The sequence below is a fragment of the Coregonus clupeaformis genome, chromosome 12 (genome assembly GCF_020615455.1).
Source record: "Coregonus clupeaformis isolate EN_2021a chromosome 12, ASM2061545v1, whole genome shotgun sequence".
In the NCBI taxonomy this organism is placed as follows: domain Eukaryota; kingdom Metazoa; phylum Chordata; class Actinopteri; order Salmoniformes; family Salmonidae; genus Coregonus; species Coregonus clupeaformis.
The window spans coordinates 55,458,273-55,530,361 of record NC_059203.1 but is presented as its reverse complement, the minus strand read 5'-3'; the positions used below and the strand labels follow the sequence as shown (position 1 = coordinate 55,530,361).

Here is a 72,089-nt window from a genome sequence, read left to right as displayed (position 1 = left end):
TTGGCACATCTAGCCACTGGGATTCTTGCCCATTCTTCAAGGCAAAACTGCTCCAGCTCCTTCAAGTTGGATAAGTTCCGCTGGTGTACAGCAATCTTTAAGTCATACCACAGATTCTCAATTGGATTGAGGTCTGGGCTTTGACTAGGCCATTCCAAGACATTTAAATGTTTCCCCTTAAACCACTCGGGTGTTGCTTTAGCAGTATGCTTAGGGTCATTGTCCTGCTGGAAGGTGAACCTCCGTCCCAGTCTCAAATCTCTGGAAGACTGAAACAGGTTTCCCCTCAAGAATTTCCCTGTATTTAGCACCATCCATTATTTCTTCAATTCTGACCAGTTTCCCAGTCCCTGCCGATAAAAAACATCCCCACAGTGAAGCATGGTGGTGGCAGCATCATGCTGTGGGGATGGTGTTCTCTGGGTGATGAAAGGTGTTGGGTTTGCGCCAGACGTGGCGTTTTCCTTGATGGACAAAAAGCTCAATTTTAGTCTCATCTGACCAGAGTACCTTCATCCATATGTTTGGGGAGTCTCCCACATGCCTCTTGGCGAACACCAAACGTGTTAGCTTATTTTTTTCTTTAAGCAATGGCTTTTTCTGGCCACTCTTCCGTAAAGCCCAGCTCTGTGGATTGTACGGCTTAAAGTGCTCCTATGGACAGATACTCCAATCTCCGCTGTGGAGCTTTGCAGCTCCTTCAGGGTTATCTTTGTTCTCTTTGTTGCCTCTCTGATTAATGCCCTCCTTGCCTGGTCCGTGAGTTTTGGTAGGCGGCCCTCTCTTGGCAGGTTTGTTGTGGGGCCATATTCTTTAAAAAATGTAATAATGGATTTAATGGTGCTCCATGGGATGTTCAAAGTTTCAGATATTTTTTTATGACCCAACCCTGATCTGTACTTCTCCACAACTTTGTCCCTGACCTGTTTGGAGAGCTCCTTGGTCTTCATGGTGCCGCTTGCTTGGTGGTGCCCCTTGCTTAGTGTTGTTGCAGACTCTGGGGCCTTTCAGAACAGGTGTATATATACTGAGATCATGTGACACTTAGATTGCACACAGGTGGACTTTATTTAACTAATTATGTGACTTTTTAAGGTAATTGGTTGCACCAGATCTTATTTAGGGGCTTCATAGCAAAGGGGGTGAATAGATATGCACGCACCACTTTTCCGTTATTGATTTTGCATTATTTTTTTTAAACAAGTTATTTTTTTATTTCACTTCACCAATTTGGACTATGTTGTGTATGTCCATTACATGAAATCCAAATAAAAATCCATTTAAATTACAGGTTGTAATGCAACAATATAGGAAAAATGCCAAGGGGGATGAATACTTTTGCAAGGCACTGTAAATAAGAATTTGTTCTTATCTGACTTAAAAAGTGGTGATTAAAGAGCTCAGCCATGTGCTCCTTGTCAGTAACAACCACATCATCAACGTTAAGGGACATTTGCAGCTGTGAGGAGGAGGGCTTATTCTCCAGGTCTTTATCCATTTTCCAGAACTTCTTAAGGTTAGACCCACAGAGAGAAAACCGCTCCTTAAAGTAACTAACTTTGGCCTTCTGGATAGCCTGAGGGCACTTATTTCTAATTTGCCTGAACGAGAGTGTTATAATGATTTGTGAGACAAGATTCATTAATGTATGTTAAACTCATAAGATGTATGTGAGGGTGAGAGGACAAGGACACGCCATGTGTTATAGAGGTCACTGGTGAGGGACAGAAGGTATGCGTGCCAAGTGTCAATGCTGGCGTAGGGGTGGTGTGGAAATCAGATGCAGGATGCAGAAGTAGTCCAAAAAGCTTTAATAAAGTCCACAGACTTGAACGGCAAAACAGCGCCGCCGTCACAGAGAACAAAATAACGCACCAAGCGTAAATACTAAACACGCACAAACAGTGCGGAACTCACTAGACAAAATGAGTACTAACTTAGACATAGAAAACACCTGCTGACAACGAACAACTACACACAACCCCAAGACAGAAACAACGAGAACTTAAAGGCCACATAATCAAGACAAAATGAGAAACAGGTGTACAAAACAGACCAAACCAAAAGAACACAGAAACACCGAACGGTGGCAGCTAGTACTCCGGAGACGACGACCGCCGAAGCCTGCCCAAACAAGGAGAAGGAGCAGCCTCGGCAGAAACTGTGACAGTACCCCCCCCCTTGACGCGCGGCTCCAGCCGTGCGCCGACCCCGGCCTCGGGGACGACCAGGAGGACGCGGAGCAGGGCGCGTGGGATGACCCTGATGGAATTCAGTCAGAAGAGACGGGTCTAAGATATCTCTCCTCGGCACCCAGCACCGCTCCTCCGGACCGTACCCCTCCCACTCAACGAGATATTGGAGACCCCCCATCCGGCGTCTCGAATCCAGGATGGACCGGACAGTGTACGCCGGGACCCCCTCGATGTCCAGCGGGGGCGGAGGAGTCTCTGCTATCTCACAGTCCTGGAGTGGACCAGCTACCACCGGCCTGAGGAGAGACACATGGAACGAGGGGTTAATATTCTTGTAATCAATAGGAAGTTGTAATCTGTAACATACCTCGTTCAACCTCCTCAGGACTTTAAAAGGCCCCACAAACCGCCGACCCAGCATCCGGCAGGGCAGGCGGAGGGGTAGATTTCTGGTCGAGAGCCAGACTCGATCTCCCGGTGCGTACACCGGTCCCTCACTGCGGTGGAGATCGGCGCTCGCCTTGTGTCGACGGATGGCCCGCTGCAGATGTACATGAGCAGCGTTCCATGTCTCCTCCGAGCGCCGTATCCACTCATCCACCGCAGGAGCATCGATCTGGCTCTGATGCCAAGGTGCCAGAGCCGGCTGGTATCCTAGTACACATTGGAAAGGAGTGAGTCTGGTAGAGGAGTGGCGAAGGGAGTTTTGAGCCATCTCGGCCCAGGGAACATACCTCGCCCACTCCTCCGGCCGGCCCTGGCAATACGACCTCAGAAACCTACCCACATCCTGGTTTACCCGTTCTACCTGCCCATTGCTCTCCGGGTGGTACCCCGAGGTAAGGCTCACCGAGACCCCCAAACGCTCCATGAACGCTCTCCAGACACGAGAGGTAAACTGGGAGCCTCGATCAGACACTATATACTCGGGGACCCCGTAATGCCGGAAGACGTGAGTAAATAGTGCCTCAGCGGTCTGTAGGGCAGTGGGAAGACCCGGCATGGGAAGGAGACGACAGGCCTTCGAGAACCGATCCACAACGACCAGTATGGTGGTATTTCCCTGGGAGGGGGGAAGGTCAGTAACGAAATCCACCGATAGGTGAGACCAGGGTCGTTGTGGAACGGGCAGGGGTTGTAGCTTACCCCGGGGAAGGTGTCTGGGTGCCTTACACTGGGCACACACCGAGCAGGAGGAGACATAAACCCTCACATCCCTGGCTAACGTTGGCCACCAGTACTTTGCGCTAAGACAGTGCACCGTCCGGCCAATCCCTGGATGTCCAGAGGAGGGTGACGTGTGAGCCCAATATATCAGTCGATCCCGAACCTCGAGCGGAACGTACGTCCGACCTGCAGGACACTGTGGAGGGCTAGGATCGGTGCATAACGCCCGCTCGATCTCGGAATCGACCTCCCATACCACCGGTGCCACCAGGCACGACTGAGGGAGTATGGGAGTGGGCTCAACGGACCTCTCCTCCGTGTCATACCGCCGGGACAGAGCATCTGCCTTACCGTTCTGGGACCCAGGGATGTACGTGATCTTAAAAACGAACCGGGCCAGAAACATGTTCCACCTAGCCTGGCGAGGGTTCAGTCTCCTAGCTGCCCGGATGTACTCCAGGTTACGGTGGTCGGTCAAAATGAGGAAAGGGTGTTGAGCCCCCTCAAGCCAATGCCTCCACACCTTTAGAGCCTGGACCACGGCTAGCAACTCCCTGTCCCCCACGTCATAATTTCGCTCCCGCCGGACTGAGCTTTTAGAGTAAAAAGCACAGGGGCGTAGTTTCGTGGCGTGCCAGACCGTTGCGAGAGCACGGCCCCTATACCGGCTTCAGACGCGTCTACCTCGACCTGGAATGGTAGCGCGGGATCCGGATGCGCCAGCACCGGCGCCGAGGTAAACAGGTCCTTCAGTCTCCCAAAAGCCCTATCCGCCTCAGCAGACCACTGCAAGCGCACCGGACCTCCTTTAAGAAGAGACGTTATGGGAGCTGCCACCTGTCCAAAACCCCGGATAAACCTCCTGTAGTAATTCGCAAAGCCCAAGAACCGCTGCACCTCTTTAACAGTAGTTGGAGTTTGCCAATTACGCACGGCCGACACACGGTCAACCTCCATCTTAACCCCTGACGCAGACAACTGATAACCCAAAAAGGAGACAGACTCCTGGAAAAACAGACATTTCTCTGCCTTGACATATAGGTCATGCTCCACCAATCTCCTCAACACTCGGCGCACCAGGGCTACATGCTCGGCTCGAGTAGAAGAATACACCAGAATGTCGTCAATATACACAACCACTCCCTGCCCCTGCATATCCCGGAAGATCTCATCTACGAAGGATTGGAAGACTGAAGGAGCATTCATTAACCCATATGGCATGACGAGATACTCGTAATGACCCGAGGTGGTACTAAATGCTGTCTTCCATTCGTCTCCCTCCCTAATACGCACCAAGTTGTATGCGCTCCTGAGGTCTAGTTTTGTGAAGAACCGTGCCCCGTGTAAAGACTCCGTCATAGTCGCAATCAGAGGGAGTGGATAACTGTATTTTACAGTAATCTGATTGAGACTGCGGTAATCAATACACCGGCGCAAACCTCCATCCTTTTTCTTCACAAAAAAGAAACTCGAGGACGCAGGGGAAGTGGAGGACCGTATGTATCCTTGTCTCAGAGACTCGGCTATGTAAGTCTCCATAGCTCTCTTCTCCTCTTGAGACAAAGGATACACATGGCTCCGCGGAAGCGCAGCTCCTACCTGGAGGTCTATCGCACAATCCCCCTGTCTATGTGGTGGCAATTGCGTCGCCTTTGTCTTACTAAACACAAGTGCTAAATCCTCATACTCGGGGGGAATGTGCAATGCGGGCACTTGGTTTGGACTCTCCACCGAGGTCGCCCCTACGGAAACGCCCAGACATCGCCCAACGCACTGAGCAGACCACTCCTTAAGAGCCCTCTGTTGCCACGAAATAGAGGGATTATGGGTAATCAACCAGGGAAGCCCCAGCACCACCGGATACGCAGGAGAGTCTATAAGATATAGCTGTATAGTCTCCTCATGACCCTCCTGCGTCTCCATCCTAAGTGGAGCTGTGACCTCCCTAATCAACCCCGATCCCAACGGACGGCTATCTAGAGCATGTACAGGGAAAGGATTGTTGACAGGCAGGACGGGAATCCCTAACTCTGCACAAAATCTCCGATCTATGAAATTCCCAGCTGCGCCTGAATCTACTAGCGCCTTATGCTGGGAACGAGGTGCAACCTGTGGGAAGCAAACAGGTATGGTTAGGTGCACAACAGAGAGCTCTGGGTAAGTGGGGCGCCTACTCACCTGGAAGGACTCCCCAGTGCGTGACCTGCCGTCTCTTCCCCTAGGAGACCCCCCCCAGCACCTGGCCGCAGTGTGTCCTCCACGGCCACAGTTGGTACAGGGGTTGGTCCCCCTGGGGCTCCTTCTCCTCTCCTCTCTAGCGCCAGCACCCCCGAGCTCCATAGGACTAGGCTCGAAGGTGCTGGAGGGTGGAATGGACGGCCCCCACTCAGGACGTCCGCGGGTGGCCAGCAGGGTGTCCAGGCGAATGGCCATATCCACCAACTGGTCGAACGTGAGAGTGGTGTCCCTGCAGGCCAACTCACGACGGACGTCCTCCCGTAGGCTGCAGCGGAAGTGGTCTATGAGGGCTCGCTCATTCCACCCTGCGTCTGCCGCTAGAGTCCGGAACTCCAGTGCAAATTCCTGGGCGCTCCTCTTCCCCTGTCGGAGGTAGAATAGACGTTCTCCCGCCGCCTTCCCCTCAGGTGGATGATCGAATACCGCCCTGAAGCGACGGGAGAACTCCGCATAGGTGATCGTCGCGGGGTCTATTCTCCTCCATTCGGCGTTGGCCCACTCCAACGCCTTGCCGGTGAGACAGGAGATGAGGGCGGAAACGCTCTCGTGTCCTGAGGGCACCGGGTGTACGGTGGCGAGGTAGAGTTCAACTTGTAGGAGGAAACCTTGACACCCGGCAGCGGTACCATCATACGCCCTCGTGAGCGAGAGCCGAATCCCACTGGGTTCCGGAGCGTGGACTAATGGACTGACCGGTGCTGGTGGTAATGTGGGAGGAGGCGTAGGTGCCCAACTGGTCTCCAGGCGATGCAAGGTGTTTATGACTCCCTGAAGAGCGTCGGTGAGTTGGGCAATCCTGACATCCTGTCCGTGGACGCGCTCCTCCCATGACTCGGTCGCTGCTGCTGCTCCTGCTGATTCCATTAGTTGGTGTGTGTAGTTCTGTCAATGCTGGCGTAGGGGTGGTGTGGAAATCAGATGCAGGATGCAGAAGTAGTCCAAAAAGCTTTAATAAAGTCCACAGACTTGAACGGCAAAACAGCGCCGCCGTCACAGAGAACAAAATAACGTTCCAAGCGTAAATACTAAACACGCACAAACAGTGCGAAACTCACTAGACAAAATGAGTACTAACTTAGACATAGAAAACACCTGCTGACAACGAACAACTACACACAACCCCAAGACAGAAACAACGAGAACTTAAAGGCCACATAATCAAGACAAAATGAGAAACAGGTGTACAAAACAGACCAAACCAAAAGAACACAGAAACACCGAACGGTGGCAGCTAGTACTCCGGAGACGACGACCGCCGAAGCCTGCCCGAACAAGGAGAAGGAGCAGCCTCGGCAGAAACCGTGACACCAAGATAGATTGGGGGCCACTTGTGATAATCTTAGAAGGTGTACATGATGGAATGGCCTGTCTAGGGTGACACAATACAAAGTATGGGGATGCTATTGTGGTAGATGAGTGACACTCAATGATGGTTGGCAGATGTTGGACAGAAGTAGATCGGGAGACCATTATATAAACTGAGAGATTTTGTATGGAAGTCATTCAGATGGCAGGAGGCTACCTCCGTACTGCCTGTCATTGAATCCATTATTGTAACCATTATATAATGACTGAATCAACTCCCCATATGAGTGTCGACCACTCTCTTGCATCATGAACTTCTCGATACCAGAAACTCATCATAACAGAGAGCCAGTCAGCCTGAGTATGCGTGTGCCGAGCCTTTCGCCAAATGGAATTTTTGAGGTGGAGTAAGTCTGCCAGATCACGGTCGAACCAGGGGATGAACCTGTTTTTAATTCTACATTTCTTTATGGGGGCGTGTTTGTTAACAATACCACTGAAAATATTAAAAAAGAAGGTCCAAGCATCTTCGACAGAGAGGATCAAGCTGATTCTATACCAATTTACAGAGGCCAGGTCATGAAGGAAGGCTTGCTCATTAAAGTTTTTTAGCAAGCGTCTATAACAAATCAGGACAGGTCGTTTCACTGAGCAGCCATTACGAACACAGGCTGTAAAACAGTGATCACTAAGGTCATTACAGAAAACACCAGACTGATACCTATCAGGATTATTGGTGAGGATAACATCAAGGAGAGTAGCCTTTTCTGGGTGTTTGGAGTCATACCTTGTGGGATTAGTAATAATCTGAGAAAGATTTAGGGAGTCCCATTGCTTTAGGACTTGGTCAGGTGGTTTAAGCATGTCCCAGTTTAGGTCACCTAGCAGGACAAATTCAGACTTAGTGTAAGGGGCCAGGAGAGAGCTTAGGGCAGGTAGGGTACAGGCCTGTGCTGATTGTGGACGATAACAAAGAGATATTTGAAGGTTTAATGCTTAAAACCAGCAAATCAAATTGTTTGGGGACAGACTTGGTGGAGACAACTGAAGGTGTTCCTTGGTAAAGATTGCCACTCCACCACCTTTGGAAGATATGTCTTGCAGAGAAAGGTTATAACCAGAAAGGTTAACATCCGTGTTCAAAACACTCTTTCTTGACCACATCTCAGTAATGACCAACACATCTGGATTGGAGCTGTGAACCCACACTTTCAATTGATTCATTTTAGGTAATAAGCTTCTAGTGTTAATGTGCAGAAAACCCAGGCTTGTACTAGAGCATAAATCAGTGAAGCAGATATCAGAGCACAAGTCAGAATTGGGGCTAGCAACAGTAGATGGGCCAGGGTGTACATGCACATTTCCAGGTATCATCAGCAGTAATACAATCAGGGCATGGCAGAGGACAGGGAGAGCTCTGCAGTGTTGATGTTTTATGACATTTGAATGTGCATCAAATGGCAACAAGATCAAATTGTACAGCCATTTCATCAGGTAACATGAATACAAAGCCGGCGAGAGGTGGTTAGAATAGGATGGGAGGCCAAGAGTCTGTGTAACCAATAGAGAGTCAAGAGTCCCAAGTGTGGGAAAAAACAAAATGCTCTGTTATTAAAATAAATATTTGTTTTGCACAATGAAGTAATCCAACAACGTGTGCGCCGCCATCTTGTCTATTTCAAGTCTTCTCTCATTGATCGAGACAGGTGGGTGTCCACCCCAAAGTCCTGCATGTCATGATGACAGACACCTGTATTTTTACTTCTGATACTGATGCGCTGTCTGTTGCCGATCATTATTCTCCCATGTTGTCCTATGTGGCTGTCATGATCGTTGGAGGAAGTGGACCAATGCGCAGCGTGATGAGTGAACATACTTTTATTTTGATTCACCACACGAAACAAAACAACAAAACGATACGTGAAGTCCTTGGTAACAGACACAAACCATACACGGAACAAGATCCCACAAACCACTGTGGAAAACAGGCTGCCTAAGTATGGTTCCCAATCAGAGACAACAAGCAACAGCTGATACTCGTTGCCTCTGATTGAGAACCACCCCGGCCAACACAGAAACACAAGAGCTAGATGATAAACCTAGAACACAAAACACATAGAAACAACACACCCTGGCTCAACATAACAGAGTCCCAGAGCCAGGGCGTGACATTGGCCACATAGGCCTGTGCTCCCAGCAGGCCCAGTTATTCAGGAAAGCTTAACATTCGTTCCGCATCCTTTCCGATCTGAGCCGCTATTCCTTGACCTACAACCTAACATTTCAATATAGCCAAAATATTTGTCATTTAACTTTTTAAATGTATTAACTTTTATGTGTGGCATAAACACAACCAATCACAATGTTTTAATCTGATTAGGCTACTTCAAAAGTATCCTGTAGGATACCTGCGCATGTTCATGCACTCTAATATAATTCCAGCATCCAAACTGCGCACCAGCCATTCGATGAATGGAAAGAGACATCTGTTACAAAACACCAAAAAGTGTAATGACATTCGGAGATTGTCAAGCCTTCGAAACTGAGTAGGGAGGCATGTATTTTCTGTTTGTCGAGATTGACATACCCTATTTGATTGTGGCGTTGAAAACGCGAACCATGATGAAGCGCTCAAAGTCAGTTTGGTATCTCATTCTTTTATACGTTAGCAACGAAGTTAAGTAAGTTGGAAGCTTTTGTAGTAGGGCTTTGTAAACAAAAAGGGAGTAATGAATTGTTCTACAGGACTTTAATGAGGACCAGCCAACCTTTTTATACAGGATGCAGTGGTGAGTATATAAACTGTCGCCAGTGATAAAATGAATGGTGCTATGGTAGACGGCATCCAAAGATTTAAGAGTAGTGGCTGCTGCAATCTGGTAAATGGGGTCACCATAGTCAAGAACTGGCAGAAAAGTCAACTCTACAATCTGCTTCCTGCTATTTAGGGAGAGGCTAAATCTATTTTTACAAAAGAAGCCCACTTTAAATCTTAGCTTTTTAACTAGCTCATCCTTATGTTTTTTAAACATGAAGTCTTTGTCCAATCCAGATGCCCAGATATTTGAAGGCGGGAACCAAATCAATGACAGAACCATACAATGAATAAATATGTAGTCCATCTGAAACAGTCTTGCGAGAACTAGAAAACAACATGTATTTAGTCTTGCTCGCATTAAGAACAAGTTTTAAACCAACCAGGGCTTTCTGTAAGAAACAGATTGCAGCTCTAACATAACCTGTTCAACAGTTGGAGCAATGGCATACATAACAGTGTCATCTGCATACAGATGAATATTACAAGCTTTTACAGATAGACCAATATTATTTATATAAAAAGTAAAGAGAACCTGGAGCTAGCTCTGCAGATAGCACTAATGGGTGATTTGAAAAGTCATAGTCAATCGATCAATAATATAATAATACTTTTAGCAAAAAAATATTTTAATTTACAATCAGTAGAAACTATGAGATAGAAAGGTTCAGAACTTTTGTGAAACAGCACAGTTAAAAATATATGGCAAAATAGAAATCAAACTGGATGGTCTTCAGCGATAGATGTTGAAGCACCATTGGCAGCGATTACAGCCTTGAGTCTTAGGTATGACGCTACAAGATTGGCACACCTGTATTTGGGGACTTCCCCCATTTTTCTCTGCAGATCCTCTCAAGTTCTGTCAGGTTGGATGGGGAGCGTTGCTGCACAGCTATTTTCGGGTCTCTCCAGAGATGTTCGATTGGGTTCAGGTCTGAGCTCTGGCTGGGCCACTCAAGGACATTCAGAGACATGTCCAGAAGAAATGTTCACAACTGTGAAGAGTTTACACAAATATTAGCGTCTTAGCTCTTATTGCAGGACTTAAACTGTGGAATATCACCTCACTATTCAGCCTATTGTGTGTATTGAACATTCATATTGCAATGTACAGCCTTACCTATGGATCTTGGATCCATGAAATGGGGTATCAGCCTACAAAGTGACACCCAGAGAACACAACCGTGAAGAGTTGAGAAATATTAGTGTTATAGCTCATATTGCAGGACTTTGACTGTGGGAAATCACCTCACCAGTCAGTCTCTTGTGCATATTGGACATTCATATTGCAATATACAGCCTTACCTATGGATCTTGGGTCCATGAAATTAGGTATCAGCCTACCCACAGAACACTGTGAGGAGTTTACACAAATATTAAGGTGGTAACTCTTATTGCATTAAGTATTTAAAGGGCAGCGGTGCATTTTGAACCCACAACCCAACCCCTCCCCATTTTTCAACTAGTCGTTCAGTACAGCACTGTTTCCGTTCAATTGAACGTTCTATTACGTTTTTATGTACTGAACGCAGCCCTGACCAACTGAGCGAATTGATCAGTTCAGTGATTGCCTAAATTCAACACATCTGGTCTTCCAGGTCGGTTAAATTAACAACATGAAGTGCCTGTGGCACTCCAGGACCAGGGTTGCCTACCCCTGCCCTAGAGGTATTAGTCAATGCTTATGAACTGAATATTGTATGTGACTTTCCATATATCAATGACACTAACAAAAGGGTTGAATTGTTCAACAATATGTGCAGTAAATGCTAACATGGCTTTGGTGATAAAAGTTACAAAATGCATTTATTGTCATCTCACCATCATGCCACTGCATGGGCCCGGATGGTGATACATCTTCAAGCTGCCTGACTGAAGACTGTGGCCTTCAGTGGTACCGGAGCAAGGGCCTTACCTGGGAGTACAGCAACAGTCTCTCTCGCTCTGTCTCACATCCATTCTGTCAACATGTATTGTATGTAATTATTCAAATTCATACCAACAGCTACGGATGCAAGCACCGACTTGTCTGGGATATATATTTTAGTTGTGTGATGTCTGATATACATGAATAAAAATGTATTCACCCTGGACATAGAGCCTTGCATTTACTTTAGACCTTTTGAATCATAAGCTCCAAGTGTTGTCTTTGTTTAGGTTACCACAGAAGTTAGTAAAAGTTAGTGTGACAAATATGCTATGAAAAAGTTATTGTTTCGTATTCTAACAATACAATTAAAATTAGTTTATACAAAACTTTAATTGCATTTGCTCATCCCCAAAATGTGGCCTTTGAAAGCCTTGATAGTTGCATCCTTCCTCAGGGAACTGTCTGCATACTGTATAGCTGACAACAGAGTGGCAGAGTTCCATAGTCCAGCAGACTCACCTGGGGTTATCAAATAAAATAAAATTTGATTGATCACATACACATATTTAGCAGATGTTATTGCGGGTGTAGTGAAATGCTTGTGTTCCTAGCTCCAACAGTGCAGTAGTATCTAACAATTCACAACAATACACAAATATAAGAGTAAAATAATGGAATTAAGAAATGTATAAATATTAGGATGAGCAATGTCGGAGTGGCATTGACTAAAATACAGTAGAATAGAATACAGTATATACATATGAGATGAGTAAAGCAGTATGTAAACATTATTAAAGTGACTAGTGTTCCATTATTAAAGTGGCCAGTGATTCCATGTCTATGTATATAGGGCAGCAGGGATGGGGGGGATGGACACATGTTAGTTTTGATAAAAGTCTGGGAGACTTTTACAGGGAGGAGAGAGCATGAGTTTTGGCGTGAGTAAAGTCAATCCAATCCAACCAGTGGGTCTGGATAATATTCAATGTCATCACACAGGCAGACTGCCACAGTGAAGGAGGTTTACATAGTGCATCTGTGAGAGTGTAATTTGAAGGTGTCAGGCGCAGGAGGGTAAATCACCGAATACAGAGTTTATTCTGTAGTACACAGTTACGCTGGATAGCGTCAACAGCACAGGGCGTAATACAGGCGCACTGGAACACAATACAGGCACATGGGGAGAAATAACCCCGGCAATACAAAGTACGGGTAGCTCAACCGAGCTACACTCATCTTCACATAAAACAATCACCCACAAGGACAAGGGGGCAGAGGGAACACTTATACACAGACTAATGAAGGGAATATGAACCAGGTGTGTGTAATTGACAAGACAAGACAAATGGAATGATGATATATGGAGCGGCAGTGGCTAGAAGGCCGGTGACGACGAACGCCGAAACCTGCCCGAACAAGGAGGGGAGGCAACCTCGGCGGAAGTCGTGACAGCATCAAGTATACTATTATGAGTGAAGCTTACTTCTCTGTGCTCTGGAGAGATCGCAGGTAGTTGGTCAGAAGTCTCTGGAGGTCCTTGGACCATTCTGTCTCTGTAGCACCTGGAGAGAGATGGTTAGAGGTGGTGAGTGGAAAGAGAGAGAGCCCTGACCTCCCACTGGCCCAGGGCCACCTAGTATCATGCAATGTGTGAATTGATTGCCCCCCATTTATCCTCAGAGTTCGTACTGCTTGGTGACCTAAATTGGGATATGCTTAAAACACCGGCCATCCTACAATCCAAACTAGATGCCCTCAATCTCACGCAAATTATCAACGAACCTACCAGGTACAACCCTAAATCCGTAAACATGGGTACCCTCATAGATATCATCCTGACTAACATACCCTCTAAATACACCTCAGCTGTCTTCAACCAGGATCTCAGCGATCACTGCCTTATTGCCTGCGTCCGTAACGGGTCCGCGGTCAAACGACCACCCCTCATCACTGTCAAACGCTCCCTAAAACACTTTAGCGAGCAGGCCTTCCTAATTGACCTGGCCCAGGTATCCTGGATGGATATAGATCTCATTCCGTCAGTAGAGGATACCTGGTTGTTCCTTAAAAGTAATTTCCTCTCAATCTTAAATAAACATGCCCCATTCAAAAAATACAGAACTAAGAACCGATATAGCCCCTGGTTCTCCTCAGACTTGACTGCCCTTGACCAGCACAAAAACATCCTGTGGCGTACTGCATTAGCATCAAATAGCCCCGCGATATGCAACTTTTCAGGGAAGTTAGGAACCAATATACACAAGCAGTCAGGAAAGCAAAGGCTAACTTTTTCAAACAGAAATTTGCATCCTGTAGCACTAACTCCAAAAAGTTTTGGGACACTGTAAAGTCCATGGAGAATAAGAGCACTTCCTCCCAGTTGCCCACTGCACTGAGGCTAGGAAACACTATCACCACCGATAAATCTACAATAATCGAGAATTTCAACAAGCATTTTGCTACGGCTGGCCATGCTTTCCATCTGGCTACCACTACCCCGGCCACCAACTCTGCACCCTCCGCTGCAACTTGCCCATGCCCCCCCGCTTCTCCTTCACACAAATTCAGACAGCTGATGTTCTGAAAGAGATGCAAAATCTGGACCCCTACAAATCAGCTGGGCTAGACAATCTGGACCCCTTTCTTTCTAAAACTAGCCGCCGAAATTGTCGCAACCCCTATTACTAGTCTGTTCAACCTCTCTTTCATAACGTCTGAGATCCCCAGAGATTGGAAAGCTGCCGCGGTCATCCCCCTCTTCAAAGGGGGTGACACTCTAGATCCAAACTGCTACAGACCTTATATCCATCCTGCCCTGCCTTTGGAAAGTATTTGAAAGCCAAGTTAACAAACAGATCACCGACCATTTCGAATACCACCGTACCTTCTCCGCTATGCAATCCGGTTTCCGAGCTGGTCATGGGTGCACTTCAGCCACGCTCAAGGTCCTAAACGATATTATAACCGCGATTGATAATAGACAGTACTGTGCAGCTGTCTTCATCGACCTGGCCAAGGCTTTCGACTCTGTCAACCACCGCATTCTTATTGGCAGACTAAATAGCCTTGGTTTCTCAACTGACTGCCTCGCCTGGTTCACCAACTACTTCTCAGATAGAGTTCAGTGTGTCAAATCGGAGGGCTGTTGTCTGGACCTATGGCAGTCTCTATGGGGGTGCCACAGGGTTCAATTCTTGGGCCGACACTTTTCTCCGTGTATATCAATGATGTCGCTCTTGCTGCTGGTGACTCTCAGATCCACCTCTACGCAGACGACACCATTTTGTATACATCTGGCCCTTCATTGGACACTGTGTTAACAAACCTCCAAACGAGCTTCAATGCCATACAACACTCCTTCAGTAGCCTCCAACTGCTCTTAAACACTAGTAAAACTAAATGCATGCTCTTCAATCGAACGCTGCTGGCACCCGCCCACCCGACTAGAATCACCACTCTCGACGGGTCTGACCTAGAGTATGTGGACAACTACAAATACCTAGGTGTCTGGTTAGACTGTAAACTCTCCTTCCAGACTCACATAAAGAATCTCCAATCCAAAGTTAAATCTAGAATCGGCTTCCTATTTCGCAACAAAGCCTCCTTCACTCATGCTGCCAAACATGCCCTCGTAAAACTGACTATCCTACCGATCACAGTGCCATCCGTTTTGTCTCCAAAGCCCCATACACTACCCACCACTGTGACCTGTACGCTCTTGTTGGCTGGTCCTCACTACATGTTCGTCGTCAAACCCACTGGCTCCAGGCCATCTATAAATCACTGCTAGGCAAATCCCCGCCTTATCTTAGCTCATTGGTCACCATAGCAGCACCCACCCGTAGTCTGCGCTCCAGCAGGTATATCTCACTGGTCATTCCCAAAGCCAACACCTCCTTTGGCCACCATTCCTTCCAGTTCTCTGCTGCCAATGACTGGAACGAATTGCAAAAATCTCTGAAGCTGGAGACTCTTATCTCCCTCACTAACTTTAAGCATCAGTTGTCAGAGCACCTTACCGATCACTGCACCTGTACACAGCCCATCTGAAATTAGCCCACCCAACTACCTCATCCCTATATTGTTATTTATTTTGCTCTTTTGCACCCCAGTATCTCTATTTGCACATAATCTCTTGCACATCTAGCATTCCAGTGTTAATACTATTGTAATTATTTTGCACTATATCCTATTTATTGCCTTACCTCCATAACTTGCTACATTTGCACACACTGTATATATATTTTCTGTTGTATTTTTGACTTTATGTTTTTTTTACCCCATATGTAACTCTGTGTTGTTTTTATCGCACTGCTTTGCTTTATCTTGACCAGGTCGCAGTTGTAAATGAGAACTTGTTCTCAACTGGCTTACCTGGTTAAATAAAGGTGAAATAAAAAAATAAAAAATAAAAAAATGTAAAGGAAAACAATATCATGACTTACTGACTGGTAGCAAGCCTCAAGCTGGATGCAGAGAAATGTCCTGCCTTGTAGTATGGTTCCATCCATCTCCACCAGGCTCCAAGAAATCAGATGACAAACCTGCAGAGATTAACAACATAAAATGGTACCTGTATTTAGGATTCCTGTATCAGTTTGCCTATTTCACATTCATGTCTGTAAATGACAACAATAGATCTGATTAAAGTATGCACGCCAATTTGTGATAATGGCTATAACAAATTACATGGCATATATGTGAATGTAGTCCCCTGTAGCTCAGTTGGTAGAGCATGGCGCTTGCAACGCCAGGGTTGTGGGTTCGTTTCCCACGGGGGGCCAGTATGAAAATGTATGCACTCACTAACTGTAAGTCTGCTAAAATGACTAAAATGTATAGCTAGCTAAGATATTATTTATATTTTATGGCACCAGTGGTGTAATGTGCTTAAGTAAAAATACTTTAAAGTACTACTTGGGGGTATCTGTACTTTACTATTTATATTTTTGCCAACTTTTACTTTTACTTCACTACATTCATAAAGAAAATAATGTACTTTTTACTCCATACATTTTCCCTGACACCCAAAAATACTCGTTACATTTTGACACGAAAATGGTCCAATTCACACACTTATCAAGAGAACATCCCTGGTCATCCCTACTGCCTCTGATCTGGCGGACTCACTAAACACAAATGCTTTGTTTGTAAATTATGTCTGAGTGTTGGAGTGTGCCCTTGGCTATCCGCCAATAAATTAAAACAAGAAAATTGTGCTGTCTGGTTTGCATAATATAAGGAATTGTAAATGGTTTATACTTTTACTTTTATTTTTCATACTTAAGTATATTTTAGCAATTCCATTTACTTTTGATACTTAAGTATATTTAAAACCAAATACTTTTTGACTTTTACTCAAGTAGTATTTTACTAGGTGACTTTCACTTTTACTTGAGTCATTTTCTATTAAGGTATCTTTACTTTTACTCAAGTATGACAATTGAGTACTTTTTCCACCACTGTATGGCACCACGTCTCATCTCACTAAGAATTGCTAAGGCGAACAGCAAATTCCACTATTGTAGCTAATCCGTATTATGGCTAGCTTCACATACAGTGAGGGAAAAAAAGTATTTGATCCCCTGCTGATTTTGTACGTTTGCCCACTGACAAAGACATGATCAGTCTATAATTTTAATGGTATGTTTATTTGAATAGTGAGAGACAGAATAACAACAAAAAAATCCAGAAAAACGCATGTCAAAAATGTTATGAATTGATTTGCATTTTAATGAGGGAAATAAGTATTTGACCCCTCTGCAAAATATGACTTAGTACTTGGTGGCAAAACCCTTGTTGGCAATCACAGAGGTCAGACGTTTCTTGTAGTTGGCCACCAGGTTTGCACACATCTCAGGAGGGGTTTTGTTCCACTCCTCTTTGCAGATCTTTTCCAAGTCATTAAGGTTTCGAGGCTGACGTTTGGCAACTCGAACCTTCAGCTCCCTCCACAGATGTTCTATGGGATTAAGGTCTGGAGACTGGTTAGGCCACTCCAGGACCTTAATGTGCTTCTTCTTGAGCCACTCCTTTGTTGCCTTGGCCGTGTGTTTTGGGTCATTGTCATGCTGGAATACCCATCCACGACCCATTTTCAATGCCCTGGCTGAGGGAAGGAGGTTCTCACCCAAGATTTGACTGTACATGGCCCCGTCCATCGTCCCTTTGATGTGGTAAAGTTGTCCTGTCCCCTTAGCAGAAAAACACCCCCAAAGCATAATGTTTCCACCTCCATGTTTGACGGTGGGGATGGTGTTCTTGGGGTCATAGGCAGCATTCCTCCTCCTTCAAACACGGCGAGTTGAGTTAATGCCAAAGAGCTCGATTTTGGTCTCATCTTACCACAACACTTTCACCCAGTTCTCCTCTGAATCATTCAGATGTTCATTGGCAAACTTCAGACGGCCCTGTATATGTGCTTTCTTGAGCAGGGGGACCTTGCGGGCGCTGCAGGATTTCGGTCCTTCACGGCGTAGTGTGTTACCAATTGTTTTCTTGGTGACTATGGTCCCAGCTGCCTTGAGATCATTGACAAGATCCTCCCGTGTAGTTCTGGGCTGATTCCTCACCGTTCTCATGATCATTGCAACTCCACGAGGTGAGATCTTGCATGGAGCCCCAGGCCGAGGGAGATTGACAGTTATTTTGTGTTTCTTCCATTTGCGAATAATCACACCAACTGTTGTCACCTTCTCACCAAGCTGCTTGGCGATGGTCTTGTAGCCCATTCCAGCCTTGTGTAGGTCTACAATCTTGTCCCTGACATCCTTGGAGAGCTCTTTGGTCTTGGCCATGGTGGAGAGTTTGGAATCTGATTGATTGATTGCTTCTGTGGACAGGTGTCTTTTATACAGGTAACAAGCTGAGATTAGGAGCATTCCCTTTAAGAGTGTGCTCCTAATCTCAGCTCGTTACCTGTATAAAAGACACCTGGGAGCCAGAAATCTTTCTGATTGAGAGGGGGTCAAATACTTATTTCCCTCATTAAAATGCAAATCAATTTATAACATTTTTGACATGCGTTTTTCTGGAATTTTTTGTTGTTATTCTGTCTCTCACTGTTCAAATAAACCTACCATTAAAGTTAAAGACTGATCATTTCTTTGTCAGTGGGCAAACGTACAAAATCAGCAGGGGATCAAATACTTTTTTCCCTCACTTTAGGTGACTTATTCCATCATGACAACATGCTCCTCCGTATTTGACTGTAGTTAGCTAGCTGCTAGCTTCTTAATTAAGTATCCACTCTATTGCTTAATAAGTGATCTAGTTAACGTGAGCTAGCCAACATGCATTGCTTCTAACATGCCACGATCCTGCTTGCTTTACATCTGACAGATATTTAGCTACCGTAGCTAGCTAGATAATAATGGTAAATTATAATTGCAGTTTAGTTCATTATCTAGCTAGATAGCTAAGTGTAAAACTGAGAGTCTGGCTCTAAAACGCAGCTAGCTAGCCAACTCAACATTATAAGTTGTAGCCAAGCCAGCTAGCTTGATACTCAGTAACATTAGCTTACCATACTTTTCTGGACAACTGGACATTCCTCTCGCCCATCCCGGGTCGACTCCTTCTTGCCTACTCCCACCTCTTGGTCTTCTTCTAGGTTCAAAACTATATGGCTGTAATCCGGTGCCTTATTGTCAAAAGCAACCCATTCATAACACAAGTGACAACCCATCATTCAGGGTAGGTGGGGCAGATCCCCACCTGTTTTGAGCCCCACCTGTTTAGCTGTTTTTGTTGCCTGTTTTGCATGTTATTTTGGCATTAATACGTGTCACATATCAGTTTGCAAACTATGTCAAAATAAATACAAATATTGAGTTAATACAAACTTGAGTTAGGCAGCTCCAAAATGCAGGTGTTTCAGCCTAGCTCAGTGCTTTCTGTGGTGGTGGGGCAGCCAGCGGAATATACGGAGCGTAGGGATTGTTAGTGTTCTCTAGTTGCGCCATGATTGGCTCAATGTTCTGTCACCAATGGGGACACTATGTCACTGCAAAATCTACGGGGAGAGCTTGAAAATTCAAGCCCCTTGGGTGCTGCCATAGAGTTACATTAGAAGTGCCCATCCAAGAAGGCTCAAGGTCATTAGCCACAAGATAAAATGTCATCAAATCGCGTTATATCTACCGTAGCTTTGATTGGCTGATCATGTCAACATCATACTTTCAAAATCTTAGCTAGGAAGCTAGCAGACAACATCATGAATCAAGTCGACAATCTACTGGCAAATCCTTTTCAATCCTTGTCATATGAAGAGAAATTATGAAGAGAAATTATAGATACAACGTATCGGTGCTCATCGACAATTGGACATAAACATTACACAACACGTTGGAAATTGCAAATTCAACAATGAGTGTTTTGGAAGGAATCAGTGGCTAACTGCAAGCATTGCAAATCAATCACTAGCCTGCTATTCAGTGGAGTGGGTGTATGGTCCAAGTCTGGGTTTAAGGGTCTCTTTTCCAAGCTTAAAGGACAAACATTCAACATTGGTCATGCTGTCAATCCAGCATGACTTCTGCCACTTTCAAAAAAACTGGAAACTCGGAACTGGGAAATCTCAGACTTCAGTGAGTTCGAGACAACTGGGAACTCTGAAAAATATGAGCTCCGACTGGGAAAATAAGTTTTGAACGGTCATCCAACTCAGAATTCCAAGTCGGGAACTCTGGCCTCTTTCTAGAGCTCCGACCTGAAGATCACTAACGTCATGATTCAACCTTGTTTTTTTCAGAGTTCCCAGTTGTCTTGAAAGCACCATAAATCCAGAGAATTCCAGACTTTAATGACAAAGTTTGATGTCATAATTTGCCCACGAAGGACCGCTGTGCCACCTTCATGTTCAAGTGAGCACAGCACAACAAGGTGAGTCAAAAAATTTATTGTATGCTGCTGCATAAATGATGTAAAATGTCAGGGAGATATGAATACTGTAGCTATGAAAGTAATACTAAGTGTATGTTGTGTAGTAAGCTGTTAGTAGCCCATGTGCCTCACCCTAATAATTTGGTCCCTTTTCCCCTCATAACTTAGCCTACTGTTCTGACATGGTGGTGCACATGTAGCCTATAGCCTGTTTTAGAGAAATGTCATCATCGAATATTGTAAGAGCTTTCATTGTCTGCTTATATGCCCCCTTTACTTATCCTACGGTTTGACTTGGTGTACAAGTAGAATACTGTAAGAAAAGCCCATGTTCTGAATTCTGTCCCTGTATATTTCAAAAGTGCTGAACAAATAGTTATATTGACTATGTCCGTCCTAGCTCGCTCATTAATGTCTAAATCGAAATTACGGATTGCCTCTTATCCGCTCGTCGTCCTCTTATGCCATTGTTTGTACATCTCAATTGTCAGTAGAAACCACATTTGTTTAAGCAAGTCAGCCATATCAGCTATGTTTTTTTAAAAGGCAGTACATTTGTATTTGTATTTGGATCTCCATTAGCTGCTGCCCAGACAGCAGCTACTCTTCCTGCGGTCCGGCACAATTTTTAAAACATTACAATACATTCATAACAGATTTTACAACACACTAAGTGTGTGCCCTCAGGCCCCTACTCCACTACCACATATCTACAACACAAAATCCATATGTACTTGGGTGTATAGTGTGTATGTTATCATGTGTGTGTATGCATGTGTCTGTGCCTATGTTTGTGCTGCTTCACAGTCCCCGCTGTTCCTTAAGGTGTATTTTTATCTGTTTTTTAAATCTGATTCTACTGCTTGCATCAGTTACCTGATGTGGAATAGAGTTCCATGTAGTCATGGCTCTATGTAGTACTGTGCGCCTCCCATAGTCTGTTCTGGAGTTGGAGACTGTGAAGACTGTGGTGGCATGTCTTGTGGGGTATGCATGGGTGTCTGAGCTGTGCGCTAGTCATTTAAACAGACAGCTCTGTGCTTTCAACATGTCAATACCTCTCACAAATACAAGTAGTGATGAAGTCAATCTCTCCTCCACTTTGAGCCATGAGAGATTGACATGCATATTATTAATGTTTGCTCTCTGTGTATATCCAAGGGCCAGCCGTGGTGCCCTGTTCTGAGCCAATTGCTTTTTTCCTAATTCCCTCTTTGTGACACTTTCTTTTTTTCTTTTTTTTTCACCTTTATTTAACCAGGTAAGCCAGTTGAGAACAAGTTCTCATTTACAACTGCGACCTGGCCAAGATAAAGCAAAGCAGTGCGATAAAGCGATAAAAACAACACAGAGTTACATATGGAATAAACAAAAACGTACAGTCAATAACACAATAGAAAATAGAAAATCTATATACAGTGTGTGCAAATGTAGTAAGTTATGGAGGTAAGGCAAGAAATAGGCCATAGTGCAAAATAATTACAATTTAGTATTAACACTGGAGTGATAGATGTGCAGAAGATGATGTGCAAATAGAGATACTGGGGTGCAAATGAGCAAAATAAATAACAATGTAAATAACAATATGGGGATGAGGTAGTTGGGTGGGCTAATTACAGATGGGCTGTGTACAGGTACAGTGATCGGTAAGCTGCTCTGACAACTGATGCTTAAAGTAAATGAGGGAGATAAGTGTCGCCAGCTTCAGAGATTTTTATAGTTCGTTCCAGTCATTTGCAGCAGAGAACTGGAAGGAATGGTGGCCAAAGGAGGTGTTGGCTTTGGGGATGACCAGTGAGATTGTCAGTAATGCTGTAGGTGGGTGTAGTGGTGGAATCAAGCGCAGGACACCGAAGTATAGTCCAAAAGACTTTAGTGAAATTTCCAACAAGGAAAAATAGAACAAACTTGCCCGAAGACGAAACTACGCACGTAGGCGACAAAACAAAAGGCGCACTACACAGGTGCGTAAAACGCTCCAACACAGTGGAGTAAAGCTCAACCGAGCGAATAAGTAATTACTACAAGCAAACACACAACAGAAATAAATCAATCACACACAACACTAGACAAACACAACGAGAAACTTATAGGACACTAATTACACTAAACGATAACAGGTGTCACAACAAACAGACAAAAGCAAACGAACATAGAAACATACAACGGTGGCAGCTAGTATTCCGGAGACAACGAACGCCGAAGCCTGCCCGAGCAAGGAAGAGAGGCAGCCTCGGCCGAAACCGTGACAGTACCCCCCCCTTGACGCGCGGCTCCAGACGTGCGCCGACTCCGGCCTCGGGGACGACCAGGAGGACGCGGAGCAGGGTGCGTCGGGTGCCCACGATGGAATTCCGTCAGGAGAGACGGGTCCAAAATGTCTCTCCTCGGCACCCAGCACCGTTCCTCCGGACCGTACCCCTCCCACTCCACTAGATATTGGAGACCCCCCATCCGACGTCTCGAATCCAAGATGGACCTCACGGAGTACGCCGGTGCCCCTCGATGTCCAATGGGGCGGAGGAGTCTCCTGATCTCACTTTCTTGGAGTGGGCCAGCTACCACCGGCCTGAGAAGAGACACATGGAACGAGGGGTTAATACTTTTATATTCAACAGGTAGTTGTAATTTGTAACACACCTCGTTCAATCTTCTCAGGACTTTAAATGGCCCTACGAACCGCCGACCCAGTTTCCGACAGGGCAGGCGGAGGGGCAGGTTTCTGGTAGAGAGCCAGACTCGATCACCAGGTGCGTACACCGGTCCCTCACTGCGGTGGAGATCGGCGCTCGCCTTATGACGACGGAGGGCCCGCTGCAGGTGGACGTGTGCAGCGTTCCATGTCTCCTCCGAGCGCCGCGCCCACTCATCCACCGCAGGAGCCTCGATCTGGCTCTGCTGCCAAGGTGCCAGAACCGGCTGGTAACCCAACACACATTGAAAAGGGGTTAGGTTAGTGGAGGAATGGCGTAGGGAATTCTGGGCCATCTCGGCCCAGGGAACGTACCTTGCCCACTCCTCCGGCCGGTCCTGGCAGTATGTTCTAAGAAACCTACCCACATCCTGGTTCACGCGTTCCACCTGCCCATTACTCTCCGGGTGGTAACCCGAGGTGAGGCTCACCGAGACCCCCAACCGCTCCATAAAGGCTCTCCAGACCCTGGAGGTAAATTGGGGACCTCGATCAGACACAATATCCTCGGGTACCCCGTAGTGCCGGAACACATGGGTGAATAGTGCTTCGGCAGTTTGCAGGGCAGTAGGAAGGCATGGGGAGCAAACGACAGGCCTTAGAAAACCGGTCCACAACGACCAGTATAGTGGTATTCCCCTGTGAAGGAGGAAGGTCAGTAAGGAAATCCACCGAGAGGTGAGACCATGGTCGTTGTGGAACGGGCAGGGGTAGTAACTTACCCCTAGGCAGATGTCTAGGCGCCTTACACTGGGCGCACACCGAGCAGGAGGAAACATAAACCCTCACATCCCTCGCCAACGTGGGCCACCAGTACTTGGCACTAAGACAGTGCACTGTCCGGCCGATACCAGGGTGTCCAGAGGAGGGTGACGTCTGAGCCCAATAGATCAATCGATCCCGAACCTCGAGCAGAACGTACTTCCGACCCTCCGGGCATTGCGGTGGACTAGGGTCGGTGCGTAACGCCCGCTCGAGTTCAGCATCGACCTCCCACACTACCGGTGCCACCAGACACGACTCCGGCAGTATGGGAGTGGGCTCCACGGACCTCTCCTCCGTGTCATACCGCCGAGACAGTGCATCTGCCTTACCGTTCTGTGACCCAGGGATGTACGTGATCTTAAATGTAAACCGGGTCAAAAACATATTCCATCTTGCCTGGCGAGGTTCAGCCTCCTCGCTGCCCGGATGTACTCCAGGTTACGGTGGTCCGTCAAAATGAGGAAAGGGTGTTGAGCCCCCTCAAGCCAGTGCCTCCACACCTTTAGGGCCTGTACCACGGCTAACAGCTCCCTGTCCCCTACGTCATAGTTTCGCTCCGCCGGACTGAGCTTCTTGGAATAAAAAGCACAGGGGCGGAGTTTAGGTGGCGCGCCTGACCGTTGTGAAAGCACGGCTCCTATACCGGCCTCTGACGCGTCCACCTCTACCTGAAATGGCAAAGAGGGATCCGGATGCGCCAGCACCGGGGCCGAGGTAAATAGGTCCTTCAGCCTCCCAAACGCCCTGTCCGCCTCGGCAGACCACTGCAGACGCACCGGACCCCCCTTCCAAAAGAGACGTGATGGGAGCTGCCACCTGTCCAAAACCCCCGGATAAACCTCCGGTAGTAATTCGCAAACCCCAAAAACTGCTGCACCTCCTTCACAGTGGTTGGTGTTTGCCAATACGCACGGCTGACACCCGGTCTACCTCCATCTTCACCCCTGACGCAGACAACTGATACCCCAAAAAAGGAGACCGACTCCTGGAAAAACAGACACTTCTCTGCCTTAACATACAGGTCGTGCTCCACCAGCCTCCGCAACACTCTGCGCACCAGGGCCACATGCTCGACTCGGGTAGGCGAGTACACGAGAATGTCATCTATGTACACAACCACCCCCTGCCCCTGCATGTCCCTGAAGATCTCATCCACGAATGATTGGAAAACTGACGGAGCGTTCATCAAACCGTATGGCATGACAAGATACTCGTAATGGCCCGAGGTGGTACTAAAGGCTGTCTTCCATTCATCGCCCTCCCTGATGCGCACCAAGTTGTACGCGCTCCTGAGATCTAATTTAGTGAAGAAACGCGCCCCATGCAATGACTCAGTCATGGTCGCAATCAGCGGGAGTGGATAACTGTACTTCACCGTGATCTGATTGAGACCACGGTAATCGATGCACGGGCGTAACCCACCATCCTTTTTCTTCACAAAAAAGAAACTCGAGGACGCAGGGGAAGTGGAAGGCCGTATGTATCCTTGTCTCAGAGATTCATCTATGTAAGTCTCCATAGCTTTCTTCTCCTCCTGAGACAGAGGATACACATGGCTCCGTGGGAGCGCAGCTCCTGCCTGGAGGTCTATCGCACAATCTCCCTGCCTATGGGGCGGCAACCGCGTCGCCCTCGACTTACTAAACGCAATAGCCAAATCCCCATACTCAGGGGGAACGTGCAATGCGGGCACCTGGTTTGGACTCTCCACCGAAGTAGCCCCTACGGAAACGCCTAAACATCGACCCACACACTGGGCAGACCACTCCATCAGAGCCCTCTCCTGCCACGAAATAGATGGGTTATGGGTACTCAACCAGGGCATGCCCAGCACCACCGGATACGCAGGCGAGTCGATCAGAAATAGCTGAATCATCTCCTGATGACCCCCCTGCGCACACATCCTAAGTGGCGCAGTGACCTCCCTGATCAAGCCCGCACCCAACGGACGGCTATCTAGGGCATGAACGGGGAAAGGGACATCAACAGGGAGAAGGGGAATCCCTAAGGCTAAACAAAACTTCTTATCAACAAAATTCCCAGCCGCGCCTGAATCTACCAGCGCCTTATGCTGGGAATGAGGTGCTACCTGTGGAAAACGCACAGGTATACAGAAATGTGCCACAGAGAGCTCTGGGTGAGTGGGGCGCCTACTCACCTGGAAGGACTCCCCAGTGCGGGACCTGTCGTCCTCTCCCCTAGGAGGCCATCCCCAGCACCTAGCCGCGGTGTGTCCTCCCCGACCACAGTTGGTGCAGGAGATGGACCCCTCGTAAGCCGACCCCTCCTCTCTCTAGCGCCAGCGCCCCGAGCTCCATGGGGCACGGCTCGGAGGCGCTGGAGGGTGAAATGGACGGACCCCCTCGGAACGTCCGCGGGTAGCTAGCAGGTTATCCAGCCTGATGGACATGTCGACCAACTGGTCGAACGAGAGGCTGGTGTCCCTACAGGCCAGCTCCCTACGGACGTCCTCGCGTAGACTACATCTGTAGTGATCGGTGAGAGCCCGCTCATTCCACCCTGCATCCGCCGCTAGAGTACGGAATTCTAAGGCGAACTCCTGGGCACTCCTCTTCCCCTGCCGGAGGAAGACCAGACGCTCCCCGCCGCTTTCCCCTCCGGGGATGGTCAAACACCGCCCTGAAGCGGCGGGAGAACTCGTCGTAGGTGATGGTGTTCGCGTCGATCCTCCTCCACTCTGCGTTGGCCCATTCCAACGCCTTCCCGGAAAGGCAGGAGATCAGGGCGGACACGCTCTCATGTCCCGAGGGCGCCCGGGTGCACGGTGGCCAGGTAAAGCTCCACCTGGAGAAGGAATCCCTGACACCCGGCCGCGGTCCCATCGTAGGCCCTCGGGAGCGAGAGTCGAACTCCTCTGGGTTCCGGAGCGGGAATGGGCTGACTTGCCCGATGGTGCTGGCAGAGAGGATGGCGGTGGAGGAGTCCCCCAGCCTCGGATGGTGGTGATCACCTCCTGCAGTGCGGACCCCATCTGCAGGATCTGGTCACTCTGTTCACGGACCCTGTCCTCCAGTGTCGCCTGGGCTGCTGCGGCTCCTGCTGATTCCATTCTTGAAGGTGTGTGATTTTGTCAGTAATGCTGTAGGTGGGTGTAGTGGTGGAATCAAGCGCAGGACACCGAAGTATAATCTAAAAGACTTTAGTGAAATTTCCAACAAGGAAAAATTGAACAAACTTGCCCGAAGGCGAAACTACGCACGTAGGCGACAAAACAAAAGGCGCACTACACAGGTGCGTAAAACGCTCCAACACAGTGGAGTAAAGCTCAACCGAGCGAATAAGTAATTCCTACAAGCAAACACACGACAGAAATAAATCAATCACACACAACACTAGACAAACACAATGAGAAACTTATAGGACACTAATTACACTAAACGATAACAGGTGTCACAACAAACAGACAAAAGCAAACGAACATAGAAACATGCAACGGTGGCAGCTAGTATTCCGGAGACAACGAACGCCGAAGCCTGCCCGAGCAAGGAAGAGAGGCAGCCTCGGCCGAAACCGTGACAGAGATATACCTGCTGGAGCGCATACTAGGGGTGGGTGTAGCTATGGTGACCAATGAGCTAAGATAAGGCAGGGATTTGCCTAGAAGTGATTTATAGATGACCTGGAGCCAGTGGGTTTGGCGACGAATATGTAGTGAGGGCCAGCCAACGAGAGCATACAGGTCACAATGGTGGGTAGTATATGGGGCTTTGGTGACAAAATGGATGTCACTGTGATAGACTACATCCAATTTGCTGAGTTGAGTGTTGGAAGCTATTTTGTAAATGACATCGCCGAAGTCAAGGATCGGTAGGATAGTCAGTTTTACGAGGGCATGTTTAGCAGCATGAGTGAAGGAGGCTTTGTTGCAAAACATGAAGCCGATTCTAGATTTAACTTTGGATTGGAGATGCTAATGTGAGTCTGGAAGGAGAGTTTACAGTCTAACCAGACACCTAGGTATTTGTAGTTGTCCACATATTCTGAGTCAGACCCGCCGAGAGTAGTGATTCTAGTCGGGCGGGCGGGTGCAAGCAGCGTTCGATTGAAGAGCATGCATTTAGTTTTACGAGCGTTTAAGAGCAGTTGGAGGCCACAGAAGGAGTGTTGTATGGCATTGAAGCTCATTTGGAGGTTTGTTAACACAGTGTCCAATGAAGGGCCAGATGTATACAAAATGGTGTTGTCTGCGTAGAGGTGGATCTGAGAGTCACCAGCAGCAAGAGCGACATCATTGATATACACAGAGAATAGAGTCGGCCTGGGAATTGAACCCTGTGGCACCCCCAAAGAGACTGCCAGAGGTCCAGACAACAGGCCCTCCGATTTGACACATTGAACTCTATCTGAAAAGTAGTTGGTGAACCAGGCGAGGCAGTGAGTTGAGAAACCAAGGCTATTTAGTCTGCCAATAAGAATGTGGTGATTGACAGAGTCAAAAGCCTTGGCCAGGTCGATGAAGACGACTGCACAGTACTGTCTTTTATCAATCGCGGTTATAATATCGTTTAGGACCTTGAGCGTGGCTGAGGTGCACCCATGACCAGCTCGGAAACAAGATTGCATAGTGGAGAAGGTACGGTGGTATTCGAAATGGTCGGTGATCTGTTTGTTAACTTGGCCTTCAAATACTTTCGAAAGGCAGGGTAGGATGGATAAAGATCTGTAACAGTTTGGATCTAGAGTGTCACCCCCTTTGAAGAGGGGGATGACCGCGGAGCTTTCCAATCTCTGGGGATCTCAGACGATACGAAAGAGAGGTTGAACAGGCTAGTAATAGGGGTTGTGACAATTTCGGTGGCTAATTTTAGAAAGAAAGGGTCCAGATTGTCTAGCCCAGCTGATTTGTAGGGGTCCAGATTTTGCAGCTCTTTCAGGAAATCAGCTATCTGAATTGGGTGAAGGAGAAGCAGGGGGGGGTGGGCATGGGCAAGCGGAGGGTGCAGAGCTGGGGGCCGGGGTAGCCAGTGGAAAGCATGGCCAGCCGTAGCAAAATGCTTATTGAAATTCTCGATTATCGTAGATTTATTGGTGGTGACAGTGTTTCCTAGCCTCAGTGCAGTGGGTAGCTGGGAGGAGGTGCTTTTATTCTCCATGGACTTTACAGTGTCCCAAAACTTTTTGGAGTTAGTGCTACAGAATGCAAATTTCTGTTTGAAAAAGCTAGCCTTTGCTTTCCTAACTGATTGCGTATATTGGTTCCTGACTTCCCTGAAATGTTGCATATCGCGGGGGCAATTCGATGCTAATGCAGTATGCCACAGGATGTTTTAGTGCTGGTCAAGGGCAGTCAAGTCTGGGTTGAACCAGGGGCTATATCTGTTCTTAGTTCTGAATTTTTTGAATGGGGCATGCTTATTTAAGATGGAGAGGAAAGCACTTTTGAAGAACATCCAGGCATCCTCTACTGACGGAATGAGGTCAATATCTATCCAGGATACCCTGGCCAGGTCAAATAGCGACTGCTCGCTGAAGTGTTTTAGGGAGCGTTTGACAGTGATGATGGTCGTTTGACCGAGGACCCATTACGGACGCAGGCAATGAGGCAGTGATCACTGAGATCCTGGTTGAAGACAGCAGAGGTGTATTTAGAGGGTAAATTAGTCAGGATGATATCTATGAGGGTGCCCATGTTTATGGATTTAGGGTTGTACCTGGTAGGTTCCTTGATAATTTGTGTGAGATTGAGGGCATCTAGTTTAGATTGTAGGATGGCCGGGGTGTTAAGCATATCCCAGTTTAGGTCACCAAGCAGTATGAACTCTGAGGATAGATGGGGGGTAAGCAATTCACATGTGGTGTCCAGGGCACAACTGGGGGCTGAGGGGGGTCTGTAGCAAGCGGCAACAGTGAGAGACTTATTTCTGGAAAGGTGGATTTTTAGAAGTAGAAGCTCAAACTGTTTGGGCACAGACCTGGATAGTATGATAGAGCTACAGTAGATTGCTACTCCGCCCCCTTTGGCAGTTATATCTAGACTGAAAATGTTGTAGTTTGGGATAGAAATGTCTGAATTTTTGGTGGCCTTCCTAAGCCAGGATTCAGACACTGCTAGAACATCAGGGTTGGCAGAGTGTGCTAACACAGTGAATAACTGAAACCTGGGGAGGAGGCTTTTGATGTTAACATGCAAGAAACCAAGGCTTTTACGATTACAGAAGTCAACAAATGATAGCGCCTGGGGAGTAGGAGTGATACTGAGGGCTACAGGGCCTGGGTTAACCTCTACATCACCAGAGGAACAGAGGAGGAATAGAATAGCTGGATTATGGAATCAACTCTGTATACTGTGATTTACCCTCCTGCGGCGCCTGACTCCTTCAAATCACGCATTACAGAATCACCCACCCGAAATGGAGTCAGCAGGAGAGGAGCGCATGCCTGGAGTCATGGCACGGGTCCAGGAGCATTCAACAATGCTAGCCAGTTTGGGAGAAGCGTCGGGTTCTCCAGGTCGTCCAACGCCTGGAGAGGAGAGGACCCGATCTGTCGAGACCAGCTGGGCAACCGGATCCAGCCACACACACCCCAGCACCCAGAAGGATCCATATATCCCGACCACGGGAGTTTGACAGGACAGCTGCTCTCTGCCAGGGATTCCTCCTCCAACTGGAGCTCTACATCTCCAGCATCAGGCCGGCCCAATCGGAGCGGGAGAAGGTATCCGCCCTCGTCTTCTGCCTCTCGGGGAAAGCCCTGGAGTGGGCCAACGCGGTCTGGAACGAAGGAGGAGCCGCGTTGGACAACTACGGGGAGTTCGCTCGCCTCTTTCGGGCTGTCTTCGATCACCCACCCAAAGGTCGAGAGGCGGGCGAGCGGCTGGTCCACCTGAGGCAGGAGACGAGGACTGTGCAGGACTTCACCTTGGAGTTTTGGACTCTAGCAGCTGGGTCCTGGTGGAACGAGAGGGCCCTTATCGACCACTTCCGGTGCCATCTGCAGGAGGACGTCCGAAGGGAGCTAGCCTGCCGGGACACCATGTTGTCCTTCACCCAACTGGTGGACATGGCCATCCGTTTGGACAACTTGCTGGCGGCCAGAGGACGTCCTGGAGGGGGTCTGTCCGTTCCAACCCCGGCCGACTCGGATCATGAGCAGATGGAGCTGGGTGGAGCCGTGATCCGAGAGAGCGGAGGACGACAGCGCCAGTGTCACTCTGGTGGTACGAAGGGACATTACACCGCACGATGTCGTCAGCGTTCTTTTGGGTCTGGAGGCGGCAGGTAGGGCACTCTCGCATCACCCCAGGTATCGAACACTCACACTTGTTCAGAGCCCTCTGCTGTGCACTGTACCCTACCCATCCAATTTCCTGATCTCATTGTAGTTCCCCAGTGTCAGGCGCAGCTGGGAACTTTATGGACAGGGCATTCTCACACAGTCTAGGCATTTCATTGGTTCCCCTATCCATTCCACTCCCCATCAGAGCACTTGACAGTCAACCATTAGGGTCCGGGTTTGTTAGGGAAGTTACCGCACCAATCACCATGATTACCCACGAGACTCATTGCGAGCAAGTCACGCTTTTTATCATTGAGTCTCCTGCTTTCCCTGTGGTACTAGGTATCCCTTGGTTAGCACTCCACAACCCCACATTCTCATGGCCGCAGAGGGTTTTCACAGGGTGGTTGCGAGAGTGTCAGGGTAGGTGTCTCTGTGTTTCCGTTGGTGCAACCACGGTGGAAAGTTCAGACTGTACCTCCACCGTGCGCATTCCCCCCAAATACCTCGATTTGGCGCAGACGTTTTCCAAAACGCAGGCGACCAAGTTACCACCTCATTGGGCGGGGGATTGTGCGATAAACCTCTGGGTAGACGCTGTGCCTCCCAGGAGTCTTGTGTATCCCTTGTCACAGGCTGAAACGGACGCTATGGAAACATACGTCACCGAGTCCCTATGCCAGGGGTTTATACGTCCCTCCACCTCACCCGCCTCCTCAAGTTTCTTTTTTGTGAAGAAGAAAGACGTCGGTCTGCGCCCTTGCATTGATTATCGATCACTGAACAAGGACACAATTTAGTTATCCTCTTCCCCTCATTCCTTCAGTGATATGTTATCTAGTGGAAACCGAGGAGGAAGGCCAGTGAAAAGTTGTGTGTGTTAGTTGTGGGGGTGATCATGGGGCTGGAGATTGGAGGTTGCCAGGGTAAGAGCAGTACAGAAAGTGTCGTATGCCGAAGCAGTAAAGATAGTGGTAGAGGAAGATGGGTACAGGGTGAGGGATCCTGAGAGGATTCTTGTGAGTAGGCAGAGATCAAGAGAGAGTGATGGGAAGAATATGTGCTTCAGTAAGGTGGGCTTTTTAGCATTTATAGCCATGGTTGTTAATTGTACTGCAGAAATGAGTCAAAAGTCACAGAAAATAGAGGTTGTAGTGGCAGCAGCAGAGAAGTGCTTGGGATTGTCTCTGAAGCTGGAGACTCTTATCTCCCTCACTAACTTTAGGCGTCAGTTGTCAGAGTAGCTTACCGATCACTGCACCTGTACACAGCCCATCTGTAATTAGCCCATCCAACTACCTCATCCCCATATTGTTATTTATTTTGCTAATTTGCACCCCAGTACCAGTATCTCTATTTGCACATCATCTTCTGCACATCTATCACTCCAGTGTTAATATGAAATTGTAACTATTTTGCACTATGGCCTATTTATTGCCTTACCTCCATAATTTACTACATTTGCACACACTGTATATATATTTTCTGTTTTATTTTTGACTTTATGTTTTGTTTACCCCATATGTAACTCTGTGTTGTTGTTTTTATCGCACTGCTTTGCTTTATCTTGGCCAGGTCGTAGTTGTAAATGAGAACTTGTTCTCAACTGGCTTACCTGGTTAAATAAAGGTGAAATAAAAAAAGTTAAACAAAAAATTGTGAGGATTTACTGCAGAACAGCTGCAGGGGGTGTTGAGTGGTAGTGATATGTCCTCTCAGACCATTGGTCTGGAGTAGGACTAGGTAGGGTTAAATAGTGCAATGGGTGGTGTTTTTCTTAGAGAGGGCTAATAGGTGGTACGGTAATATTCATTTTCCCCAATTTTGTATTATTGTATCAAATAATATAATGTAGGTGGGTGATTCTGCAACTATGGGCACTTCTATGTCCTCTGGGTTAATTTGGGGGATTTTATTTTAATAAAATGTTTTTATTCTTTATATGTTAAGTTCAAACTGCAATCACCCCAGATTTTATAAATACCTCTCTATCAAGTATTTTAGCTACTTTCAGATGCATTTTATACCTCAATTTGACTGTTTTGCCCTTGTCCCTGACCAAGACTTTTGAGGTAAATGAGTATATCATGTATAATTTATATTGACTGATTTGTTTTAGATAAGGAAATCATAATCTCACAAAAAGGTTGGGTGGAAATATCTTATTTTCCATGATAAATACATGTTTTCAGCTGTCACAAAGGCAAGTTTATACTGTAGCGACCCGCACAGACAGCTGTGTGTTATGTGTTAGGCTAGTAGATGGTTGTGTTGTACCTACCAGTACCCAGTGTTCGCGGGGTCCGACATGTCAATCAACCTGCTATCTGCCAATCACGGGAATGCCTGGAATGTTCTGATGCCGGGCATCCTGGCGGTTGGCGGAGTGGCGTGGAGGGGGGTTGGGCAGGGGGATGGAGCATTGGAAGTTAAGACCAGGTTTAGCCTTTGTTCTCTCTCTTTTACGTCTGGGCTTCACAAGAGAAGGTCACGATTGGCTTGTGGGTTATCTTTCATTTATTTGGCATGGGCTACGGCCAAACAGTAGCCTGTGTAAAGTTGGTTTAATAAACCGTCCATTCGTAAACTCAATCCTCTGTCTGGACAGTTGTTCTTTTATGATCTAGTCAGGTCATTACATTGGTGTCAGAAGTAAAAACGTTGATAAAAGTTAGCCAGCTAGCTAGCTGACTTCTGTGGCTAGCTACCGTAGGTGAGAACGGGGGTTGAAGATGCTTCGAGGGAATCCGAAAGTGAAGGTGGAGGTAGGGGACGATTATGGCCAAGGAGGTGCGTGTGCATGGACGTCGGGGGTTCTGGCTGAGGAGATCGCCAGGGCATCGGAGCCCAGAGGCCGCTTGAGGGAGGACGTTAGATTGATGGCGGCTGAAGCGGGCATGAGTGCTTCGTCGACTGTGTTTCGCGCGGATTCTGGTGGGCGGACCGAAGGGGTGACGTCGACGCGGCGGGACGAGGAATCTGGGGCTCAGGATGTAAACAAACATGGCGGCGCCCAGTTCCCGGCCGCGTCCTGTATCCGTTAAGACCCCAAGTATTCCGGTAAGGCGGATTGGGAAGCTTTTCATGCTCAGTTTGAACTGTTAGCTCATTTTAGGGGGTGGTCGGATGAAGATAGGGCACTGCAGTTGGCTTTATGCCTCACGGATGAAGCTCTGGCCTGTTTGATATTAGCCCCGAGGACAGACGTGATTATGGTGCTTTAGTGGGAGCACTGAGGAGGCGCTATGGACAGTGTGTACAGCCCGGGCTACTGCGCTCCGAACTGAGTAATAGACGCAGGCAGCCTGGAGAGCCTCTACGGGTGCTAGCTAATGACATTGAGAGCCTCTCTCGGCGGGCATATGCTCACATGCCCCCTCCGTGCAGAGCGAGCTAGCACGGGACCAGTTCATACAGGCGCTCTCTCCTACGGAGCTGTGCATACAGACCCAGCTGGCTCATCCTGAGTCATTGCAGGTAGCCTTGGAGATGGCTTTGGAGAGGGAGCTGGTGTGGGCTGGGGCTTCAGCTGGGGCTTTGGTGGGGGTGCAGGGAGACAGACCCTCTGTGCGAGCTGGGGGCAGAGCAGCCCGGAGCCGGAAAAAGCCTGCATGGGTGGCTGAAATGACAGAACTCATTCGTGCTGTGTCGCTACAGGCGGCACGAAACACACGCCCTGGTCCCAGGGTCTGCTGGGGTTGTGGCCAGCCAGGCCATCTGCGCCGAGATTGCCCCATGTCCCCCAGAGCTCAGGGAAACGGCTTGGGGTCCGCATAGACCGGGTAGTGCGGACCCCTGGCTTTCTATCCCAACCACCATCTTCTTCAGGAGGAGCCCACCGGCACAGACGGGGAAGCAAGGCTCCACTTCCCCCAGAAGCAGACGAGGGCAAGCGGATGGAGCCTGTTGTTGTGGTGGGCCGGACCTGTGTTGGGGACTTTTGTCATGTCCCTGTCACTGTGGAGGGGGTGCCCTGCTCCGCCCTGGTGGACACTGGGTCCACAGTAACCCTGGTGAGGCCAGATATTGTGCCAGGTTGGACTCAGTGTGAGCCTACAACTGTGCAGCTCCGCACAGTCACAGGTGAGCTGGCACCCATGAAAGGGAAGGGAATAATGACTCTGACAGTAGGGGGCAGGACTGTGCATCATCCTGTGTGGGTGGCGGCTGTGCAGGACCCTTGTATCCTGGGGTTGGACTTTCTTAGGAGCACAGGCTGCCAGTTAGACCTAAATAGGGGCACACTGAGCTTCCAGGGAGGGCCGGAGGTCACCATGGCCCCTAATGTCACATTCACTCAACCCAACAAACCCTTTACTCCAACAGTTAAAGCAGCAGAGACTCATGGCTGCCCCCCTCCCCCACATCTGGGTGTGACTTTTCCCCAGCCCCCCTGTCACCTACGGCGTTGTGTTACATTCCCCAGCTACCTCCACGACACAGCCCTCTGTGAGCCCGGGGCCGCGCCCCCAGCCCAGCTACCCCAGATGGGAGGGGAGAGGACACTGTCTGCAGTGAGGGAGATATGGGGGAGGAACTGTGTTGGTCTTGACCCCGAGCAGCAGGAACGGTTGAGGCAGTTGCTGTTTGAATTCAGAGACAGCTTTGCGCTGAGTGAGGAAGAGGTGGGTCAGACTCATCTGGTGCAGCATGAGATCGACACAGGTGATGCTCGACCTATGAAGATGCGTCCCCGCCGTATCCCGCTGGCACGCCAGGAGGCGGCAGACAAGGCTGTGTTGGAGATGCAGCGGGCAGACTTCATTGAGCCCTCAGACAGCCCCTGGGCGGCGGCAGTCGTCATGGTTCCGAAGAAGGGGGGCAAGCTGAGGTTCTGTGCGGACTACAGGCGGCTGAATGAGGTAACCAGGAAGGACTCATACCCCATACCACGTATCGATGAGTCGCTGGACCTGGTTAGGGGGTCCTCCTGGTTCTCCTCACTAGACCTCCACAGTGGCTACTGGCAGGTGCCCCTCTCCCCAGAGGCCAGAGCCAAAACTGCGTTCTCCACTAACAGAGGACACTGGCAGTTCAAGGTCCTGTGCTTTGGCCTGTGCAACGCTCCAGCTACTTTTGAGCGTTTGATGGACAGGGTGCTGGATGGCATCCCCCGACAGCAGTGTCTGGTATACCTCGATGACATCCTGGCCCATGGCAGCTCCTTCCAGTCAGCCCTGGGGGCGCTACGGTGTGTGCTGGAGAGGGTGGCTGCCGCAGGTCTGAAGCTCCACCCCGAGAAGTGCCACTTCATGAGGAGAGAGGTGTCCTTCTTGGGCCACCGAGTGGGGAAGGAGGGGATCAGCACCATGGAGGACAAGGTAGCGGCTGTCAGAGACTGGCCCACCCCCACCGACCAGCGTCAGCTGAAGAGCTTCCTGGGCCTGGCCTCGTACTACAGGAGGTTTGTACGGGGCTTCTCAAGCGTTGCTGCTCCACTGAACCGCCTGCTGCCGAAGGACAAGGCTTTCACTTGGACAGTGGAGTGTGAGGAGGCGTTCAACACCCTCAAACGTGCACTGATCGAGGCCCCGTGCTCGCCCCCTGACCTCACATTGCCCTTTATCCTGGACACAGACGCGAGCAATGTGGGCATGGGTGGGGTGCTGGCCCAGGTGGGGCCAGAGGGGGAGAGAGCGGTGGCGTACTTCAGCAAAACATTTGACAAACATGAGCGCCGCTACTGTGTCACCCGGCGGGAGCTCTTGGCTGTTGTGGCTTCCGTCAAACACTTCAAGTACTACCTGGGTGGTCTGCCCTTTACTGTAAGGACTGACCACTCTGCTCTCCAGTGGCTCATGTCTTTCAGAGAGCCAGAGGGGCAGGTGGCACGCTGGTTGGAGGAGCTTCAGCCGTATGACTTCACGGTGGTGCACAGGGCAGGGGCACGCCACTCCAACGCCGACGCCATGTCCCGTCGGCCCTGTACTGCAGACGGCTGCCGCCACTGTGAACGGAGAGAGGGACGGGAGAGAGAGCTGTGTGCAGAGGAGGGGGTCTGTGCCACAGTGTGTCGGGCGAGCGGGCCTGTCTGCTGTGAGCTGCAGACTGTCGACGTGGCTGAATGGGGGCAGCAGCAGGGACGGGACACAGACCTACAGCCAGTGCTACAGTGGGTAGAGGCGCAGGTGAGGCCACCATGGGAAGAGGTGACAGCGCTCTCACTCGCGACCAAAGGGTTGTGGTCAAAGTTTGAGCGACTGTGGCTGGCTGATGGCGTGTTACAGCGGGCATGGAAGGAGTCAGCTACGGGGGAGGAGAGGTGGCAGGTGGTGGTCCCAAAAGCATTGCGGGAGGCTGTGCTCCAGAGTACTCATGGGGGGGTGGGGACTGGACACTTTGGGGTCACAAAACACTGCGCCGCCTCCGTCAGGGCTTTTACTGGGGGCAGCACAAGAGGGATGTGGAAGACTTTTGCCGCCGCTGTGACAACTGCACAGCGAGAAAGGGCCCCCAGGCCGCTCTCATGCTCAGCTCCAACAGTTCCCAGTGGGGGCTCCCATGGAGAGGGTGGGAGTGGATGTAGTTGGGCCGTTCCCCACCACAGACAGTGGAAACCGCTGGGTGCTCACGGCCATGGACTATTTCACAAAATGGCCCGAGGCCTATGCTCTGCCTGACCAGGAGGCAGAGACCATCGTCGACGCCCTGACAGCGGGGATGTTCAGCAGGTTTGGAGCTGCAGAGTCCATCCACAGCGACCAAGGCAGAAACTTTGAGTCCCATGTGTTCGCCACCATGTGTGAGATGCTGGGTATGCACAAGACCCGCACTACTCCTCTCCATCCTCAAAGTGATGGCCTTGTGGAGCGCTTCAACAAAACGCTTGGACAGCAGCTGGCCATCGTCTCTTCCAAACACCAGCGTGACTGGGACAAGCACCTGCCTATGGTCCTCATGGCATGCCGCTCCGCTGTCCAAGACTCCACCTCCTGCACGCCTGCCCTCCTCATGCTGGGGAGAGAGATCCGTACCCCTGCGGAGATGGCGTTTGGTCGGCCCCCTGGATAGCCCTCATGTTTCCCCGGGGCCGGAGTATGCCCGGAGACTCCAGGACCGCCTGGAGACAGCCCACACCTTCGCCAGAGAGCAGCTGCTGAATGCAGGTGTGAGGCAGAAGAGGAACTATGACGTGTACACCCGGGAAGGCACTTTGTGGCTGGGGAGCTGGTCTGGGTCTACAGCCCGCTAAGAAAAAAAAGGCAGATGCCCCAAGTTGGACAGTCACTGGGTGGGACCCTGCAGTGTCCTGGAGAGGGTAGGGGAGGTTGTTTACCGGGTGCAGCTTCCTCCCAGGGGGAGAAAGGTGACACTGCACCGGGACAGGTTAGCCCCATATAGAGGGGCCTCTTCTCCCCAAACCCCAGGAACCCCCACAATTCCCCTCTCTGGCAATGACATTCTCCAGGCACCCACCCCCAGGTGCCGCAGACAAGGCTCCAGACAGCCCACTCCCCCTGTGTCACCGTGTGGTTCCCCAGAGCCACGGACTGTATTACCCGTTCCCGCTTCCTTGTCCCCCATGTCCTTGCCTTCATCCCCTGGTTCCCAGAGGGGCACTCTGTTATGATTTAACTGGATAGAACCCAAATGCAGACAAGTACACCAAGCCAGAGAAGTTTTAACAGGTTTATTATAATGTTCAATAGTCCAGGTTTCCAATAAATGGGGAAGAGCAAGTCCAGGTTACAGGGAGGGTACAGATCCAGGTCAGGGCAGGTGTGGTACCGTAATGTCCTAGTGTCCGTGGTGAGTCCAAAGGAGAGGCCCGATAGTGGAGAGCAGGATGGTGGTGGCAGGAGTGAAGCGGAGGCAGGAGTCAGGTTCCAAATATCTGTGGCACAGGAGAAAAAGTAAATAAACAGTCCAAAAAACACAAGAACGAAAACAGACAGGTTGAGTCGGCAGCGAGACTAACATGGTTGTCTTGACTATGATCTGACGATGAGTGGAAAGTTTGACCGGGTCTTAAAGGCTGAGGTGATTATGGTGAATGAGCTGCAGCTGGAACCCTGACTCCCGCACACCAGACTTCACTCCTGCAATCAAGGACAGACAGAGGGGAGGGGGAGAGCAGAGAGAGAGCTACCTAGCAGCAGTAGGCCTAACACACTCTGCGGCCATCACAGCCACGCAGGCAAAGGAGACCTCCGGGTCGCTTCAGAGACTTTGTTTGTTCCCTCGGGGACGAGGGACTTTGTGGTGGGGGGGCTGTGTAGCGACCCGCACAGACAGCTGTGTGTTATGTGTTAGGCTAGTAGATGGTTGTGTTGTACCTACCAGTACCCAGTGTTCGCGGGGTCCGACATGTCAATCAACCTGCTATCTGCCAATCACGGGAATGCCTGGAATGTTCTGATGCCGGGCATCCTGGCGGTTGGCGGAGTGGCGTGGAGGGGGGTTGGGCAGGGGGATGGAGCATTGGAAGTTAAGACCAGGTTTAGCCTTTGTTCTCTCTCTTTTACGTCTGGGCTTCACAAGAGAAGGTCACGATTGGCTTGTGGGTTATCTTTCATTTATTTGGCGTGGGCTACGGCCAAACAGTAGCCTGTGTAAAGTTGGTTTAATAAACCGTCCATTCGTAAACTCAATCCTCTGTCTGGACAGTTGTTCTTTTATGATCTAGTCAGGTCATTACAATACATTCAGGCGAATCATTAATATTAGGAAAATCTTACAAATCCCTAAAAATTATATTCAATACGAGTTAATGTACAAATGTATAAGAAATGTATTATAAATTAATTGTATGATATTTCATTTTCAACTAAAATGGATGTTTAATGACGTGATGGAAACTACATTTGTCTATGGCTGTCTGAGAAAATTGACACAAATATATACATTCCTGAATAGTACGATCGCAGCCATTATCAGATATTGTTTCTAGACAAATCAAAGACAATTATAATACTGGTAAAATTGTGTTTCGTTAAGTTTTAATTTCTGAAAGCTTGCAACGCCGAAGTGCCCGAAGTTGCAGTTACCCATGTAGACCGTAAATGGCCTCACACACCAGTACAGTAGGTGGCAGTGTATGCAACTAAAAGTTGGATGCGATCCGCCAACCAAATCCCAAAGAAGAAGAAAGGACAGTGTTACAAAACGTGAAGATTTAATTGAAAAAATAATCTGATTCCCGTTTCTTGGTTGCAATACGTAGACTAAATATTGTAACTTTTGGCGGAGTCATGTATCGGCGACCATTGCAGTCCGCTGTGAGGAACATAATAAATACGTCAAAATCCAGAGTCACCTTCGGAAAGGTAATTTAAGGCTTGCTCACATGAAGGCTATTGATAGCTAGCTAATAGCTTTAGCTAACTGTCAGGTCGCAACATTTACTGTATTGGCTGCCAAATAAATTAACTCCAGCGCCAACCAAATTGCGCGCCCTGTCGGATTGGAACATGAATAATGGATAGTTGCCTTATTCTATTGTCTTGAATGTTCCAAAAACATAAGCTAACGTTAGCTAACATTACTTCCAACCCAGGTGAACTTGGACGTGACCAGACTGTCACTAACTTATTTCAATATTCCTCCGAAATTGTACTCCAATATCACCTTGCCTTTCTGTGTAAAACATCGAGACAAAAAAATGTGATTAGTTACTTTCATGTAGGCTGCTTCAGCTTTTTGCTGCAGTTTCGAATTCGGATTGTCTTCAGTCCACAGTAACTCTGTTACACACTTCACTAAACCAGAGGCCAAGTAAGGGTTCTAAGATCACAACTATACCAATATGACAGCAATACAATATTTTCTTGGTATACAGGTAGCTTAGCTCTCGAGAATCCAATGTGTTGGAGTCAGAAGGGCAACCAGGTAGCTAAGATAGTTCAGCAAAACTTTAAAGCTTTATGAGAACATTTTGCCTACTATGGACACATGCACAGATTTTTTTCTTTATAAAATGTATATAATTGGACTTTACTAGTACTACTACTAATTGTCTAATTGCATGGCATATCCACTCCCAAATATGTCGGTAAATAGGTCTAACTGCAGCTGACAGTGCCTTTATTGGATTTACCTGAATGCCACATTTATTCTGTCATTCTTTTAGGCATTAGAGCAAGAGGCCTGTCTTGCAAGAGCTTTAATTGCGTGCCGGTTGTTAGGCGCAACCGCAACCTCTCTGTCCCAGACACAATGCCGGACACTTCACATCACTTCACAGGTATGTGCTTCCCACCATGACTCACATCAAGGCTGGAACAACAGCAAATGTGCATTTACTGATCATGCTTTCAGTCTAGCCAAAGCCTAAGTTAGCCCAATATTGCACTAAAGGAGCCTAATGTTACTCCTTACTCCAAGGACCTTACATGTTCTGTTTAAAGGGCAAAACGGCCAAATACTCCATCTAAACGACAATCGATTCTCAATTGCGGTATTGTTCTAGAGACAGAAATCCCTCTACTTTCATATCGCAATAAAAATTATTTCACAAATGCAAAATACACACTTACTGTACACTATTTTAACCTGATTTAACCAGGGGTTGGAACTGGTTCATGGAACAGACCCAAAAACTGGAAAATGAGAATTGATCCATACTGTTCTGGAACAGATACGTTATTTTTTGAAGCATCGGATCCGGTTAATGACGTTCTTTTACGGTCCAGCCATTTTTTCTAGTCCCACAAAAAAACGCAATAAAGCGCCTATGCAAAGCCGTCACTCAACGTATTCCAGTGTCTGGCTGCAAGCTGAAAATCTTTGCCAGTGTGTGTATGTGTTTAGGCTACCTGCCCCTCCCCCCGCCAAAGCATAGGCTACTGTACTGACATTACAAGCGTGATTCAGAAGATAGGAGAGAGATTTTTTGATTAGCTAGAGAAGAATGGATTAACTTTGCGTCACAATGGTAGGGATTAGCTAAACTGGGCTTGGGTCATTGATAAGTCATTGTCTCAACTCAGCCTTATAATGATGTGATAGGATCCAGGATCCCAAATGATTTGGGTGGATCCCATCCTCCTTATAAAGTGTGTTTTGTTTCCAAAAGGTATCGAAATTGTCAACAAAAGTTGAGCTGCGATAATCACATAGCCAGTTGTGAAGAGAGAATACTGCTAAAGCGTTCAATGCCACAAATTCAGAGGGCACAAGGCCAGATATGATGGGTCTTTTGTTAGTGTCTAGAGTCAAGAGTCAATCAGCTCTTTAAAATCCAGTTTCAACTGTTCAGAGCATCCCTTAATAATGTCATTAAAACCCACAGGGACTACGATAGAATCGATTTCCATGTCCTGACGTAGTACATTCGGGAGCAGCTTAGTAATTTAATTTACTCGAGCTCTGGGATAGGACATAATTTTTTGCACCAGGAACGGTCACATTTCTTACCATGGAGCTGCCCAAAATCACGGCTGGCGAGAAGGACGAGGAAATCCGCCCACTCCCACGCTTCACAGGATTCTGAGAACCCTATGGACGGGTGAGAGGCAGGATAACTTGAGCCTGTTGCTCCTGCTGCCTGGTGCAGGCCTCCGACAGATGAAGAAGCCCCGCTCGATCCAGAGCAGGGACGGAAGGTTGCCGACTTCGAAGTTGTAGTAGGCACTGGGGCCGCAGACACCCCCAGTGACGAAGTTGCAGGAAGATCAGGCTCCAGGACGGCTAAACTATTAGTTGTTTGTATCCGCTCCGGGCTCTTTTGCAAAACTCATCTGGTACCAACTTCGTTAGTTTGATGGCTAGCAGCTTAGCATCTTTGTCAAGCAGTCTTCAACCTGTCTGTTAAGCGGGATTCCGGGACAAGAAATAGCGGTCCTAGCTGTTAAAAGCTAACCGCATCGCGGAATCCACGCAAAAACAAGTTCGGTATTCGTATTTAATGAATAGCAGTTTATTTTTTTAAATAAAAAATAACAAACCGAGTGTTTCCAGCATAGTGTTTTCACATGTAATGCAACTGGCTTGCCTGCGCTATCCACACTAATTGGTGAAGTAATTTAATGAGCTAAATGTAAAAAAACTGTTGATTTCACAGGTTAAAAAAGGAACAGCAAAGAACAATATAAATCGGTACTTTTTGGGGGGATCAAACCGGTTCATAACATTATTTTGCTTGTTGGTACAGTGAAACGGAACAAAATAAATAGTACTTCTGTTTCAGAATGAAACTATTCAAAAATAATTTTGTTTCCAACCCCTGGTTTTAACACAGTTGCCTGAGCTTTGACGCCTGTTCATGGTTTATCTTAGTGACAGAACTCAGGCCATCGTGATTGATGGGGTTAAGTCTGAATTTCTTGAAGTACAGAAATGTTTACCTCAGGTCGATTTTGGGACCTGTTGTCTTCACTATTTATGTAAGCACCATAGGTCAATCTGTAAAAGAAAAATGAAATACTTAATCTACAGTGGGGAGAACAAGTATTTGATACACTGCCGATTTTGCAGGTTTTCCTACTTACAAAGCATGTAGAGGTCTGTAATTTTTATCATAGGTACACTTCAACTGTGAGAGACGGAATCTAAAACAAATCCAGAAAATCACATTGTATGATTTTTAAGTAATTAATTTGCATTTTATTGCATGACATAAGTATTTGATACATCAGAAAAGCAGAACTTAATATTTGGTACAGAAACCTTTGTTTGCAATTACAGAGATCATACAATTCCTGTAGGTCTTGACCAGGTTTGCACACACTGCAGCAGGGATTTTGGCCCACTCCTCCATACAGACTCCTCCATACGGACTTTCAGCTCCCTCCAAAGATTGTCTATTGGGTTCAGGTCTGGAGACTGGCTAGGCCACTCCAGGACCTTGAGATGCTTCTTACGGAGCCACTCCTTAGTTGCCCTGGCTGTGTGTTTCGGGTTGTTGTCATGCTGGAAGACCCAGCCACGACCCATCTTCAATGCTCTTACTGAGGGAAGGAGGTTGTTGGCCAAGATCTCGCGATACATGGCCCCATCCATCCTCCCCTCAATACGGTGCAGTCGTCCTGTCCCCTTTGCAGAAAAGCATCCCCCAAGAATGATGTTTCCACCTCCATGCTTCACGGTTGGGATGGTGTTCTTGGGGTTGTACTCATCCTTCTTCTTCCTCCAAACATGGCGAGTGGAGTTTAGACCAAAAAGCTCTATTTTTGTCTCATCAGACCACATGACCTTCTCCCATTCCTCCTCTGGATCATCCAGATGGTCATTGGCAAACTTCAGACGGGCCTGGACATGCGCTGGCTTGAGCAGGGGGACCTTGCGTGCGCTGCAGGATATTAATCCATGACGGCGTAGTGTGTTACTAATGGTTTTCTTTGAGACTGTGGTCCCAGCTCTCTTCAGGTCATTGACCAGGTCCTGCCGTGTAGTTCTGGGCTGATCCCTCACCTTCCTCATGATCATTGATGCCCCACGAGGTGAGATCTTGCATGGAGCCCCAGACCGAGGGTGATTGACCGTTATCTTGAACTTCTTCCATTTTCTAATAATTGCGCCAACAGTTGTTGCCTTCTCACCAAGCTGCTTGCCTATTGTCCTGTAGCCCATCCTAGCCTTGTGCAGGTCTACAATTTTATCCCTGATGTCCTTACACAGCTCTCTGGTCTTGGCCATTGTGGAGAGGTTGGAGTCTGTTTGATTGAGTGTGTGGACAGGTGTCTTTTATACAGGTAACGAGTTCAAACAGGTGCAGTTAATACAGGTAATGAGTGGAGAACAGGAGGGCTTCTTAAAGAAAAACTAACAGGTCTGAGAGCCGGAATTCTTACTGGTTGGTAGGTGATCAAATACTTATGTCATGCAATAAAATGCAAATTAATTACTTAAAAATCATACAATGTGATTTTCTGGATTTTTGTTTTAGATTCCGTCTCTCACAGTTGAAGTGTACCTATGATAAAAGTTACAGACCTCTACGTGCTTTGTAAGTAGGAAAACCTGCAAAATCGGCAGTGTATAAAATACTTGTTCTCCTCACTGTATATGCGGATTATACTATTATGTATTCTATTGCCCTGACTGTTGATCTGGCTGTGTGAAAAACTAAGGTCAGATTTTATTGCTATGCAGGAATCCTCTGCTGATGTAAAACTTGTGCTTAATACGGGCAAAACGAAATACATGTTGTCTTTAAACTCTTGTAAGAATGTTTCAGATTAACTACATGTTCACTCATTAGATGGTTCTCCAATCGAACGTGTTCCAGTATATAAATACTTAGGCATTTGGATTTATATAGATTTGACGTAAAAAAAAAAAAAAAAACTACTCTTAAACCTTTTGGATGCCATCTACCATAGTGCACTTCATTTTGTTACAGGTGACAGTTTTGATACTCATCACTGCATCCTGTATCAAAAGGTTGGCTGGACTTCGCTAAAGACCCATAGATCTCTACATTACTCCCTTTTTGTTTACAAGGCCCTACTTCATAAACTTCAATCTTATCTAACTTTGCTGTTGAAGTATAGACACCTGAGTTGCCTAACCCGGTCACAGGATTGGTTAACTCTTGAGGTTCCTAGGGTCTCCACCGAGCTAGGTAAATCTGCTTTTAGTTTTAATGCACCGTATTGCTGAAACAAAATAAATGTAATCTTGATGTTCTGGTGCCATTCGGGCAATTTAAAATATTGATTAGGGACTTATTTGTGGAGGAAGGTAACTTTTTCTTGGTGATTTTGTGATTTTATTTATTTGTGCTTACCATGACACGTGTGTGTGTGTGTGTGTGTGTGTATATAATGTGTATATTTATTTTGTGTTATACAGAGCGCATAAAAAAAAAAAGTAAAATAAAATAAAGGTTAAAAAACACAAATTAAGGTGTATCAATTTAACCTTTTTGTTTTTAGAAAATTATTTCTCGCTGTTTTGAAAGATCAGGTTCTTATGCCTCCAAAACCGTACCGCAAGCGATGCGTGTTAATGTACAGGCCGAGCGTCGCTGCTCTTATGACTTATGTGTAATGTAATGGAATTGAGTCATGATCAAGGGCTAGCCACAGCCCAAACTGGATTAGTTTGCATTTATGCAAGCTTGTTAGATCATACTGTATGAAACGTGTTTAATCTATTGATCGTTAGTTAGCATCCTAGATACAGTGCCTTCAGAAAGTATTCATACCCCTTGACTTATTCCACATTTTGTTGTTAGCCTGAATTCGAAATTGATTAAATATATTTTCTTACACACAATACCCCATAATGACAAAGTGAAAACCATGTTTTTAGAAATGTTTGCAAATTTATTGAAAATGAAATACAGGAAGATATCTCATTTACATAAGTCTTCACACCCCTGAGTCAATACTTTGTAGAAGCACCTTTGGCAGTGTTTACAGCTGTGAGTCTTTCTGGTTAAGTCTATAAGCGCTTTCCACACGTGGATAGTGTAACATTAGCCCATTATTATTTTCACAATTCTTCAAATCTGTCAAATTGCTTGTTGATCATTACTAGACAACCGTTTTCAGGTCTTGCCATAGATCTTCAAATAGATTTAAAATAAATAGAAGTCAAAACTGTAACTCGGCCACTCGGGAACATTCACTGTCTTCTTGGTAAGCAACTCCAGTGTAGATTTTGCCTTTTTGTTTTAGGTTATTGTCCTGCTGAAAGGTGAATTAATCTCCCAGTGTCTGTTGGAAAGCAGACTGAATCAGGTTTTCCTCTAGAATTTTGCCTGTGCTTAGCTCCATTCATTTTTTATTTTTTTAATCCTGAAAACCTCCCCAGTCCTTAACGATTACAAGCATACCAATAACATGATGCAGCCACCACTATGCTTGAAAATATGGAGTGGTGCTCAGTAATGTGTTGTATTGGATTTGCCCCAAACATAACACCTTTGTATTCAGGACAAAAAGTGAATTGCTTTGCCAATTTTTTTGCGGTACTACTTTAGTGCCTTGTTGCAAACAGGATGCATGTTTTGGAATATTTATATTCTGTACAGGCTTCCTTCTAGGCTTGGGCAGTATCCAGATTGTCATACCTTCAAACCGACCTTGTGCCATACCGGGATATTCGGTAATTACATTTTAGTCATTTAGCAGACGCTCTTATCCAGAGCAGCGACTTACAGTTAGTGAGTGCATACATTTTTCATAATGATCATAATAACTGTACTGAACACAAGGGGCACTGTTTTCAAACCCCACTGATACTCTGTAATCCGAAGGTTAGCAGTGCTAACAGGTACATGTACAAGCCCATAGAGAATGCTAACGAGCGCAATGCGAACAATTTGTACAGTTTCTGACCTAAAGTATACAAGTAACTCAAAAATGCTACTCAGTTTGCTGCATGCACAAAACAAATATTAGCCAGCAAGGCTCTTGATCCAGGAGGGGATTCTCTGCTGTTACCAAGCCAATGCTTGATTTTGGAAGAAGCAAACCACTTAGCTAGATAGCTAACTAGCTACTAAATTAGCAAACCAAATGCACAACTGCAGAGCATTTAGCACATTCTAGACAGTTAACTTAATAGTTATAAGATATCTAGCTGGAAAACATTTAGTTGTGAATTCCATACTGTAATTAGATTCTGCACAACAGTGAGTGACTCACAAGGCTCCGGTCTCTCGTCCTTGTGTGCTTGTTAACACAAACCACGTGACTGGGGAATACTGTAAGCTTCATAATAATGTGACAGGTGAAATGAAGAACACAATGTTCTTTATCTCCTAACGTAATGCACAAGTTCATTGCAGATTTTACTTAAAAAGTAACTTGTTAAGCACATTTTTATTCCTCAACTTATGCTTGCCATAACACATAATTACCAAAAATTTCGAAAAACATAATTCAACTTTGACATTGAGGTAGGCCAGTGATGACAAAATCTCAATTTAATCAATTTAAAATTCAGGCTGTAACACAACAAAATGTGGAAAAAGTCAAGGAGTGTGAATGCTTTCTGAAGTCACTGTATGTTGAGTTGCCTTGCTCTTAATCAACATCTACCAATGTATTTACTTTACCCATTGAATTGCTGCAGTATGCCTTGGCTTGTACTGTATAAGATGGCCTCATTATGGACATAACTATCTTACAGCTTACAGTTTGGCAGCTGTTAGATGGCACTATACACAAGTGGGGTAAGTCAGAACATGGCAGCATTGTATGGCAGCCATGATTCCAGACCACACAATGCAGCTACATATCTTAGAATAGATTCACCTATAGATCTGGCGGGTTAAGGTCAGAAAATATTATATTTAAGTTCGGGTCAGGCAGGTCAAATCTTGAGCAAAAAAAGAATACATTCCTCTTGTGAAATTATTATCCATATTCTGCAATTAATAATCTTCCATTGCTCTTACAATAGGCTATCCTGCAAAAGGTTGAGCGTGAGGTACTTCACAACGCATTTGAGTGACTTATTTGATCGCGGATGAAATCCCTGCAAATCGTTGTCGATGTTGCAAAATGTTTTAGTATGCTCACAGAATTAATCTATCCGGTTCAATTCCCCCTTTGCTTGCTCAGGTTGTCTTAACACATGTCTTGTAGGGATTAGTGGTAGAATTGTGACGGTAAACGAACAAGCAAACCGCAATAGTAACGGATTCAGCACCACGGACAGCAGCACCTCTACGACCTGACATTTCGGAACCATTTCTTTGTTAAGTGAAGTAGGAGCCTAGTTGCTTAAGTTGTCTTCCTCCGTTGCACACCAAGCCTTCCAAATAACATAACATAGCTTTGCCTAGAGCTTGCTTTTCTGTGGCTGCTTTGATTCCCAAACAGAAGTATAATATGAAGTGTGACACTTAGTGCCATTTGTAAACCAGTGCTGGATCGGAATGCACATCAAAAGAGAGCAATATTAGCAGGTGGGGAAAAAGTAGCCTAGCACTGGCTAGCTGTTAATGCTTAGCCTACATGCTAAAATAACAAGCCATTATTGTTGCATGTTTGACATTTTAAATGCGTTTCTGAGAAATGTTTAATCGCATGCGTTTTGAATTTACAGGTTACAGGTCGGTTGCAGGTCACTTACTGTATCACATAAAGATGAGCAGGTGCCGGATCAATTCTTTGAAATTGCGGACAGTTGTGGTTTTGAAAACCGCCGACCCGCGCATCACTAGTCGGTGTCTGTAGTAGGCTAACTAGGCTAGAAATGTGTGAATCTTGTGTGGCTAGATTTGGCTCAGCTTGATTTGACGAAGGGTCCTAATGGCGCCATTAATATGTACTACCAATGGGCATAGTAAAACTCCTGCAATCATTGTGCCATGGTGTAGACTTGAATAATGCAGCAACATCATGGCGCCATGCCATGGCTTGCTTAGCTGTGATATCAGTCAGAATATTCAGTCTAACTAAATAGATTATTGCATTCCTTGGTGCAAAATAATGCCTATTAATGGGACTAATATTGCCAAAACATCACGCTACTATTTTCCTAGCATTCGTAACTTGAATGGTGTGTGTGTGTGTGGAAGCCTAGGCAGAGAGCTCTGTAAATATTTTTTGTGTTTTAACCCCCCAAAAAAGGTTTTTATTACAATTAGTTTTGGTGGTTTTGAGCCATGGATTTGAAGACTGACTGTCAGGTTAAATCTGTTTTGGCTTGGCTAGCTGGCTAATGTTTTTGTTTGAAAAATGCATCTGGACACATTACCAGCTTTTTTGTTTCACCTGGCTGCCAGTTCCTGATACTGCGAAAACACAATTTCAGGAGTGGCTTGAAGCGTAGAGGAATACAGCAGTGCTGAGGCAGAGTGCTACTATTCTTTGTGTGGTGAGCTTTTTGGCGCCCAGAGCTTCTGAGGCATCATCCAAGTGGGTGCTGCACAGAGTGGAAGAGGAGAAGTCCAGTGGCTATAAGACTCAGGTTGGTCCCCAGACTTGCCCTCTAAAAGATCATCAGCAGACTCCATCACCATCATTGCCCATCCTTTGACCAGCTCCCTCCACTCAAGTCATGAGTTGACCCTCTCCATCTTCAGAGGATGCAGCATTCAAAGACTTGGCATCTATTGGTTGACCTGTCACGATACTGTATATTACTTGTTAGTTTTTTGCTCTTGAAGGGCTTTGAGATTCTATGAAAAGCGCTATAGAAGTTTAATTATGTATATTTTTGGTGCAATGTGCCCTCTTGTCTCTCTATTTCCAGCTCTTTAATGTGAAAGAAACCCCACAGGCGGCCACGGAAGAGGAGGTGGGGGCCTTCACCAAGCTCATCGAGGCCATGGGCTTTACAGGACCTCTCAAATACAACAAATGGGTAAGTGCCTCTAGCGTCACCAAACCACTCAAACGTCCACCCACTACAGTTCTTCATACAGCATTACTGTAGGTCTCTCACAAGTAACCTCTGATTCATCAGCTCACACTTTAATCTATATGTAGGATGTCATGTTCAATAATGTATTGAGGTTCAGTCGTGAAGGACAGCGCTTCAACCGACATCTACACACGAGATGCAGCCAAAAGAAAGTGCCGAAAGGGGAGTTTTTGCAAGTGTTGTTATTTAGGCCTAGCGTTAATTTAGTTCTGATTTAAAAACAGTGACGTTTAACAAATGCCTGAGTCACATTGAATGCACACATTCCCATCTCTAAAGACAGGACTGGCACTTTAAGAATGTCCATCCTGGTTACAGGGGGACATGAGGCTTATGAACCCCAGCAGGGGAGCATTAACCCTGTGGTGTCAACCAATAATCTTCCCTGTGGACAAGCCAAGTACCTCCATGGGTTAGGGGTGACAATGCATGCTAAAACCACCCCCTCATGGATAAGGGCCAGACCTGGGTTCAAATACTATTTGAAATCATTATAAATACTTAAGCTGTGTTTGATTGAGCTTCCCTGTTGCAATGGAACTGATAAACTGCAAACCCTGCTCATCTGGAACTAAAGCAAACACTCAAAGTATGTGAAAGGTTTCAAATAAACCTAGGTCTGGTTCCTAATGTTGGTAAAACTCTGGGCTGGGCCCTAGACTTTAAATAGGACCCAGAGATGTTTTTCTGGCTATGTTACAAGGGCAGAAAAACATGTGTGACCAGGTATAGCCCCACCTTGCCCTCTGGTGAAGTTTTGCCATATTACACTTATCCAATACCACTCAGATTTCTACAAGTGCGTAGGGAGGATCGGAGGATGGTGTTTAAAGTGGCAATCAACAGTTGAAACAATTACAAAGTGTGCTCCCTGCCCCTGTTCGGGGTAAAACGCTGAGGGATGGGGCTGGAGAAATGTAACCACTCTCAAATTCATAGACATAACTATGGATACAAAAATTGACTTTCCATGATATCAAAATTATATTTTTAACCAGGGGTTGGAACCCCTGGCTACAAGTGTAGCTTTTGGCGCAAAATGCGACTACAATTTTGCGAGTGGGGAGAGAGGTTTGAGGAGAAGGAGGCTTTTAAGCGCTGGGCATCTTATGATGACATGCATTATCAGAATTAGGTCCACAGAATTATACCTAGGAGGAGCGGCTTCTATGGAGGGTCTTTGACTGTCCTTTGAGCTAGCTGTCTGACAAGCTTGTCTGTTCATAGCGGCACCAGAATTAAAAACACTTCTTACCTTTTTTGTAGTTAATAAATCCAAAGTGAAACGTGATAACTAGGCGTATAGTATGGTTAACTAGCATTCCTCTCTAGCTAATAAAAAATCTCTCTCCCTATCTTCTGAAATGATGGTTGTAACATCAGTACAAATCAAATCAAATTTTATTTGCCACATGCGCCGAATACAACATGTGGACATTACAGTGAAATGCTTACTTACAAGCCCTTAACCAACAATGCAGTTTTTTAAAGAAAAATATAAGCAAGTAGCTAAAGAGCAGCAGTAAAATAAAATAGCAATAGGGAGGCTATATACAGGGGGGTACCGGTACAGAGTCAATGTGCGGGGGCACCGGCTAGTCGAGATAATTGAGGTCATATGTACATGTGGGTAGAGTTAAAGTGACTATGCATAAATAGTAAACAGAGTAGCAGCAGCGTAAAAGAGGGGGGTGGGGGGGGGCAGTGCAAATAGTCTGGGTAGCCATGATTAGCTGTTCAGGAGTCTTATGGCTTGGGGGTAGAAGCTGTTGAGAAGCCTTTTGGACCTAGACTTGGCGCTCCGGTACCACTTGCCGTGAGATAGCAGAGAGAACAGTCTATGACTAGGGTGGCTTGAGTCTTTGACAATATTTAGGGCCTTCCTCTGACACCGCCTGGTATAGAGGTCCTGGATGGCAGGAAGCTTGACCCCAGTGATGTACTGGGCCGTACGCACTACCCTCTGTAGTGCCTTGCGGTCGGAGGCCAAGCAGTTGCCATACCAGTCAGGATGCTCTCGATGGTGCAGCTGCATAACTTTTTGAGGATCTGAGGACCCATGCCAAATCTTTTCAGTCTCCTGATAGGGAATAGGTTTTGTCGTGCCCTCTTCACGACTGTCTTGGTGTGTTTGGACCATGATAGTTCGTTGGTGATGTGGACACCAAGGAACTTGAAGCTCTCAACCTGCTCCACTACAGCCCCGTCGATGAGAATGGGGGCGTGCTCAGTCCTCTTTTTTTTCCCCTGTAGTCCACAATCATCTCCTTTGTCTTGATCACGTTGAGGGAGAGGTTGTTATCCTGGCACCACATGGCCAGGTCTCTGACCTCCTCCCTATAGGCTGTCTCATCGTTGTCGGTGATCAGGCCTACCACTGTTGTGTCGTCGGCAAACTTAATGATGGTGTTGGAGTCGTGCCTGGCCATGCAGTCATGGGTGAACAGGGAGTACAGGAGGGGACAGAGCACGCACCCCTGAGGGGCCCCCGTGTTGAGGATCAGCGTGGCAGATGTGTTGTTACCTACCCTTACCACCTGGGGGCGGCCCGTCAGGAAGTCCAGGATCCAGTTGCAGAGGGAGGTGTTTAGTCCCAGGGTCCTTAGCTTAGTGATGAGCTTTGAGGGCACTATGGTGTTGAACGCTGTGCTGTAGTCAATGAATAGCATTCTCACGTAGGTGTTCCTCTTGTCCAGATGGGAAAGGGCAGTGTGGAGTGCAATAGAGATTGCATCATCTGTGGATCTGTTGGGGCGGTATGCAAATTGGAGTGGGTCTAGGGTTTCTGGGATAATGGTGTTGATGTGAGCCATGACCAGCCTTTCAAAGCACTTCATGGCTACAGACATGAGTGCTACGGGTCGGTAGTCATTTAGGCAGGTTATCTTAGTGACCTTGGGCACGGGGACTATGGTGGTCTGCTTGAAACATGTTGGTATTACAGACTACAGTCAGGGACATGTTGAAAATGTCAGTGAAGACACTTGCCAGTTGGTCAGCACATGCTCAGAGTACACATCCTGGTAATCCGTCTGGCCCTGCAGCCTTGTGAATGTTGACCTGCTTAAAAGTCTTACTCACATCGGCTACGGAGAGCGTGATCACATAGTCATCCGGAACAGCTGATGCTCTCATGCATGCTTCAGTGTTGCTTGCCTCGAAGCGAGCATAGAAGTCATTTAGCTCGTCTGGTAGGCTTGTGTCACTGGGCAGTTCGCGGCTGTACTTCCCTTTGTAGTCTGTAATAGTTTAAGCCCTGCCACATCCGACGAGCGTCAGAGCCGGTGTAGTACGATTCAATTTTAGTCCTGTATTGACTCTTTGCCTGTTTGATGGTTCGTCGGAGGGCATAGCAGGATTTCTTATAAGCTTCCGGGTTAGAGTCCCGCTCCTTGAAAGCGGTAGCTCTACCCTTTAGCTCAGTGCGCATGTTGCCTGTAATCCATGGCTTCTGGTTGGGGTATGTACGTACGGTCACTGTGGGGGGGACGTCATCGATGCACTTATTGATGAAGCCAGTGACTGATGTGGTGTACTCCTCAATGCTATCTGAAGAATCCCGGAACATGTTCCTGTCTGTGCTAGCAAAACAGTCCTGTAGCTTAGCATCTGCGTCATCTGACCACTTTATTAACCGAGTCACTGGTGCTTCCTGCTTTAGTTTTTGCTTATAAGCAGGAATCAGGAGGATAGAGTTATGGTCAGATTTGCCTAATGGAGGGCGAGGGAGAGCTTTGTATGCGTCTCTGTGTGTGGCGTAAAGGTGGTCTAGAGTTTTTTTTTTTTCCTCTGGTTGCACATTTAACATGCGGTATCCTATGCTTTGGTGGGTGGAGGGGCAGGTAGCCTAAACACGCATACACACTGGCAAAGATTTTCAGCTTGCAGGTAGACACTGAAATAAGTTTCTGATTGACAGAGTTATAACTTTGCATAGACTCTTCGTTGCGTTTTGTTGGGGGACTAGAAAAAAATGCCTGGAACGTAAAATAACATTATTAACCGGTACTCATGCTTTTGAAATAACGGTTCTGTTTATGTGGTTATTTACATTGACTTTGTTTACAAACATTGGAGTAAAACAAGCTTATATTTTGGGTTCTAAAGGAGTACGACAGTTGAACTAAGCTCATGAGGCATTAATAAGTTATATTCCTCAAGAATCAATGGGTACATATAATTTCATTTATAAGTCAGAAAATGGATTTAGCAACTGCAGATTGCCCCTTTAAATCAGAGCTGTCATTTACCTCTCCTTAGTCTGCACTACTGCTCAATTTGCACATTGGCTTTGTCACCACCGCTACAGGGCCTTAGAACAACAGAAGGTAGCATCATTTAGATCAGCTTGAAAAGCCTTCCTCTGAACCGTGTCTTAAGGTTTAAATTAGTTTGGTGTCAAAAACCTTAGGGAATGCAAAGGCATACCAACTCCAAACAATAGCTAGTGCTGCACTGATGTGCTGTGAGAGTGGGTAGCAGCAGAGTTTCTGAATGAACGTTAACTCGTGCACACAGCAGCTGAGGCTGCGCTCAAAGAGGGCCTCCCATGCCAGCGCCAAGCTTACACAGAATGCCCGGACGGAGAGAGATTTACCAGTGATTCACATTCCACTCTTCTTATGTCACCACCCACCCTCGGCCAAAGCCCTCTGCTTTTGTTATGTGTGAACTATGGTTTACATTTTGGAAAGGTTAAAAGGAAAGTGTAAAGTGTTACTCTGTGGGATACTCTTTAGGTTAGCTCGCAGGACACCTGCCTCTTCTGTCAGGAACCGTTTCAAGTCTGACACGTAAAGTCTCAACTGTGACGAGTACAACTTAGCCTACATTGTTGTCTTATCAACTTATTGCTACTCTGTTTTTGCAGAAAATCAAGATTGCTGCCTTGCGCATGTACACATGCTGTGTTGAGAGAATCAACTATGATGAATTTTTTGAAAGTAAGTATTTGCCTGTATAGATTCCTTCTATGTAGTTCATTCCTTCTATAGAGTTCATCACCTGAGTGAGGTAGCCTATTCTTCCAGCCAGATGCCAATGCATACACTACAGACAGGTCTTTGTTGATCATTAATTGAGTATTTAATAAGTAATTGACAGGCAAGTAATCGATGACTATAAGATGTTGTGCTAGTCATTTCCATAGCTTTGAGAACAATGGCCGTGTAGACCTTACCAGTCCCATGGATGGAGAGAAGGGCTGCTTGGGGCTATCGACCCAAACTCCCAGAGTAACTTCACATCAACAAGACTGCCCAAGTGCCTAAAGGGACCCTTTCATCGGCATCCTGAAAGATTTACACTAGCGGTCAAAGGTTTTTGAACACCTACTCATTCAAGGGTTTTTCTTTATTTTTACTATTTTCTACATTTGTAGAATAATAATGAAGACTTCAAAACTATGAAATAACACATATGGAATCATGTAGTAACCAAAGAAGTGTTAAACAAATCGATATGTATTTTTTATTTAAGATTCTTCAAATATGCACCCTTTGCCTTGATGACAGCTTTGCACACTCTTGGCATATTATTCTACAATGTAGAAAATAGTAAAAATTAAGAAAAACCCTTGAATGAGTAGGTGTTCTAAAACGTTTTACCGGTAGTGTATGTGACACTTTACAGGCCAGTTAGTCTGACGCCCCTCTGATCTCTCCGTCCATAGAATGCTCCCTCCCCGACACGCTCAACTCCTGGTTCCTGGTGGCACAGCTCCATGTCTGGTGAGTACCTCTGTGTTACACACCCTCTACAGACCCTTCTCAGGCAGGGATTACTTAGCTTTTGCCCCCCTCTGTAAAGTTTGAAACCCCATTTTGGGAACTTCAAGTTCCCATGACGAAGCTGAGACTGTGCCTTTTATTTTCCACTTTGACCTCAATTGTGTTCCTTCAGTTTTGTCTCCCGTCTGCTATTTCTTTGAAGTCAAATCTAGACTTTTAACTGGTGTTAAGATTTTGTATTTTCTGACAAAAGGATTTGACATGGGAGACATTCTAGGCATAAGCACCAATGACGTCTAAATCAAATCAAATGTTATTGGTCACATACACATATTTAGCAGATGTTATTGCGGGTGTAGCTAAATGCTTCTGTTCCTAGCTCCAACAGTGCAGTAGTATTTAACAATTCACAACAATACACACATCTGAAAGAATGGAATTAAGAAATATATAAATATTAGGACGAGCAATGTCGGAGTGGCATTGACTAAAATACAGTAGAATAGAATAGAGTATATACATATGAAATGAGTAAAGCAGTATGTAAACATTATTAAAGTGACTAGTGTTCCATTATTAAAGTGGCCAGTGATTCTATGTATATAGGGCAGCAGCCGCTAAGGTGCAGAGTTGAGTAACCGGGTGGTGATGGCTTTTTAACAGTCTGATGGCCTTGAGATAGAAGCTGTTTTTCAGTCTCTCGGTCCCAGCATTGATGCACCTGTACTGACCTCGCCTTCTGGATGATAGCGGGGTGAACAGGCCGTGGCTCGGGTGGTCGATGTCCTCAATTATATTTTTGGCCTTCCTGTGACATCGGGTGCTGTAGGTGTCCTGAAGGGCAGGCAGTGTGCCCCCGGTGACGCGTTGGGCAGACCGCACCACCCTTCTAGAGAGCCCTACGGTTGCGGGCGGTGCAGTTGCCATACCAGGCGGTGATACAGCCCGACAGGATGCTCTCAATTGTGCGTATGTAAACATTTGTAAGGGTGTTAGGGGCCAAGACAAATTTCTTCAGCCTCCTGAGGTTGAAGAGACGCTGTTGCGCCTTCTTCACCACACTGTCTGTGTGGGTGGACCGTTTCAGATTGTCAGTGATGTGTACACCTTCTCCACTGCAGTCCCGTCGATGTGGATAGGGGCGTGCTCCCTCTGCTGTTTCCTGAAGTCCACGATCAGCTCCTTCGTTTTGTTGACGTTGAGGGAGAGGTTATTTTCCTGGCAGCACTCTGCCAGGGCCCTCACCTCCTCCCTGTCTATGTATAGAGTGCAGTGGTAAGGGCTTAATTGTTTAGGTATGTTTCTGCTTGGATAAGTATTGTTTAGAGGTAAATCTTGCCATCTTGATTTTCCAAGAAGTAAATCGAACTGGGTGTCATCCATCTACTCTATTTTCGAATAACCTAACCTCGCCACCCTTTTTGCATCTGTACTCTCAAACCCCAGGTAGTTCAGGTTATATGCCTTTAGTTAACACATGCCTTGGTATTTGATCCAGACCTGGGAAAGAAAGGTATGCATGCATGAGCTCATCAGAGTTGGGTGATGAATTGCTCTGCCACGGCCCTCTTCATCAAACATGCCCACCACTCCTCTGACTTCCTGTCAAAGCTACTTTCCTGCCACTAATTCTGTTGACTTTGGGATGCGGGATGACATAAGCTTCAAAAGCCAGGCCTGGACTCAATCAAAACTGCTGTGCGCAGGAGGCTAAACCATCTTCACGCTATGAAAATGGTGTCATGTCGTGGGAATAACGCATACGGATGTGGATTCATGCTCAAACTGGTTTAGGTTATTAGCATTTGCACCCAAGAACCAGTGAGTGAAAATGTAGAACAACCACGGATTCGGTTCTATTGACTTTTTCAGCTACCCGTTTCAGAAATTACACAGTACTAGTCAGATCAAAGCCCATTTTAAGAAAAGGGTTGAGAAAACGTGATCCCAACACAGCAGAATCGACATGAACCACTTAAAAGTAGCACTGTTACAATGACAAATTGTAACTTGATACAAGCATGTGTGACTTGAACATGAATAAATCATGCATTGACGTCAGTAGAGGATTTCCTAGGAATGGTCATGTACACTACATGACCAAAAGTATGTGGACACCTGCTTCTCTCATTCAAAAATCATGGGCATTAATATGGAGTTGGTCCCCCTCTCTGCTGCAACAACAGCCTCCACTCTTCTGGGAAGGCTTTCCACTAGATGTTGGAACATTGCTGCGGGAACTTGCTTCCATTCAGCCACAAGAGCATTAGTGAGGTCGGACACTGATGTTGGGAGATTAGGCCTGGCTCGCAGTCGGCGTTCCAATTCATCCCATAGATGTTCGATTGAGGTCAGGGCTCTGTGCAGGCCAGTCAAGTTCTTCCATGCTGCTCTTGTCATTGCTTGTCCATATATGTGTATATACAGTCTTGGTCAAAAGTTTTGAGAATGACACAAGTATTGGTCTTCACAAAGTTCGCTGCTTCAGTGTTATGAGATATTTTTGTCAGATGTTACTATGGTATACTGAAGTATAATTACAAGCATTCCATAAGTGTCAAATGCTTTTATTGACAATTACATTAAGTTTATGCAAAGAGTCAATATTTGCAGTGTTGACCCTTCTTTTTCAAGACCTCTGCAATCTGCCCTGGCATGCTGTCAATTAACTTCTGGGCCACATCCTGACTGATGGCAGCCCATTCTTGCATAATCAATGCTTGGAGTTTGTCAGAACTTGTGGGTTTTTGTTTGTCCACCTACCTCTTGAGGATCGACCACAAATTCTTAATGGGATTAAGGTCTGGGGAGTTTCCTGGCCATGGACTCAAAATGTCGATGTTTTGTTCTCCGAGCCACTTAGTTATCACTTTTGCCTTATGGCAAGGTGCTCCATCATGCTGGAAAAGGCATTGGTCGTCACCAAACTGTTCTTGGATGGTTGGGAGAAGTGGCTCTCGGAGGATGTGTTGGTACCATTCTTTATTCATGGCTGTGTTCTTAGGCAAAATTGTGAGTGAGCCCACTCCCTTGGCTGAGAAGCAACCCCACACATGAATGGTCTCAGGATGCTTTACTGTTGGCATGACACAGGACTGATGGTAGCTCTCACCTTGTCTTCTCCGGACAAGGTGTTTTCCGGATGCCCCAAACAATCGGAAAGGGGATTCATCAGAGAATATGACTTTACCCCAGTCCTCAGCAGTCCAATCCCTGTACCTTTTGCAGAATATCAGTCTGTCCCTGATGTTTTTCCTGGAGAGAAGTGGCTTCTTTGCTGCCCTTCTTGACACCAGGCCATCCTCCAAAAGTATTTGCCTCACTGCGTGCAGATGCACTCACACCTGCCTGCTGCCATTCCTGAGCAAGCTCTGCACTGGTGGTGCCCCGATCCCGCAGCTGAATCAACTTTAGGAGACGGTCCTGGCGCTTGCTGGACTTTCTTGGGCGCCCTGACGCCTTCTTCACAACAATTGAACCTCTCCCCTTGAAGTTTATGATGATCCGATAAATGGTTGATTTAGGTGCAATCTTACTAGCAGCAACATCCTTGCCTGTGAAGCCGTTTTTGTGCAAAGCAATGATGACGGCACGTGTTTCCTTGCAGGTAACCATGGTTAACAGAGGAAGAACAATGATTTCAAGCACTACCCTCCTTTTAAAGCTTCCAGTCTGTTATTCTAACTCAATCAGCATGACAGAGTGATCTCCAGCCTTGTCCTCGTCAACACTCTCACCTGTGTTAACGAGAGATTCACTGACATGATGGCAGCTGGTCCTTTTGTGGCAGGGCTGAAATGCAGTGGAAATGTATTAAGTTAATTTTCATGGCAAAGAGGGACTTTGCAATTCATCTGATCACTCGTCATGACATTCTGGAGTATATGCAAATTGCCATCATCATAACTGAGGCAGCAGACTTTGTGAAAATTAGTATTTGTGTCATTCTCAACTTTTGACCACGACTGTATTCTTAAATTCCATTCCTTTACATAGATTTGTGTGTATTGGGTGTATGTTGTGAAATTGTTAGATATTACTGCACTGTTGGAGCTAGAAGCACAAGCATTTCGCTACATCTGCTAAACACGTATGTGACAAATTAAAATTTGATTTGATCTTGACAAACCATTTCTGTATGGACCTCGCTTTGTGCACGGGAGCATTGTCATGCTGAAACAGGAAAGGGCCTTCCCCAAACTGTTGCCACAAAGTTGGAAGCACCGAATCGTCTAGAATGTCATTATATGCTGTAGTGTTAAGATTTACCTTCACTGGAACTAAGGGACCTAGCCTGAACCATGAAAAACAGCCCCAGACCATTATTCCTCCTCCACCAAACTTTACAGTTGGCACTATGCATTGGAGCAGGTAGCGTTCTCCTGGCATCCACCAAACCCAGATTCGTCCGTCTGACTGCCAGATGGTGAAGCGTGATTCATCACTCCAGAGAATGCGTTTCCACTGCTCCCAGTGTCCAATGGCGGCGAGCTTTACACCACTCCAGCCGACGCTTGGCATTCAGCCAAAGAGTTCAATCTTGGTTTCATCAGACCAGAGAATCATGATCAATGAAAACAGGATGCACCTGAGCTTAATTTCGAGTCTCATAGCAAGGGGTCTGAATACTTATGTAAAATGTTTTTATTATTATTTATGTTTTGGTAAAAATGTCTAAAAACTGGTTTTTGGTTTGTCATTATGGGGTATTGTGTAGATTGATGAGTAATACAATTGATTTAAACTATTTTAGAATAAGGCTGTAATGTGGAAAAAGGGAAGCGGTCTGAATACTTTCCGAATGCACTCAAGTTGATTATTAACTATCTTTTTGTTTTCTCCTGTAGGATGTGTCTGGTGCGGGTAAGGCAAGAAGGCCGTGAGGGGAAGTACATGTGCCGCTACATCGTCCACTCAATGTGGGAGGACGTGGAGCAGAGGAGCAAGATCATGGGAGTAAGTCCCTCAAACTCCAACCTCGTGTCTTTACCAGTCTAAAATCTGGGACCGTATCTATCAAGCGTCTTAAAGTAGCAGTGCTGATGTAGGACCCTGGACAACACCCTGCCGTTCTCTGCAAATATCAAAGCAGTGACTCGCTCCTGCAGGTTCATGCTCTACAACATCCGTAGAGTACGACCCTATCTCACACAGGAAGCGTTGCAGGTCCTAAACCAGGCACTTGTCATCTCCCGTCTGGACTACTACGACTCGCTGTTGGCTGGGCTCCCCGCTTGTGCCATCAAACCCTTGCAACTTACCCAGAACGCCGCAACCCGCCTGGTGTTCAACCTTCCCAAGTTCTCCCATGTCACCCCGCTCTTCCGCATACTCCACAGGCTTCCAGTTGAATCTTGCATCCACTACAAGACCATGGTACTTGCCTAAGGAGCAGCAAGAGGAACTGCCCTTCCCTACCTTCAGGCTATGCTCAAACCCTACACCCCAACCCGAGTACTCCGTTCTGTCACCTCTGGTCTCTTGGCCCTCCCATCCATACAGGAGGGCAGCTCCCGCTCAGCCCAGTCAAAGCCCCAATGGTGGAACCAGCTTCCCCCTGAAGCCAGGACAGCAGAGTCCCTGCCCATCTTCTGAAAACATCTAAAACCCTACCTCTTCAAAGAGTATATTAAATAACCACCAAAAACCACCAAAAATGTGTCTTTCGTGAACAAAGTCACGCTTGACTTATGGGATAGATTATGAAAGTAGGCTATACAGAAGTAGTGTTGTTGCATAACCCCTGAACCAGTTCTCTTGAACCAGACCAGACCAGTTTTGACTGTCAGGCATGTCAACATGTACAGAGTTGGTTGCTGGCCAACAATTTCACCAGCTAAAGTCAGACGTCCTGTCCCCCACCATCTATTTGTTGTAAGGAATGATTGCCCTGGTGATCAAGTCAAGAGTTCTGCCTAAGTTCCCCCCTTGGAGCTTTAAGTAATACTTTTCTATAATGTTCATGTTGAAGTCTTCAAAATTATTTATGGTTACAACTTGTAATAGAGGAAGATGTCTGACAAATGAATACCTTCCTTGTAAAACAAATGTCAATGTCTCCATTTCGAAGGCCCTGCCCTCGTATAACTGTTACTGCGCTCTCACTAACGTCTGAGGCCGACGTGACCTTCGCCCATTTGCATGATTGACTTGCCCCCTATAGTTTTACAAGCTCACCCCACTTGGGAACAAGCAAGGGGGAACGAGGGAATGAAATCACCAGCGTTCTCGTGCCACCATCCGGACGGCTTTTCCATGTGGTAACACCTCTCCTTCCGAGCGGACTGTAAATCAAGAGGGAAAGGTTTCGGCATTGGACTTTATAAGAAAATCCTAAACTTTTCAGATGTCTCGTCTAGGGAAAATGTATTAGGTCATTATCAGTATTATTTAGCCCAGCTGAGGCGGGCGAGCTGCTGCCAGCTATTTGGAGTAATCCTCTGTGAGTAGAGCAGCTTTTACAGGGCCCTGAATAATCACCTCGACATACTGTAACTGCCACTATTAAATGGTTGGAATCAGCTGATGGAGCCATCCCGAAACATGAAGTCTGTGTATAGGCCTACACTGTTGTACATGGTAGTTCCATACCACGGCAGGAACACCTGAAGTCAAAGGTCGCTGCTCTCCATGAACCTGTCACCCAAAAATGCCTCGTTAACCTCTACGGGATCGGTGTCCCGTATACGGAACGGTTGAGCTAACGTGCGCTAATGTGATTAGCATGACTGTTGTAAGTAACAGCAAACTTTCCAGGACATAGACATGTCTTATATGGGCAGAAAGCTTAGATTCTTGTTAATCTAACTGCACTGTCCAATTTACAGTAGCTGTTACAGTGAAAAAATAGCATGCTATTGTTTGAGGAGAGCGCACAACAACAAAAAAAACATATCACGGCAACTGGTTTGATACATTCGCCTCTGAAGGTAAATAAAGTACTTACATTCAGTAATCTTGCTCTGATTTGTCATCCCGAGGGTCCCAGAGATAAAATGTAGCATAGTTTTGTTTGATAAAATCCATTTTTATATTCAAATGTAGGAACTGGGTTCTACAGTTTGAACCCTTGCTGTCTCTGGCTCCACCCCGCCCGGCCATCTAGATGTGTGAAAGTTAGTTTATAAGCTAATGATCCATCATGTACTGTGTAAACTTACATTTTGTATTACCATATCATTTTTGTATGTTCTTGAAAATGTATCAATTGACCAATTAGGCACATTTGGGCAGACTTGAAACAAAGTAGTCCAGTATTGCAATGCTTCACTGGATCAATCTGAAACTTTGCACACACACTGCTGGCCAAAATCTACATTACGCCTAAACTGCAATATTATATTGTGGCCTTTCTCTTGCGTTTTCTATTATTATTTTTGTTCCATCGTCTATGAAATGCATGTTTTTTTTGTTTGTATTATCTTTTACCAGATCTAATGTGTTATATTCTCCTACATTCATTTCACATTTCCACAAACTTGAAAGTGTTTCCTTTCAAATGGTATCAAGAATATCCATATCCTTGCTTCAGGTCCTGAGCTACAGGCAGATTTGGGTATGTCATTTTAGGTGAAAAAAAGGGGTCCGGTCCTTAAGAGGTTAAAGCCTATTTTCCATGGAGGATGTGGGCACCCTTTGGCGTGAGCTCATTCTCGACGGTGGCGGGGGAATGAGAACCCGAACGGTAAAGATTGATGATGACTGCAGAAGCGGGGCCCTCGCTGTAAGCTCAGTCGTTTGCCTTCTCCCGAAGCTTAACCACTCACACTGCCCTAACCTGGCCTCATTTTCCTGCTCCTCCACCCAACTGGCCTGAGGGCACCACCAGGGCAAGCCCATGTAACTCCAGAGGAGAGGGTTACTAAAATGAAGGGACCCCTTGTTCCCCACAGCGTTAACATGGCACTGAGCGGATGGCTCTACCAGTGCATATTCTGTTCTTTACCTGGACAATGGAGCTACAGACCAGTACAAGGCTGACATACACAGGCTGTTTTGTAATGCCGCTCAAGCTGTAGCCTATCTGCTTTTTGTTTTGGATTCGGACTGAAGCAAAACATAGGCTAATCCTCAAAAGAATATGGGCCTTCCAGGTATCCACACTACCCCTCTCACTGCTAGAGCCCCCATGCAATCGTTTCAGATCTAATGTTACTTGCTAATTGTGTAAAACGAAGGGAAAAAAACTTGTCAGGTAGTCTGGTGCTTGGGGGGTGGTGATTATGCGTAGGTCCCTAATTATGCACAGGTGCATCTTCTAGCGCCACGCCGATAGCCAACGCAGAGGTGAGTGGAAGCCCTTAAACTGATTTTTAATAAATGAGATCACTTTCCAAAAAATGTATCCAAAAAGACCAGAGATTGCTGCATGTATGTTACTATGGAGAATTGCACAGAGCAGAGGTTAAGGGACTTGTTGTTATTGTTCTAAGTGGGAGTTCTACTCCTGTCTATCACGCCTGCTCCAAATTGACCTATTGGGCGTTTTGAACAGGTAAAACTAGGTCCTCATCTATTGAGTTCTCAAACCGCTTCCAGGTCACGGTTTTTCAAGCTGCGGAGTTTGTATGGAAGATTCCTCGAGGTGACCTCTGATTCATTCTTGTCATAGCCTATTTAGTTCTGTGTTTTTACTCCCCTATTCTATTACAATGCATTCATTATCAAAACTCCCTGAGTATTATTAGTGTCCTTGGTGTACCTAATACAGTACTGTATGTAAGTGAGTGCTGTACCTGTGTATTTATGTAAGTATAGTCCCCTCTACCTGCTCGACACACTCAGTGAGTGGCCACAAAGATCCCCTACTCTCAACCTAGTCCAGCACTATAAACTGGCTCCAACAGCCCAAGGAAAATGTTATTTATATTTCAGGAGAGGAAAATGTGTGTGTGTGTGTGTGTGTGCGCGCTCGATGTGGAAAATGTGAACAAATTTGAGGAACTCAAGCAAAGCAGTAGTCTTGGGACTGTTTACCCAAAATAGTGTTAAAACCAACTTCGGTCCTTGCTCTGCAGTTGGCTAACCCACATCCCTCCCTCCCTCTCTTTCACCCTTCTAGATTGATGCCATTCACCGGAAGGAAAGCATGAGGGCTATGACAGAGACCTTCTACGCTGCTATTTTTGGATATGACGAGGTAAGACCCAGCTATGACCATTAGGGTTATCTTTGCCTCAGCTGTGCCAGATCGTATAAAACACAACACACACTGGAAACGATGACTGGCAACGGAAGGGCCCCAGAGACCAAGCCTGCTTGTGAACGGGTCAGGAGCTAGCATGTCGTGGTGCTGTTCTAGGCCTGACTGTCGGAAAGGTCCTGCAGGAGCCAGCGTGCTCGGTCAGGTCCAGTCCTCAGTGCTATTTGACGAAGCAGTGATGGAAGGTAAAGATTCACCACCTCTGTGTTGCATTTGAAGGGAATCCTTTCGGACGACGGGGTGCTGGCGGCCGCCCTGTGGAGGAACATGTTCAACCGCCAGTGCGAGGACCCCAGGCAGCTGGAGCTCATGGTGGAGTACGTCCGCAAACAGGTGAGAAAGGAAGACAACCCTCCATATCACCACAGATGGGACACGAGGACCCTAGTCCTCAGTGGTTCCCCAAATAAAGAAGATAAATGTTTCTGGCCACAAAGTTTTCACCCGGCACCCAAAAAGAATCTGCCCCCGACTTATCAGGTTTGGAAAGACCTGAGGGACATGGGGACCCCCAGACGTTTCACTATTTTGTTGTAGCCCTGAACTAGCTCACCTGATTCACCTATTCAAGGGCTTGATGAAAAGTTAAATCAGGTGTGCTAGTTCTAGAATAGTTCAAATACATGGAATGGCTGTGGGTCCCTGAGGAGATATTTGAAAAGGTCTGCTCTAGGGTGTTCTCAAACAGTTCATCTCTTTTTTTGTGAACAATTGTCTTCAAATTCCACTCTGTAGAGCCTAGTTTTTATTCCTTTTAGTTATTTAAACTGGAGGCGCAAGTGTTAAACGCACGTTAGTTTGTCATTTTGTCATGTAAAAACTGAAGCACTGGCATTTCCCATCCCTTATGCCAGGTTCGGCAATTTACCTGTCTAACATCAGCTCGCTTGCGCTGAGGTGGGAGGGATGAAAATATAGTTGTGTCCTTAAAAACATGCACCAATATGCCAATTTCAGTCAGCGCAACTAGGGATATTTAAGACCGACCAAAAGCTGGTTTAGAGGTAATGCAATTGGTTATGGCATTGATTTTGCCAGCGGAGAGGCACACCGTAGACTTACATAAATGTTTTATTAAAAGCAAAACTGTCAACAGATATTCCCAATTTTTTACTCTAAAATTTGCAGTTTTGTCACACAACATAATGCAACAGATGTCTCAAGTTTTGAGGGAGTGTGCATTTGGAATGCTGACTGCAGGAATGTCCACCAGAGCTGTTGCCAGATAATTTTATGTTAATTTCTCTACCGCAAGCCGCCTCCAACCTCATTTTAGAGAATTTGGCAGTACGTCCAACCGGCCTCAAAACTGCAGACCACGTCTTACCACGCCAGCCCAGGACCTCCACATCCGGCTTCTTCACCTGCAGGATGGTCTGAGATGAGCCATCCGGACAGCTGATAACTGTGGGTTTGCACAACCAAGGAAGTACTGCACAAACTGTCAGAAACCGTCTCAGGGAAGCTCATCTGCGTGCTCGTCGTCCTCACCAGGGTCTTGACCTGACTGCAGGTCGGACTCCCTCTAGTCATTTGTGTGTCTTAATTATTTCATCAAACAGTGCGCTTAAAGCATCAGACAAGCTCAGTGCATATAGTTGATTTGATGTCATAGGATGTCTCTATATATGGAAAAATACAAATACAATCGATTTGTCTAAAGTATAGACGAGTCTCTGTCGACCCAAGATTTTTTTTAGTCGGGGACATCTCTAGTGGCAACTTGGAGACACCATGTTAGACCTCTCACTCAAACCCTTTTTCTTATCTTGCACCTACTCCAAAATGTATATGAATGTTCTTATGTTACTGAATGTATCCAGAGTATTTTCAGATTTCATTATAGACAAATGCTGTGAAAAATACAGTGGCGTAACATAAGTAAAAAAATACTTTGAAGTACTACTTAAATCGTTTTTGGGGGTATCTACTGTACTATTTATATTTTTGACAACTTTTACTTTTACTCCACTACATTCCTAAAGAAAATGTACTTTTTATTCCCATACATTTTCCCTGGCACCCAAAAGTACTAGTTACATTTCGAATGCTTATCAGGACAGGAAAATGGTCCAATTCACAAACTTATCAGAAGAACGCAGACATCACTACTGCCTTTGATCTGGCAGACTCCCTTAACACACATGCTTCATTTGCAAATGATGTCTGAGTGTTGGGGTGTGCCCCTGGCTATCGGTTAAAAAAAATAAACCTCAAGAGAATCGGTTTGGTTAATATAAGGAAATTCAAATTATTTATAGAATTTTCTTTTGATACTTAAGTATATTTAAAAACAAATACTTTTAGACTTTTACTCAAGTAATATTTTAGTGGGTGACTTTTACTTGAGTCATTTTCTATTAAGATATCTTTATTTTTACTGAAGTATGACAATTGGGTACTTTTTCCACTGCTGGTGAAATGCACATTAAATCAAGTCTGTTTGGATTCAGTCTTGTTAGGTGAGCTGTTGTGTCCTCACCTTTTGGTCTGATAATTTCCCCATAATCTCCAAAATGTTCTATTACAATTGCTGCCATGGTCATGCATCATGTTTTTTTTTATAGTTCTTCTATTAGAAACATTTCAATTTGGCCATATCCATATAGGCCAATTTCGACGAGGGTTAAAGGTGGCGGTTTTACGGTCAAACTAAATCAAGCGTTAGACCATTTCCTCAACCCAAGCCAGCGGGCGACAGTGGAACTCTGACATTAGTACGAAAGCAAATGGAAGTGGCATTAGGGGGAACGTGTGACTGCGGTGACGGCCACTCCACTGGCATCCCCCTTGGTCCTGAGTTATTGGTGTGTACGTAGTCCAGGGCCTGACCCACTCCTGCCTGCTTGCATTAAAGGTGTCCTCGCATCACTGCACACAGACAGGGCCATGCCACAGGTTCCAGCTAGCTAGTGTACATTACAGGCACTGCCAGGAATTTATGAGACGAGGAGGGACTTTTCATGAGGAAAACAAACAAAAGATACTGTTTCTCTGAGCTCGCAGGGATTTCAAGAGCATAGACGAGCTCTTGAAAGGGGGAGTAAATGAGAGACGGGGAGAAAAGTCAGTGCAAAGATAACAGGTTTGTTAATCAAGTGGGCCAGAGCTGTTTCATCACAGGTGCAGCACATAAAGCCTGGCCATGCCTGATGACACGCTACAGGAGAGGAGATCGCAGGCCCTCGGCCCCTGCCCCAGCGACGAAGTCACGTACAGTGGTCGCGCGCTGCACTGGCATCGCCACTGCATCATTACACACACTAGTTACTGTCATCAAATTCTCCTTCCATGAGCTCAGGCCACTTGTTTAATTAAAGATGCAATATCTAACTTTTTGGGTGACCCTACCAAATTCACATTGAAATGTGAGTTGTACAGTGCATTTGGGAAGTATTCAGACCCCTTGACTTTTTTTCCACATTTTGTTACGTTATAGCAATATTCTAAAATTGATTAAATTGTTTCCTGAGTTCATGAGTTGGATGACCCTTCAAATAGATTTTTCCCAGTCGGAGCTCGTTTTTTCAGAGTTCCCAGTTGTTTTGAACGCACTGAAGTCAAGTTAATGGCAAGCTAATTACAGAAAATAGCTTATAAAAGCAGAGCTTTCTGCTTGAGAATTGTTGTACTTGGACACTGTCTCATCGGCCTAACGTTTTATCCTAATTTGACTTTGATGCAGGTCATGTTCTTCACATTACCGTCTCTGGTAAACACACTAGATCAAATAAAATCAAAGTTTATTTGTCACATGCACAGGATACAGAAGGTGTAAATGGTACAGTGAAATGGTTACTTACATAGTGGAGTCTTTTATGTTTAGACATGTAGCTAGCTAGCTAAACAATTAACCATAATACCAACTCATAACATTACTACCATGCATGAATCTACAGGTAGCTAAAGCTAACCAACTAGGTTCAATGTTAGCTAGCTAGCTAACATTAAGCTATAAGTAGCAATGCAAATGGATTTCTGAGATACAAATAATATTACTACACAGATCATACACGTAACATTAGCTAGCTAACAGCATGCTTTAACTTGCAATGAAAACGACTTTCTGATAAAATTAGAAACGTATAATATCTTAAAATGTAGCTAGCTTTACTCTTACCCGTATACATTGATGAACGCTTCTCCCTCTCTGTCATGGTTGCCATGTTGCCGTTAGTTTGAAGATGTAATCCGGAGACGGGTGGTTTATACAACAGCCTTCTGACTCTTTTCGACTCCCTCGGTCAACTTCTTCCGTGACAACAACACGCTGTTTCTTCCCCATCACTGTCATCAGAAGACTCTACAATGTCTGGTTCAATGAAAATGTTTTAACCTAAATCAGGGATTTCATCATCGTCTGATTCATTTTCAGAGGCCGAGAGAGTCAGCATGGCACAATCGTCCTACAGAAAGTAATCCATCTAAAAATTTTCCCACTGATCTTGACTTTGTCGATAACACCTGTAAAATTCAGGGCAGCAATGTTGAGAGCAGTAGCAACACTTTAGCAGTTCTTCATATCTTTCAAAAAAGCTGCGGTAGAAAGGATTATCAACATACTGAGCAGCTCATGTTATAGACAGAAGTGTGCTACATGGCAGACCAATCCGAACTCATCTCTCGGCATGTCCAGCCCATGCATTATCTCAGCCAGTCATGGCTAGCGGGAAGGTTCCTGTCTTTTTCCGTGGCTAAACCAACTAGGCTTGTAATTTAACAATTGTATTCGTATTTACAGATGGCATACAAGTTTGTTATTAAGGCACATGAAAGTCCACATGTTCCAGAAGGCATTTCTGCCCAAAAACGCATTTTGATAAAATAATAATAATAATTAAAATCCTGTGAAGTAGTGACATGCGACATATGCCTAGCTTCTTGAAACGGGTCACAATTTACAGCACTTGTTGAGTTTTCGACCAACACAAAATACTATGTTGAGAAAAATACTTGAGTAGGTTGCTTTGGTTTGGGACGCCATTTCAATGTTCCACAAACTATCATTGACTATTCAGTACATAATAAAAATATGAAACATCAGGTTGCCAGTCTTAATGGTGCTTTCTTGGTGTCTTTATCTGTACTTGTTCCACACAGATGCAATTTATCGATGCTCTGGACGGGGAGGACCTTCTGCTGACTGGGGAGGTCAATTGGCGCCCCCTTGTGGAGGAGAATGCACAGAGCATCCTGAAGGTCCCCACCCCCACCTACAACGACGCTGGGCTCTGAGACGCCCACCCCCACCACCCTGCTCCACCTCCTCCTCTACCCATACTCCTCTGTGTCCAGAGGCACTGTACTCTAGGCAGGGTAGCCATGCAGGGACTCACACACCTGATCTACACTACACACACTCTCTCCCTTCATCCCCCCAAAACAATCCCTGAACCGGTGTCCCATCAACCAACCAACTGACTGGCAGGGAATACCATCCACCGCCATTTTGTATAAGTTTTGAGAGTAAGAAGATGCCCGCTTGGAATGTTGCACTTCCTTAAAAAAATTATAACTAGAAAGGATCTATATTTGTTTATCTTTTCTGATGCCATAATATTTATAAGCGTTATTCATAGCCTTTGAGCCTACTGTCGAAGTTTGTCTGCAGCGGTTCTGTCTTCCAATGCTCTCAGAACGTTATGGGAAACCTGTACATGTTGCCTCGTGAATCATCACTGTATAAAATGGGGCTTTTGTCGTAACTGAAATAAGTCTCAAAGGAATCTTTTGTTTCTCTTTTTGTTTGTATGAATCCTCCTTCAAAATAAATCTGGAAACCAGTAATGAAGTGCCTGATGAATGTAGCACCGTTTTGCGTAACAGGTGTGCTAGTTGATACATGTTTGTCAGTCACCTCTCAGCCAAATGCCGTAGGTCTTTGACAGTGAATGGAGGCTTCTCCATGGAAATGGTGGTGTTGGGTTTCCCTCTGACTGACAGATCACTGTCTCGTGGGTCCACAAGGGGCTCTGGGAGGGAAAGGGTCTACTGGGGTCTGTGTATGTGTGAGAACCAATCTAAAGGGTGTTTTAAGAAAGGGAAGTTTTGTGCTCTGGTCTGGAGAAGAGAGACATGGATACAGACTCTTCTCAGGACTAACAGTTCAAATGCAAATCAATTACAGATGCCCCACCATGAGGCACTTTTTGTTAAATTCATCTGAATGAATTTGAAATGGTACATCATATACACCTCCAGGAAATGTCTCAATTTTTACACCTTTGAGATCTACACAAAGTGCCTAAGGCTAGGGGTTCGTTTGGAATTGGGTATGTGTGTGAGTGTCTGTGTGTGTGAGTGTCTGGCCATCCGTGTGGCTGTTCAGCTGAACGACTGTGAGAGAGGGAGTGGGCCCTTTTAGCTTCCACCTCCTGCATTTGTTTTAGGGCTGTTTTCCACAGCAGGGGGCGCAAGTTCTCTCATCATTCAGTGAAATCACCCCATCCATACAGTCCTTCACCTATGCTTCTAACACTCATATGGGACATGTATGTTACATTTTCCATGAAAGTTTAGAAAACGCATCTTATGAAAGACAACAATCCAAAACTAGCGATGGGGCATAAACATGTTATTGGTCATTTTATGACGCTTGGAAGTGATATAAACAAAGATGGAGTCATCAGCAAGTCACCATTGTTCACTTAAGCCACAGGTCTATATAAAAAGGACTTTATATACGGTGGCTTAATTGTTGCCAGTGCTTAGTACTACATGGTC

General features: G+C 46.3%; 1 protein-coding gene across 2 annotated transcripts; it reads left to right on the top strand.

Annotated features, from left to right (window-relative positions):
- Nucleotides 1-40,231: 40,231 nt before the first annotated feature.
- Nucleotides 40,232-71,153, top strand: LOC123492061 (ubiquinol-cytochrome-c reductase complex assembly factor 1-like). Of its 2 annotated transcripts, XM_045223971.1 has the most exons (9): nucleotides 40,232-40,435; nucleotides 41,239-41,352; nucleotides 50,265-50,375; nucleotides 55,306-55,378; nucleotides 56,107-56,164; nucleotides 61,012-61,120; nucleotides 65,226-65,303; nucleotides 65,586-65,699; nucleotides 70,467-71,153. In XM_045223971.1, the coding sequence occupies exons 1-9, from the start codon at nucleotides 40,361-40,363 to the stop codon at nucleotides 70,599-70,601; spliced, it is 867 nt and encodes a 288-aa protein (XP_045079906.1). In that variant the 5' UTR covers nucleotides 40,232-40,360; the 3' UTR covers nucleotides 70,602-71,153. The 2 variants fall into 2 exon arrangements, with proteins under 2 accessions (XP_045079906.1, XP_045079907.1); XM_045223972.1 differs by lacking the exon at nucleotides 41,239-41,352.
- The last annotated feature ends 936 nt before the right edge of the window (nucleotides 71,154-72,089 follow it).

What these genes read in the sequence shown, in the direction of transcription:
- LOC123492061 (XM_045223971.1), top strand. Translation starts at nt 40,361, where the DNA reads ATGTATCGGCGACCATTGCAGTCCGCTGTGAGGAACATAATAAATACG. An exon ending in CCAGAGTCACCTTCGGAAAG is followed by an intron (nt 40,436 to 41,238) that starts GTAATTTAAGGC and finishes TCATTCTTTTAG; the next exon opens with GCATTAGAGCAAGAGGCCTG. An exon ending in CACTTCACATCACTTCACAG is followed by an intron (nt 41,353 to 50,264) that starts GTATGTGCTTCC and finishes CTCTATTTCCAG; the next exon opens with CTCTTTAATGTGAAAGAAAC.